This window comes from Populus nigra, chromosome 7 (genome assembly GCF_951802175.1).
Source record: "Populus nigra chromosome 7, ddPopNigr1.1, whole genome shotgun sequence".
Classification (NCBI taxonomy): Eukaryota; Viridiplantae; Streptophyta; class Magnoliopsida; order Malpighiales; family Salicaceae; genus Populus; species Populus nigra.
In genome coordinates this window covers 10,366,691-10,438,779 of record NC_084858.1, presented here as the reverse complement: position 1 = coordinate 10,438,779, position 72,089 = coordinate 10,366,691, and the positions used below count along the sequence as shown (strand labels likewise).

The 72,089-nt window shown below is 34.8% G+C and overlaps 2 protein-coding genes across 2 annotated transcripts; both read left to right on the top strand.

Annotated features, from left to right (window-relative positions):
* Positions 1–29,854: 29,854 nt before the first annotated feature.
* Positions 29,855–32,227, top strand: LOC133700043 (uncharacterized). Its single transcript, XM_062123612.1, has one exon. The coding sequence runs from the start codon at positions 29,855–29,857 to the stop codon at positions 32,225–32,227; it is 2,373 nt and encodes a 790-aa protein (XP_061979596.1).
* A 2,364-nt stretch (positions 32,228–34,591) lies between these two features.
* On the top strand, positions 34,592–39,409 carry LOC133698141 (pectinesterase 31). Its single transcript, XM_062120974.1, has 6 exons — positions 34,592–34,994; positions 35,086–35,190; positions 36,076–36,153; positions 36,712–36,899; positions 38,393–38,566; positions 38,925–39,409. Exons 1-6 carry the CDS (start codon positions 34,752–34,754, stop codon positions 39,085–39,087), a joined length of 951 nt encoding a protein of 316 aa, XP_061976958.1. The 5' UTR covers positions 34,592–34,751; the 3' UTR covers positions 39,088–39,409.
* The last annotated feature ends 32,680 nt before the right edge of the window (positions 39,410–72,089 follow it).

Here is a 72,089-nt window from a genome sequence, read left to right as displayed (position 1 = left end):
ATCGCTTCATAATGAGAATAATGAGAATATTCGAGTTAGAACACTTAGAGACCACATGAGTCCCACAAGAACAAGTGCACCCTCATGCATAGTTTTTCCTCCTGATGCATCTCATTTTAATTTTAAGACAGACATTATTCAACTTTTCTCATCTTTTCATGGCTTAGATTTAGAAAATCCATACTTGCATTTAAGGGAATTTGAGGAGGTTTGCACCACGTATAATGACTCAAATTGTAGCATGAACACCAATAGATTAAAGCTTTTTCCTTTTTCATTAAAAGATAAAGCTAAAACATGGCTACAAAATTTGAGACCTAGATCCATTCGTGCTTGGGATGAAATGCAACAATAATTTTTAAAGAAGTTTTTTCCATCTCACAGAACAAACTCTTTCAAAAGACAAATCATTACTTTCTCTAAAAAACCAGGAGAAATATTTTATCAATGTTGGGATAGGTATCGAGACTTGCTTAATACTTGCCCCCATCATGGTTTTGAAACATGGAGATTAGTTTCACATTTTTATGAAGGATTAAAATGGTTGAATTGATGTGCAATGGAACTTTTAAAGATAAAGACCCTAATGAAGCAATGGAGTACTTAGATTTGTTAGTTGAAAATGCACAAAATTAGGACATCACAGGTACTTATGAAGCACCAAGTAAAATCCAACCTCATACATCTAGTGGGGGTATGTACAACCTTAGGGAAGATCATGACCTCCAAGCCAAGTTTGCATCTTTAGCTAAAAAAGTCGAAGCACTAGAATTGAAAAAGAGTGGTCAATTAAAATCTGTTCAAAACATTGCGTGTCAAATCTGTGAAACCAACGAACATTCAACCAATGACTGTCCAACCTTGCCTTCTTTTAAAGAATGTCTCCATGAACAAGCCCATGCATTAAAGGTTGATTATTTTATTTTTCTCACATTGTTTTGTGTTTTGTTTTGCTAGTCTCTCTCACCCCGATCAAATGGCGGATAACGGTACTCTGTGACTTAAGTCGGTTCTTTCAGTTTCCCATAATAACTTATATCTGTATATATTTGTGCAATACTTTGCTCTTTCTCCCTTTTTTGAATCTCTTCTCCAATTCTCATTTGAAAATGGACACCACTCTTGAAAAATTGAAAAAGTACTTTCCCGCTCTGCCTCAGAATGCGATTACAAAAATTTACCGTGCTAGGTGTGCAAGATTGAAGTTGTTAATGAATCATGGAATTCCTGAAGATATTCGCTGGCTGATTGAAGCAAAGGTCCGATTATCAGGTGAGTCCTCCAATTCTTTCATTTCACACATGCTTGGAACAGGTAAAAGCACTTTTGCAGAGAAACGTCGTGCAAAACGACTGAAAGTCTGTCACCGATGTGCCAGATGGACTTGTAATGCAACATGTCGTTCTTTAGGAATGATATCTATAAACCGTGAAGATAAAATACAATTCATTAAGGATGGCCTGAGTAAGGGGTCTTTAGATAATCTTTTGTTGAACCTTGAGACGCATCCTAGTGGAGATGTGCGAGTGCAATTCATGATTTATGGCCCCATTTTCATAAAGAACATGATAGACTTAGTCTTGGGAATCTGACTAAAAAAGACCCTGTTTGCTAGTTTTTAAGAAAACTGGATGGGAAGCCTATCCCCGACCCATAGAGGGCATTTAAGCCGTTCTTGGACGTAAAACCAAGGGAAGATGTGAGCCACAATCACAACTACCTGTACATACACATGCTTTTTCAAAATAAATAAATAGAGAGAGAGAGAGAGAGAGAGAGAGAGTGAGACTCCAGCTGGCCTACATATAGGTGGTATGATTGCATTTTCAATTCCTGATCTATAAAATCTTCTTTTCCTTCCCCTCATTTCTACTCAACCCTTACATTAGACATATATATAAGTGTGTCGAAATGGCAGGTCCCTCAAGTTATCACATAAAAAATATTTGTGTTTTCGGTGGATCCAGTCCTGAAAAGGAAATAGCTTTTTTAGAAGCAGCAAATCATCTTGGTCAGGTACTAGCTGAGAGAAAGATTCATTTAGTGTATGGGGGAGGCAGCCTTGGGTTAATGGGGGGGTGTGGCAATACCTGCATTTTTAGGAGGTAGTCAAGTTTTGGGGGTCGTCCCCAAAGCTTTAACAAAAGGGGACATCATTGGAAGAACAATTGGAGAGGAACTACAAGTCTCCATAATATTTGATCGAATAAATACAATGTTTAACCATGCTGATGCCTTCATTGCCTTACCAGGTGGTCTGGGCACATTGGAAGAGATATTTCATATTTCCTCTTGGGCCCAACTTCACATTCACCATAAACCTATAGGTTTGCTCAATGTTAATGGTTTTTATGATACTTTGTTGTCTTTTCTTGATCAAGCTGTGGAACAGGAATTTCTAACATCTTCGGCACGACAAATCATAATCTCTGCTGCTACTGCTGAATAATTGATCGACAAACTACAATCTTTCATCCTTGTAATTGATCCTTCCATGAGTCGCATAGATTGGTCAGCTAAGGAAAGCTGTAAAAAGCTTAGATTGGATTTGAGCCTTCGTTTGTGAATCCTTATGTCTTTAGGTTTTATTTCTAGCATAGTATTTTGTTTTCTCAACACCTAATGACCGAAGACCAACTGGTATGGGAGTCATTAGCCGACAGCTAATTACATGGGTTAAAGATGCATTGTGTTTTAAGTTATATGTATATATATTAAAAAAATAAAGAAGAAGAAAAAAAAAAGATAATAATCCCAACCCAAGGAAGTTAACCTTAAACATTAGAACAAAATATTGTTTTCTTCCAATAAAAGCCCCATCATCTATGTTTCATACATTGAGCATATAACAAGGAAGGTTTGTTAATATTTTGTTTAAGAGATATTGAGCAGATATATAAAATTTAATAAGAGTTTGTTTATCTGGATAGATTAATGGAAGTTGAATGATGAATGCCTTGCTTTGTGGAATTTGCAAATTGTTTTTCTATTTTAACGCTTTAATTACTAGGGACTAGTAATAAGCTGGTTGGGGGGGTGATTAGTACTTAAAAGTGTATTTTTATCAAGGTTTTATATCATCCTTTTGCACTTGAAGTATCAATAACTCAACTAAAGCATGTTTTATAATAACATATCTAATTATATAAGATACCTTTAATTTATGGTAAATGTTCATCTTAAATGCAGGCCTATCACATAAATGAAAGAATTGATTGATGAGTTGAAATACTGAAATTGAAAGGACAAATAGATGGCCAAACTTAGAAAAGAGAAGATGGTGCAGTCCAAACTGGAACACTGTTCGGGTCATATCTGGAGCTGTAGATCTTGGATTTAGGTCCATTTTATATGGATGGAAAGATAAGACATAGGCCTACAACTTTCATGTGGAGCCCAAGATTTAAAAAGACTGTTTTCAAGTCCAAATAGTAGCAACAACGGAGAAGTCCGAATCTATTCTGCAGCCCAGACACTGTTCAGTGTTTAGCCCATATCTCGAGTTCTAGAAGTCCAAATGACCTCATCTTTTTTTTACTGGAAAGCTGAGACAATTGTCTAGAACTGTCATGGGAGAATTTGTTCAAATCCTGACATTATCAATGATGTTTTTGGCAGACAAGACGAAAAGGATTGTCACCAAGTCAAGATGTGGCCACCCACTCATCAATTAGTCAACAAATCAATAGTTCCAAATTTTGGCCTATAAAAGGAGGCATTTGCCATGTATTTAGGCATCTTGATGTTGAGATCAAGATCATGCTCTTACTCTCTCTTTGTATTTTTAATGTTTAAGTTTTGCTTTCATTAATATCTAGTTTATGCCTTTCATTTCCTTTTCTTTACTTAGCCTGATGTCTTAGCTTTGCAACGAGACTAATCTCGCTTGAGTCGGAGTTCTAGAACTCCATATATAGTTAAAAATCTGATTTGAAGTCAGATAGTAACAATTGAAAAACAACACAGGAACAGTTGAACAGTAACAATCCAAATGGTTGTTTATAAGTAATTGTGAATGTCTCAGGGGCAGAACTGGGTTCTCCTTTCTTCAGAGAACTTGTAGCCTCATGTCTTAGCTTTTCAACGAGACTAATCTCGCTTGAGTCGAAGTTCTATAACTCTAGATATAGGTAAAAATATGATGAGAGGTCAAACAGTAACAACAACACAGGAATGGTTGTTCATGAGCAATTATGATTGTCTTAACAACAACACAAGAAAGGCAGAATTAGGTTCTCCTTTCTTGAGAGAACTTGTAGCCTCAAGTCTTAGCTTTCCAACGAGACTAATCTTGCATAAGTCGGAGTTCTAGAACTCCAGATATAGTTAAAAATCTGAGGAGAGGTGAGACTGTAACAGTTCAAAAACGACACAGGAACATTTGGACCGTAACAGTCCAAATGTTTGTTGATGAGCAATTATGACTGTTTTAAAGGCAGACCTGGGTTCTTCTTTCTTTAGAGAACTGGTTGCCTCATGTCTTAACCTTTAAACGAGACTAATCTCGCTTGAGTCGGAGTTCTATAACTCCAGATATAGTTAAAAATTTGATGAGAGGTCAGACAGTAACAGTTAAAAAACAAGCCAGGAACAGTTTTACAGTAACAGTCCAAATGTTTGTTGATGAGCAATTATGACTGTTTTAGAGGCAGAACTGGGTTCTTCTTTCTTCAGAGAACTTGTAGCCTCATATCTTAGCTTTCAAACGAGACTAATCTCGCTTAAGTCAGAGTTTTATAACTCCAGATATAGTTAAAAATTTAATGAGAGGTCAGACAGTAACAGTTAAAAAACAACACAGGGTTGGACAGTAACAGTCCAAATGGTTGTTCATGAGCAATTGTGACTCTCGTAGGGGCAGAAATGGGTTCTCCTTTCTTCAAAGAAGTTGTAGCATGATGTCTTAGCTTTCCAACGAGACTAATCTCGCTTGAGTCGGAGATCTAGAACTCCATATGTAGTTAAAAATCTGATGAGAGGTCGGACAGTAAGAATTCAAAAACAACACAGGAACGGTTGGACAGTAACAGTCCAAATGGTCATTGATGAGCAATTCTGACTGTCTTAGGGGCAGAACTCGGTTCTCCTTTCTTCACAAAACTTGTAGCCTCATGTCTTAGCTTTCCAGCGAGACTAATCTTGTTTAACTCGGAGTTCTATAACTTCAGATATAGTTAAAAATCTGATGAGAGGGCGGACAGTAAGAATTCAAAAACAACACAGGAACGGTTGGACAGTAAAAGTCCAAATGGTTGTTCATGAGCAATTGTGACTTTCTTAAGGGCAGAACTGGATTCTCCTTTCGTAAGAGAACTTGTAGCCTCATGTCTTAGCTTTCCATCGAGACTAATCTCGCTTGAGTCAGAGTTTTATAACTCCAGATATAGTTAAAAATTTGATGAGAGGTCAGACAGTAATAGTTAAAAAACGACACAGGACCGGTTGGTTAATAACAGTCCAAATGGTCATTGATGAGCAATTCTGACTGTCTTACAGGCAGAAGTGGGTTCTCCTTTCTTCAGAGAACTTGTAGCCTGATGTCTTAACTTTCCAACGAGACTAATCTCGCTTGAGTCGGAGTTCAATAACTCCAGATATAGTTAAAAATCTGATGAGAGATCGGACAGTAAGAATTCAAAAACAACACTGGAACGGTTGGACAGTAACAGTCCAAATGGTTGTTCATGAGTAATTATTAGGGGTGTTCAAATTCGGTTCGGTTCGGTTTTGACCCGAAAAAAACACCCAAACCGAAAAAAATAATAATAAAAAAAGAGACCCGAAACCGAACCGGAACCGGCCGGCTCCGGTCTGGTTTTGGTCCGGTTTTTTATCCAAAAAACCGGACAAACCTATAGGCTTATTTTGGGCTTTTTAATAGGCTTTTTAATGGGCTTTGTAATGGGCTTCTAATGGATTTCTATTAGGCTTACAATTAATATTGATATTGTCTCATTTTCTTTGAAGATTCCAAATATATCTAATTTTTTTACCCCTAAATATTCATTTATATGAAATTATTAATGTCAATCTGTTCAATATATTTTTTAACTTACTAATATTTTTCTACTTCTGAAAAGTTTAAATAAATAACACACACTCACAATCACACAACAATAAGTTTAAATCCAAATTACAAACCATTGCCTTCAAAGGGCTTAACAAAAAAACAATAAATAACATTACATTATCGTAAAACACTCCAAGCCACAAAAAATAAATCTTCATGTGCACATCGTCTCAATAAAAAAGCACTTCAAGAGCATTGCACTTTGATTCCTGAAATTCATAATCTAGAATTATAACATGATAAATTAAATCAGAAGATATAAAAATAAAAAAAGATATTTATACCATATGCATCACAATTTGTGAACTAATTATCATCCGTTGCTAAATGCAACTTTCCATCAAATTCTACAAAATAAAATATTAAACATGTTAGAATAAAAATGTGTTAATTAATAAATCATAAAATAAAAGATGTAAGTTTTTAAGAAACATTACCTAATTCAAGGTTTTCGTAGGTTTCAAAATCATTCATCAAGGTTGTATTATCAACTGGAATTGGACCATGATGCAACCAATTTTGACAACAAATAAGTGCTTGAACTGTTGCTGGAGATAGAGAACTTCGAAATTGGTCGAGTATACGACCACCTGTGCTAAAGGCTGATTCGGAAGCCACTGTGGATATAGGAATAGCCAGAACATGTTGTGCAACTTTCGAAAGTATCTTATATTTTGAAGCATTAATCTTCCACCAACCCAAAATATCTAATTTATCATCATTAGGATCCTCACAACCATCAACCAAATACCTCTCAACCTCATTTCTATTTTCCACACTATCTTCCTCTAGCAAGTGCCTTTTGAACCGAGCTAAAGTGTTAACATCTATCTCCATGTCATCAATAGCATCATTAACATCTTGTTTATGCCTATTATCATCCACCACTTCATCGGCTTTCAAATAAAACTCATACAAGCTCACCAAATGATCTCTCACTTTTTTTGTTAGCAATTGTGCTTTGTCATGATCATACAACTCACCAAAACAAAATTTCACATATTTCAATTTAAGACGTGGATCCAAAACATTAGCCACATACAATAAAAAATTCGGATTTGCTCCATAACCCCAATACTTCTCAAACTTACTCATCATGTTCATCGCCATTCCACTCAAAAGATTATCTCTACTTTTACACAATTGCAACAAGTTTGTATGCATGTAAATCAATTCATTGAAGAAAGAATTTGATGTAACATGCAATGAGCCAGAAAATTTCAATGTAACCATGTAAAAGATCTTTAAAAACTTCAGCAAAGTTCTAGCATTTTCCCAATCCTCCAAACTAGGTGGCCCTATGTTTTTTTATTCCCCTTTGAATCAACCTCCAAAAAGTAACTCACATACCTAGGTTCACTTTGACCTAACCTCACAAACACCTTTTCAAACTTTTCAGCAGCTTCTAACATAAGATAAGTTGAATTCCATCGAGTTGCAACATCCAAACACAATGATTTCTTACACTCTATATGCAACTTTTCTGCACACTTCTTAAATGCAAGTAGCCTAGAGGGTGAAGATCTCACAAACCTAATTGCATTTCGAATCTTAACAACCGAAACATTCATCTCTTTTAAACCATCACATACAATCAGGTTTACAATGTGTGCACAACATTTAACATGCAAATGTTCATTTGACAATTTATTAGTTGGCCAATCTTTCATCACATTCTTTAAATATGAAAGAGTAACACTATTAGAGCTTGCATTGTCTACTGTAACAGTTAAAAGTTTATCAATCCCCCAATCTAACAAACAATTCGCAATAACTTGACCAATTGTCTCACCCATATGATTGGAAACTTGACAAAAATTCAGAATTCTTTTATGCAAATTCCATTCATTATCAATCCAATGAGCCGTTAAGGACATATAGTTAATGTTTTGGATTGATGTCCATGTATCTGTTGTTAAGCATAATCGTTGACCCTTAAGAGCTCTCTTTAATCTTTCCTTCTCTTCAACATAAAGTTTCAAACAATCTCTCATAACAGTGAAACGAGAAGGAACGTCAAATCTAGGCTGCAAGGTCCTAGAAAATAATCTAAGTCCCTTACCCTCCACAAAATTAAAAGGCAACTCATCAATTATAACCATTTTTACTAGTGCCTTTCTGCATTCATCATAATCATAACCTATTGCCTTAAGAGTTCCCACACTTCGATCTCCTAATTCACCCCCTACTTTATTAGGTTCTAATACCAAAATTTTTTGCTTCTTATCAACCACAAAAGGAAACTTTTTGCATACTTTCAAATGACTCCACATATTACTTGTCCCATTAATAATAGTATGACATGCATAATCCTTTCCACAATAATTACATTCAGCTCTAGGGGTTGTAGGATCACCATCAAGTTTTGTAAAATGATCCCAAATTTGTGACCTTTTTTTATCATCAACATTTCTTTTCCTAGATATAGGGACTTGAAGTTGTTTACCTTTACTATCCGTGGTGGATCCTGCAGTAGTTGATGTTGGGTTAGTGTTTGAAGCTGGGGCATTGGTTGATGTTGGGGTAGTGCCAGTGGATGAAGCATTTTGATTTTGAAGGTTTTCCATCTGTAAATTACCAAATGCAAACATGTTCATTATCACTTGCACAATTCTTTTCAGCACTTAATAAACACAGATTAAAATCAGTTTAAAAATTAAAATGAAACAAATATTACAGAAGTCAAGTAACATGTCAAAACAAGCTTAGAAAATGTGTCAAAACAAGCTTAGAAAATCTATCAATGGAGGAAAAATAATTACAGAAGTAACAGAACAATGAATACAAGAATAACATGATTTTAATGACTACAAAATGCCAATCAAGATCATCCAAAACAGAATAATGAATACATTGTACAGAATGATAGAGGTTTCAAACTAAGAAACAAGTTCAACCCATATAGGAAAAAAAATTCGTTATCCAGTGGTTTCAAACTAAACCAAAATTCATCACCCAACAAAATTGATTAAAAATAACAATCCAATATCTTCCTAGCAGGGAATGAGCACAAAAAGTCTGAACCAAAATCATTACTGCAATTAATAAGTTAATGTTGAGCCTTTAATTAAACTAGGAGAATTTAAATGATTTTATATGACTAATTGAATTCTGTAATCTGTTAATTAGGAAAGCCGAATTAAGAAAATTTACTTCAGATTAACTTTGTTTTAGGAAATTAATCATGGAGGGGGAGAAAAGCAAAAGGAGGAAAATCAAATACCAAGTACTTTCTGCTAATTACTGTGATATTTTACTAATTAATTCTACTAATTTATCTATCCCAGCTAGTGTTGTACATCATGGTTAAACAAAAATGATCATGGATAAGTAGAGTACTGCTAGCTATGGAGTTCAGTAGGGAAGAAATCATAGGCAAACACAGTTAACAGTCAACAAATCATGGATAGAAAGAGGGGAGTCTCTATTCTACTGTGTTAATTACTATTTTCTCTTAAAGGGTCCAGCTACATATTACCGCCAGCCATCACCTAGTTTACAGTGGACCAGTTACTTGAGTTTTGCAAAAATATTGATGAAGAATTGACACTGGACTCAAACATATTATCTAGCATATTTAGATAAAGAAAACCAAAGCCACAAGAGTACGGTACTATAAACTATAAAGCAGTGTAATCTTAAAAGTTCATGCAATTAAAACTCACCGGTTTTGAGAGGCTCGGTCTGATGGAAACACTGAGTCACCGACTGTGTTGATCCAGTGGAGACTGAGGAAGAAACGTGTAAAAAATAAGTTTAACTGTATTTAAAATAACAATAACCTTAACCGAATTAATTAATTAGAAAGGAGAAAAAAAATTAAAACTTACTAGTTTTGAGAGGTTGAGGAACCGTCGGTCTGATGGAAACACAGACTATTTTGGTCCAGTTGAGACAGAGGAAACGTCGATCGTCGATCTGTGTTTATGTTTTCTACATTTCTTAGTCTAAGGAGAGTGGACAGTGGAGAGGGAGAGGCGAAGAGGCGAGAGTGGACGGGTTATGGGTGCTCTGGTACGGGGATGGCCTTAGCGGAGGCCGTAGAGGGTGGGGGGCGAGGGGGTGGGACGGCGGGGGGCGAGGGGGTCGTGAGAGGAGAGATTGAAATGTTTAGGTTTAGGGATTGCAATGCGCGTAGTGGAGTGGAGAGTAAACTGGATGGCGCGGCTCGATAAAATTTTCTATTTATACTAGGGACCGAAATTTTTGAATTCCGGTCCGGTTAACCCGGTTTTTGCACTACAAAACAAAAAACCGAACCGAACTGGGGTTTTTTTCTACATAATCTAATCGGTTTAATCGGTTTTATTTTTCGGTTCGGTTTTTTCGGTTAATTTATTGTCGGTTTTATCGGTTTACTCGGTTTTCCAGCTTTTTTGAACACCCCTAGTAATTATGAATTTCTTAAGGACAGAACTAGGTTCTCCTATCGTAAGAGAACTTGTAGCCTCATGTCTTAGCTTTTCAACGAGACTAATCTCGCTTGAGTCGGAGTTCTAGAACTCCAAATATAGTTAAAAATCTAAGGCGAGTTTAAACAGTAAGAGTTAAAAAACAAGATAGGAACAGTTGGTCAGTAACGTTCCAAATGTTTGTTGATGAGCAATTATGACTTTCTGGGGGGCTGAATTGGGTTCTCCTTTCTTTAGAGAAGTTGCAGCCTCATGTCTTAGCTTTCCAACGAGACTAATCTCCCTTGAGTCGGAGTTCTATAACTCCAGATATAGTTAAAAATCTGAGGAGAGGTCAGACAGTAACAGTTCAAAAACAACACAGGAACAACTGGACAGTAGCAGTCCAAATGTTTGTTGATGAGCAATTATGACTGTCTGAGGGGTAGAACTTGGTTCTCCTTTCTGCAGAGAACTTGTAGACTCATGTTTTAGCTTTGCGACAACATTAATCTCGCTTGAATCGGAGTTCTATAACTCCAGATATAGTTAAAAATCTAAGGAGAGGTCAGACAATAACATTTCAAATACGGGACAGTAATAAATGGAGAGTAATAGTCGAAACGTTTGTTGATGAGCAACTATGACTGTCTTAGGTGCAGAACTAGGTTCTCCCTTCTTTAGAGAACTTGTAGCCTGATGTCTTAGCTTTCCAACTAGACTAATCTCCCTTGAGTCGGAGTTCTAAAACTCTAGATGTAGTTAAAAATCTAATAAGAGGTCGAACAGTAAGAATTCAAAAACAACACAGGAACAGTGGGATAGTAAGAGTCCAAATGGTTGTTCATGAGAAATTGTGACTTTCTTAGCGGCAGAACTGAGTTCTCTTTTCGTAAGAGAACTTGTAGCCTCATGTCTTAGCTTTCCAACGAGACTAATCTCGCTTGAGTCGGAGTACTATAACTCCAGATATAGTTAAAAATCCAAGGCGAGTTCAAACAGTAACAGTTAAAAAACAAGACAGGAATAGTTGGATAGTAACGGTCCAAATGTTTGTTGATGAGCAATTATAACTCTCTGAGGGGCAGAACTGGGTTCTCCTTTCTTCAGAGAACTTGTAGACTCATGTTTTAGCTTTGCGACAACATTAATCTCGCTTGAATCGGAGTTCTATAACTCCAGATATAGCTAAAAATCTAAGAACAGGTCAGACAGTAACATTTCAAATACGGGACAGTAATAAATGGAGAGTAACAGTCGAAACGTTTATTGATGAGCAACTATGACTGTCTTAGGTGCAGAACTAGGTTCTCCCTTCTTCAGAGAACTTGTAGCCTGATGTCTTAGCTTTCCAACTAGACTAATCTCCCTTGAGTCGGAGTTCTAAAACTCTAGATGTAGTTAAAAATCTAATAAGAGGTCAAACAGTAAGAATTCAAAAACAACACAGGAACGGTGGGATAGTAAGAGTCCAAATGGTTGTTCATGAGAAATTGTGACTTTCTTAGCGGCAGAACTGAGTTCTCTTTTCGTAAGAGAAGTTGCAGCCTCATGTCATAACTTTCCAACGAGACTAATCTCGCTTGAGTCGGAGTTCTATAACTCCAGATATAGTTAAAAATCTGATGAGAGGTCAGAAAGTAACAATTCAAAAACAACACAAGAACGGTGGGGTAGTAACAGTCTAAATGTTTGTTGATGAGCAATTATGACTGTTCGAGGGGCAGAACTAGATTCTCCTTTCTTGAGAGAACTTGCAGCCTCATATCTTAGCTTTCCAACGAAACTAATCTGGCTTAAGTCGGAGTTCTATAACTCCAGATATAGTTAAGAATTTGAGGAGAGGCCAGAGAGTAATAGTTAAAAACAAGCCAGGAACAGTTTTACAGCAACAGTCCAAATGGTTGTTTAAGAGCAATTGTGATTGTCTTAGGGGCAAAACTAGGTTCTGCTTTCTTCAGAGAAGTTGTAGCCTCACGTCTTAGCTTTCCAATGAGATTAATCTCGCTTGAGTTGGAGTTCTACAACTCCAGATACAGTTAAAAATCTGATAAGAGGTCAGACAATAATAGTTCAATAACATCACAGGAACGGTTGTACTATAACAGTTCAAATGTTTGTTGATGAGCAATTCTGACTGTTTTAAAGGAAGAACTGGGTTCTTCATTCTCCAACAAACTTGTAGCCTCATGTCTTAGCTTTCCAACGAGACTAATCTCGCTTGAGTCAGAGTTCTACAACTCTAGATATAGTTAAAAATCTGTTAAGAGGTGAGACAGTAACAATTCAATAACAACACAGGAACGGTTGGACTGTAACAGTTCAAATGTTTGTTGATGATTAATTCTGATTGCCTTATAGGAAGAACTGGGTTTTGCTTTCTTCAGAGAACTTGTAGCCTCATGTCTTAGCTTTCCAACGAGACTAATCTCGCTTGAGTCGAAGTTCTACAACTCTAGATATAGTTAAAAATCTGTTAAGAGGTGAGACAGTAACAATTCAATAACAACACAGGAACGGTTGGACTGTAACAGTTCAAATGTTTGTTGATGATTAATTCTGATTGCCTTATAGGAAGAACTGGGTTTTGCTTTCTTCAGAGAACTTGTAGCCTCATGTCTTAGCTTTCCAACGAGACTAATCTCGCTTGAGTCGAAATTCTATAACTCCAGATATAGTTAAAAATCTGAAGAGATGTCAGATAGTAACAGTTCAAAAACGAGAAAGTAACAGGTGGACAGTAAGAGTCGAAATGTTTGTTAATGAGCAAGCATGAGTGTTTTAGGCGCAGAACTAGGTTCTCCTTTCTCATAGAACTTGTAGCCTCATGTCTTAGCTTTCTAACGAGACTAATCTCGCTTGAATCTGAGTTCTATAACTCCAGATATAGTTAAAAATCTACGGAGAGGTCAGACACTAACAGTTAAAAAACGAGACAGTAACAGTTGGACAGTAACAGTCCAAATGTTTGTTAATGAGTAATTATGACTGTCTAAGGGGCAAAAGTGGGTTCTCTTTCTTCAAAGAACTTGTAGACTCATGTCTTAGCTTTCCAACGACGCTAATCTCGCTTGAATCGGAGTTCTATAACTCCAGATATAGTAAAAAATCTAAGGACATGTCAGACAGTTACAATTCAAAAACGAGACAATAAGAGATGGATAGTGACTGTCCAAATGTTTGTTGATGAGCAAGTATGATTGTCTTAGAGGTAGAACTGGGTTCTCGTTTCTCACAGAACTTGTAGCCTCATGTCTTAACTTTCTAATGAGACTAATCTAGCTTGATTCGGAGTTCTATAACTCCAGATATAGTTAAAAATTTGATGAGAGGTCAGATAGTAACAGTTAAAAAACAAGCCAGGTACAGTTTTACAGTAACAGTCCAAATGTTTGTTGATGAGCAATTATGATTGTTTTATAGGCAGAACTGAGTTCTTCTTTCTTCAGAGAACTTGTAGACTCATGTCTTAGCTTTCGAATGAGACTAATCTCGCTTGAATCGGATTTCAATAACCCCAGATATAGTTAAAAATCTGAGTAGAGGTCAGACAGTAGCAGTTCAAATGTTTGTTGATGAGCAATTATGACTATCTTAAATGCAAAACTGGATTCTCCTTTTTGTAGAGAAGTTATAACCTCATGTCTTAGCTTTCCAAAGAGACTAATCTCGCTTCTATCAGTGTTCTATAACTCAAGATAGAGTTAAAAATCTGAGGAGAGGTCAGACAGTAACAATTGGATAGTAACAGTCCAAATGTTTGTTCATGAGCAATTATGATTGTCTTAGATGCAGAATTGGGTTCTCCTTTCTTCAGAGAACTTGTAGCATCATGTCTTAGCTTTCTAACGAGACTAATCTCACTTCAGTCACAGTTCTATAACACCAGTTATAGTTAAAATCTGAAGAGAGGTTAGAAAGTAACAGTTCAAAAACGAGACAGTAACGGTTGGACCATAACAGTCCACATGTTTGTTGATGAGCAATTCTGTCAGTCTTAAAGGCATAACTGGGTTCTCCTATTTTTCAGAGAACTTGTAGACTCATGTCTTAGCTTTCCAACGACACTAATCTCGCTTGAATCTGAGTTCTATAACTCCAGATATAGTAAAAAATCTAAGTACACGTCAGACAGTAACAGTTTAAAAACGAGACAGTAACAGGTGGACAGTAAGAGTCCAAATGTTTCTTGATGAGCAAGCATGAGTGTTTTAGGCGCAGAACTAGGTTCTCCTTTCTCAGAGAACTTGTAGCCTCATGTCTTTGCTTTCCAACAAGACTAATTTAGCTTGATTCGTAGTTCTATAACTCCAGATATACTTAAAAATCTAAGGAGAGGTCAGGTAGTAACAGCTAAAAAACAAGACAGTAAAACTTCGACAGTAACAGTCCAAATGTTTGTTGATGAGCAATTTTGACTGTCTGAAGGGCAGAACTGAGTTCTCCTTTGTTTAGAGAACTTGTAGACTCATGTCTTAGCTTTCAAACGAGACTAATCTCGCTTGAATCGGATTTTTATAAACCAGATATAGTTAAAAATATAAGAAGAGGTCAGACAGTAACAGTTCAAATGTTTGTTGATGAGCAATTATGACTGTCTTAAATGCAGAACTGGGTTCTCCTTTCTTTAGAGAACTTGTAACCTCATGTCTTAGCTTTCCAAAGAGACTAATCTTGCTTCTATCAGTGTTCTATAACTCAAGATAGAGTTAAAAATCTGAGGAGAGGTCAGACCCTAACAGTCCACATGTTTGTTCATGAGCAATTCTGACAGTCTCAAAGGCATAACTGGGTTCTCCTTTCTTCAGATAACTTGTAGACTCATGTCTTAGCTTTTCAACGACGCTAATCTCGCTTGAATCAGAGTTCTATAACTCAAGATATAGTAAAAAATCTAAGTACAGGTTAGACAGTTACAATTCAAAAACGAGACAATAAGAGATGGACAATAACAGTCCAAACGTTTGTTGATGAGAAAGTATGATTGTCTTAGGGGCAGAACTGGGTTCTCGTTTCTCACAGAACTTGTAGCCTCATGTCTTAGCTTTCCAACAAGAGTAATTTAGCTTGATTCGAAGTTCTATAACTCCATATATAGTTAAAAATCTAAGGAGAGGTCAGATAGTAACAGCTAAAAAACGAGACAGTAAAACTTCGACAGTAACAGTCCAAATGGTTGTTGATGAGCAATTTTGACTATCCGAGGGGAAAAACTAGGTTCTCCTTTCTTGAGAGAACTTGTAGACTCATGTTTTAGCTTTCGAACGAGACTAATCTCGCTTGAATCAGATTTCTATAACCTCAGATATAGTTAAAAATCTGAGAAGAGGTCAAAGAGTAGCAGTTTAAATGTTTGTTGATAAGCAATTATGACTGTCTTAAATGCAAAACTGGGTTCTCCTTTCTTCAGAGAACTTGTAGCCTCATGTCTTAAATTTCCAAATAGACTAATCTCGTTTCTATCGGTTTTCTATAACTCAAGATAGAGTTAAAAATCTGAGGAGAGGTCAGACAGTAACAGTTGGACAGTAACAGTCCAAATGTTTGTTCATGAGCAATTATGATTGTCTTAGATGCAGAACTGGGTTCTCTTTTCTTCAGAGAACATGTAGCATCATGTCTTAGCTTTCTAACGAGACTAATCTCACTTGAGTCAGAGTTCTATAGCTCCAGATATAGTTAAAATTTGACGAGAGGTCAGATAGTAACAGTTCAAAAATGAGACAGTAACGTTTGGACCATAACAGTCCAAACATTTGTTGATGAGCAATTCTGACAGTTTTAGAGGCATAACTAGGTTCTTTTTTCTGCAGAGAACATGTAGCCTCATGTCTTAGCTTTCTAATCAGACTAATCTTGCTTGAATCGAAGTTCTGTAAGTCCAGATATAGTTAAAAACTAAGGAGATGTCAGATAGTAACAGTTGGACGATAACAGTCCAAATGTTTGTTGATGAGAAATTATAACTGTCTGAGGTGGAGAACTGGGTTCTCTTGTCTTTAGAGAACTTGTAGACTCATGTCTTAGCTTTTTAACGACACTAATCTCGCTTGAATTGGAGTTCTATAACTCCAGATATAGTTAAAAATATGAGGACATATCAGATAGTAACAGTTCAAAAAGGAGACAGTAACAGGTAGATAGTAAGAGTCCAAATGTTTGTTGATGAGCAAGCATGAGTGTGTTAGGCACAGAACTGGGTTCTCCTTTCTCAGAGGACTTGTAGCCTCATGTCTTAACTTTCTAAAGACACTAATCTCGCTTGAATTGGAGTTCTATAACTCCAGATATAGTTAAAAATATGAGGAAAGGTCAGACAGTAACAGTTCAAAAATGAGACAGTAACAGTTGGAAAATAACAATCCAAATGGTTGCTGATGAGCAGTTTTGACTGTCTTAGATGCAGAACTACATTCTTCTTTCTGCAGAGTACTTGTAGACTCATGTCTTAGCTTTCTAACGACACTAATCTGGCTTGAATCGGAGTTCTATAACTCCAGATATAGTTAAATATCTAGGGAGAGGTCAGACAATAACAGTTCAAAAACGAGACAGTAACGGTTGGACAGTAACATTCCAAATGTTTGTTGATGAGCAATTTTGATTGTATTAGATGCAGAACTGCATTCTTCTTTCTTCAGAATACTTGTAGACTCATGTCTTAGCTTTTTAACGACACTAATCTCGCTTGAATTGGAGTTCTATAACTCCAGATATAGTTAAAAATATGAGGAAAGATCAGATAGTAACAGTTCAAAAAGGAGACAGTAACATGTGGATAGTAAGAGTCCAAATGTTTGTTGATGAGCAAGCATGAGTGTTTTAGGCACAGAACTGGGTTCTCCTTTCTCAGAGGACTTGTAGCCTCATGTCTTAACTTTCTAAAGACACTAATCTCGCTTGAATTGGAGTTCTATAACTCCAGATATAGTTAAAAATATGAGGAAAGGTCAGACAGTAACAGTTCAAAAATAAGACAGTAACAGTTGGAAAATAACAATCCAAATGGTTGCTGATGAGCAGTTTTGACTGTCTTAGATGCAGAACTACATTCTTCTTTCTGCAGAGTACTTGTAGACTCATGTCTTAGCTTTCTAACGACACTAATCTGGCTTGAATCGGAGTTCTATAACTCCAGATATAGTTAAATATCTGGGGAGAGGTCAGACAATAACAGTTCAAAAACGAGACAGTAACATTCCAAATGTTTGTTGATGAGCAATTTTGACTGTCTTAGATGCAGAACTGCATTCTTCTTTCTTCAGAATACTTGTAGACTCATGTCTTAGCTTTTTAACGACACTAATCTCGCTTGAATTGGAGTTCTATAACTCCAGATATAGTTAAAAATATGAGGAAAGATCAGATAGTAACAGTTCAAAAAGGAGACAGTAACAGGTGGATAGTAAGAGTCCAAATGTTTGTTGATGAGCAAGCATGAGTGTTTTAGGCACAGAACTGGGTTCTCCTTTCTCAGAGGACTTGTAGCTTCATGTCTTAACTTTTTAAAGACACTAATCTCGCTTGAATTGGAGTTCTATAACTCCAGATATAGTTAAAAATATGAGGAAAGGTCAGATAGTAACAGTTCAAAAATGAGACAGTAACAGTTGGAAAATAACAATCCAAATGGTTATTGATGAGCAGTTTTGACTGTCTTAGATGCAGAACTACATTCTTCTTTCTGCAGAGTACTTGTAGACTCATGTCTTAGCTTTCTAACAACACTAATCTGGTTTGAATCGGAGTTCTATAACTCCAGATATAGTTAAATATCTGGGGAGAGGTCAGCTAGTAACAGTTCAAAAACGAGATAGTAACGGTTGGACAGTAACATTCCAAATGTTTGTTGATGAGCAATTTTGACTGTCTTAGATGCAGAACTGCATTCTTCTTTCTTCAGAATACTTGTAGACTCATGTCTTAGCTTTTTAACGACACTAATCTCGCTTGAATTGGAGTTCTATAACTCCAGATATAGTTAAAAATATGAGGAAAGATCAGACAATAACAGCTCAAAAATGAGACAGTAATAGTTAGACAGTAACAGTCGAAATGGTTGTTCATGAGCTATTTTGACTGTCATAGGGGCAAAACTAGGTTCTTCTTTCTTCATAGAACACGTAGACTCATGTCTTAGCTTTCAAACGAGATAAATCCCGCTTGAATCTGAGTTTTATAACTTCAGATATAGTTAAAAATCTGAGGAGAGGCCAGGTAGTAACAGTTCAAAAATGAGACAGTAACAGTTGGAAAATAACAATCCAAATGGTTATTGATGAGCAGTTTTGACTGTCTTAGATGCAGAACTACATTCTTCTTTCTGCAGAGTACTTGTAGACTCATATCTTAGATTTCTAACGATACTAATCTAGCTTGAATCGGAGTTCTATAACTCCAGATATAGTTAAATATCTAGGGAGAGGTCAGACAGTAACAGTTCAAAAACGAGACAGTAATGGTTGGACAGTAACATTCCAAATGTTTATTGATGAGCAATTTTGATTGTCTAGAAGCAGAACTGCGTTCTTCTTTCTTCAGAGTACTTGTAGACTCATGTCTTAGCTTTTTAACGACACTAATCTCGCTTGAATTGGAGTTCTATAACTCCAGATATAGTTAAAAATATGAGGAAAGATCAGATAGTAACAGTTCAAAAACGAGACAATAACGGTTGGACACTAACAGTCCAAATGGTTGTTAGTGAGCAATTTTGACTCTCTTAAATGCAGCACTGCATTCTTCTTTCTTCAGAGAACTTGTAGCGTCATGTCTTAGCTTTCAAGCGAGACTAATCTCGCTCGAATTGGAGTTCTATAACTCTAGATATAGTTAAAAATCTTAGGAGGGGTCAGATAGTAACAGTTTAAAAATGAGACAGTAATGGTTGGACAATAACATTTCAAATGTTTGTTGATGAGCAATTTTGACTGTCTTAGATGTAGAACTGCGTTCTTCTTTCTTCAGAGTACTTGTACACTCATGTCTTAGATCACTAATCTCGCTTGAATCGGAGTTCTATAACTTCAGATATAGTTAAAATTCTGAGGAAAAGTCAGACAGTAACAATTCAAAAACGAGACATTAAGGGTTGGACAGTAACAGTCCAAATGGTTGTTGATGAGCAGTTTTGACTGTCTTAGATACACAACTACATTTTTCTTTCTATACAGTACTTGTAGACTCATGAGTTCTATAATTCGAAACATAGTTAAAAATCTGAGGAGTGGTCAGACAGTAACAGTTCAAAAACGAGACAGTAACTGTTGGACAATAACAGTTCAAATGTTTGTTGATGAGCAATTATGACTGTCTCAGGGGCAGAACTGGGTTCTCCTTTCTTCAGAGAACTTGTAGACTCATGTCTTAACTTTCCAACAAGACTAATCTCGCTTGAATTGGAGTTCTATAACTCGAAACATAGTTAAAAATCTGAGGAGAGGTCAGACAGTAACAGTTCAAAAACGAGACAGCGGTTCGACAGTAGCAGTCTAAATGGTTGTTGACGAGCTATTTTGACTTTCATAGGGGCAGAACTGGGTTCTTCTTTCTTGAGAGAACATATAGACTCATGTTTTAGCTTTCTGACGAGACGAATCTCGCTTGAAACGGATTTCAATAACTCAAGATACACTTAAAAATCTGAGGAGAGGTCAGACAGTACCAGTTCAAAAACGAGACAGTAACAGTTGAACAATAAGATTTCAAATGTTTGTTGATAATCTATTTTGACTGTCTTAGAGGCAGAAGTGGGTTCTCCTTTCATCAAAGAACATTTAGCCTCATGACGCTCAAATCGGAGTTCTATAACTCCAGATATAGTTAAAAATATGAGAAGAGGTCATACAATAACAGTTCAAATGTTTGTTGATGAGCAATTATAACTGTCTGAGGGGCAGAACTGGGTTCTCCTTTCTTTAGAGAACTTGTAGACTCATGTCTTAGCTTTGCAACAAGACTAATCTCACTTGAATCGGAGTTCTATAACTCCAGATACAGTTAAAAATCTAAGAAGAGGTCAGACAGTACCAGTTCAAAAACGAGACAGTAACAGTTGAACAATAAGATTTCAAATGTTTGTTGATAATCTATTTTGACTGTCTTAGAGACAGAAGTGGGTTCTCCTTTCATCAAAGAACATTTAGCCTCATGATGCTCAAATCGGAGTTCTATAACTCCAGATATAGTTAAAATATGAGAAGAGGTCAAACAATAACAGTTCAAATGTTTGTTGATGAGCAATTATAACTGTCTGAGGGGCAGAACTGGGTTCTCCTTTCTTTAGAGAACTTGTAGACTCATGTCTTAGCTTTGCAACAAGACTAATCTCACTTGAATCGGAGTTCTATAACTCCAGATACAGTTAAAAATCTAAGGAGAGGTCAGACAGTACCAGTTCAAAAACGAGACAGTAACAGTTGAACAATAAGATTTCAAATGTTTGTTGATAATCTATTTTGACTCTATTAGAGGCAGAAGTGAGTTCTCCTTTCATCAAAGAACATTTAGCCTCATGATGCTCAAATCGGAGTTCTATAACTCCAGATATAGTTAAAAATATGAGAAGAGGTCAAAAAATAATAGTTCAAATATTTGTTGTTGAGCAATGATAACTGTCTGAGGGGCAAAACTAGGTTCTCGTTTCTTCAGAGAACTTGGAGACACATGTCTTAGCTTTCCAACAAGACTAATCTCGCTTGAATCGAAGTTCTATAACTCGAAACATAGTTAAAAATCTGAGGAGAGGTCAGATAGTAACAGTTCAAAAACGAGACAGCGGTTAGACAGTAACAGTCCAAATGGTTGTTGACGAGCTATTTTGACTTTCATATGGGTAGAACTGGGTTCTTCTTTCTTGAGTGAACATATAGACTCATGTTTTAGCTTTCTGACGAGACGAATGTCGCTTGAAACGGAGTTCAATAACTGCAGATACACTTAAAAATCTAAGGAGAGGTCAGACAGTACCAGTTCAAAAACGAGACAGTAACAGTTGAACAATAAGATTTCAAATGTTTGTTGATAATCTATTTTGACTGTCTGAGAGGCAGAAGTGGGTTCTCCTTTCATCAAAGAACATTTAGCCTCATGATGCTCAAATCGGAGTTCTATAACTCCAGATATAATTAAAAATATGAGAAGAGGTCAAACAATAACAGTTTAAATGTTTGTTGATGAGCAATTATAACTGTCTGAGGGGCAGAACTGGGTTCTCCTTTCTTTAGAGAACTTGTAGACTCATGTCTTAGCTTTGCAACAAGACTAATCTCACTTGAATCGGAGTTCTATAACTCCAGATACAGTTAAAAATCTAAGGAGAGGTCAGACAGTACCAGTTCAAAAACGAGACAGTAACAGTTGAACAATAAGATTTCAAATGTTTGTTGATAATCTATTTTGACTGTCTTAGAGGCAGAAGTGGGTTCTCCTTTCATCACAGAACATGTAGCCTCATGACGCTCAAATCGGAGTTCTATAACTCCAGATATAGTTAAAAATATGAGAAGAGGTCAAACAGTAACAGTTGGACAGTAACAGTTCAAATATTTGTTCATGAGCAATTATGACACTCTGAGGGGCAGAACTGGGTTCTCCTTTCTTCAAAGAACTTGTAAACTCATGTCTTAGCTTTCCAACAAGACTAATCTCGCTTGAATCGGAGTTCTATAACTCAAAACATAGTTAAAAATCTGAGGAGAGGTTAGATAGTAACAGTTCAAAAACGAGACAGCGGTTAGACAGTAACAGTCCAAATGGTTGTTGACGAGCTATTTTGACTTTCATAGGGGCAGAACTAGGTTCTTCTTTCTTGAGAGAACATGTAGACTCATCTTTTAGCTTTCTAACGAGACTAATCTCGCTTGAAACGGAGTTCAATAACTGCAGATACAGTTAAAAATCTGAGGAGAGGTCAGATAGTAACAATTCAAAAATGAGACAGTAAAACTTGAACTGTAACAATTCAAATGTTTGTTCATGAGCAATTATGACTGTCTGAGGGGCAGAACTGGGTTTTCCTTTCTTGAGAGAACTTGTAACCTCATGTTTTAGCTTTCCAACGAGACTAATCTCGTTTGAATTGGAGTTTTATGACTCCAAATATAGTAAAAAAATATATGGAGAGGTTACACAGTAACAGTTCAAAAACGATACAGTAATGATTGGACAATAATAGTCCAAAAGGTTGTTCATGAGTAATTATGACTGTCTGAGGGGCAGAACTAGGTTCTCCTTTCTTTAGAGAACTTGTAGACTCATATGTCTTAGCTTTCCAACAAGACTAATCTCGCTTGAATCGGAGTTCTATAACTCCAGATATTGTAAAAATCTGAGGAGAGGTCAGACAGTAACAGTTCAAAAACGAGACAGTAACAGTTGAACAATAAGAGTTCAAATGTTTGTTGATAATCTATTTTGACTGTCTTAGAGGCAGAACTGGGTTCTCCTTTCATCAGAGAACATGTAGCCTCATGACGCTCAAATCGGAGTTCTATAACTCCAGATATAGTTAAAAATATGAGGAGAGGTCAAACAGTAACAGTTGGACAGTAACAGTTCAAATGTTTGTTCATGAGCAATTATGACTGTCTCAGGGGCAGAACTGGGTTCTCCTTTCTTCAGAGAACTTGTAGACTCATGTCTTAACTTTCCAACAAGACTAATCTCGCTTGAATTGGAGTTCTATAACTCGAAACATAGTTAAAAATCTGAGGAGAGGTCAGACAGTAACAGTTCAAAAACGAGACAGCGGTTCGACAGTAGCAGTCTAAATGGTTGTTGACGAGCTATTTTGACTTTCATAGGGGCAGAACTGGGTTCTTCTTTCTTGAGAGAACATATAGACTCATGTTTTAGCTTTCTGACGAGATGAATCTCGCTTGAAATGGATTTCAATAACTCCAGATACACTTAAAAATCTGAGAGGTCAGACAGTACCAGTTCAAAAACGAGACAGTAACAGTTGAACAATAAGATTTCAAATGTTTGTTGATAATCTATTTTGACTGTCTTAGAGGCAGAAGTGGGTTCTCCTTTCATCAAAGAACATTTAGCCTCATGACGCTCAAATCGGATTTCTATAACTCCAGATATAGTGAAAAATATGAGGAGAGGTCAAACAGTAACAGTTGGACAGTAAGAGTTCAAATGTTTGTTCATGAGCAATTATGACTGTCTGAGGGGCAGAACTGGGTTCTCCTTTCTTCAGAGAACTTGTAGACTCATGTCTTAGCTTTCCAACAAGACTAATCTCGCATGAATCGGAGTTCTATAACTCAATACATAGTTTAAAATCTGAGGAGAGGTCAGACAGAAACAGTTCAAAAACGAGACAAAAACGGTTGGACAGTACTAGTCCAAATGGTTGTTGACGAGCTATTTTGACTTTCATAGGGGCAGAATTGGGTTCTTCTTTCTTGAGAGAACATGTAGACTTATGTTTTAGCTTTCTAACGAGACTAATCTCGTTTGAAACGTAGTTCAATAACTCCAGATACAGTTAAAAATCTGAGGAGAAGTCAGACAGTAACAGTTCAAAAACGAGATAGTTATAGTCCAAATGGTTGTTGATGGGCTATTTTGACTATCATAGGGGCAGAAATGGGTTCTCCATTCTTCAATGAACATGTAGACTGATGTCTTAGCTTTCTGACGAGACTAATCTCACTTGAAACAGAGTTCTATATCTCCAGATACAGTTTAAAATCTGAGAAGAGGTCAGACAGTAACAGGTCAAAAACCAGACAGTAACGGTTGGACAACAAGAGTCCAAATGGTTGTTGATGAGTAAATCTAACTATCTTAAATACAGAAATGCATTCTTCTTTCTTCATAGAACTTTTAGACTCATGTCTTAGCTTTCCAACGAGACTAATTTTGCTTAAATCGGAGTTCTATAACTCAAGATATAGTTTAACATCTGAGGAGAGGTCAGACAGTAACAGTTCAAAAACGACACAGTAACGATTGGCCAGTAACAGTCCAAATGGTTGTTGATGAGCTATTTTGACTATCTTAGGGGCAGAACTAGGTTCTCCTTCCTTTAAAGAACTTGTAGCCTCATGTCACTCAAATCGGAGTTTTATAACTCTAGATATAATTAAAAATATAAGGAGAGGTCAGACAGTAACAGTTCAAAAATGAGACAGTAAAAGTTGAACTGTAACAATTCAAATGTTTGTTCATAAGCAATTATGACTGTCTGAAGGGCAGAACTGGGTTTTCCTTTCTTGAGAGAACTTGTAACCTCATGTCTTAGCTTTCCAACGAGACTAATCTCGTTTGAATTGGAGTTCTATGACTCCAGATATAGTTAAAAAATATATGGAGAGATTACACAGTAACAGTTCAAAAATGAGACAGTAGTGGTTGGACAGTAATAATCCAAAAGGTTGTTCATGAGTAATTATGACTGTCTGAGGGGCAGAACTAGGTTCTTCTTTTTTAGAGAACTTGTAGACTCATGTGTTAGCTTATCAATAAGACTAATCTCGCTTGAATTGGAGTTCTATAACTCCAGATATTGTTAAGAATGTAAGGAGAGGTTAGACAGTAACAGTTAAAAAACGAGACAGTAACAGTTGGACAATAAGAGTTCAAATGTTTGTTGATGATCTATTTTGACTGTCTTAGAGGCAGAACTGGGTTCTCCTTTCATCAGAGAACATGTAGCCTCATGACGCTCAAATCGGAGTTTTATAACTCCAGATATAGTTAAAAATATGAGAAGAGGTCAAACAGTAACAGTTGGACAGTAACAGTTCAAATGTTTGTTCATGAGCAATTATGATTGTCATAGGGGCAGAACTAGGTTCTCCTTTCTTCAGAGAACATGTAGACTCATGACTTAGCTATCTAACGAGACTAATCTTCTTGCATCAGAGTTCTATAACTCCAAATATAGTTAAAAATCTGAGGAGAGGTTAGACAGTAACAGTTCAAAAACGAGACAGTAACGGTTGGACAGTAACAGTCCAAATGGTTGTTGATGAGCTATTTTGATTGTCATAGGGGCAGAACTAGGTTCTCCTTTCTTTAAAGAACATGTAAACTCATGACTTAGCTATCTAACGATACTAATCTCCTTGAACCGGAGTTCTATAACTCCAAATATAGTAAAAAATCTGACGCGACGTCAGACAGTAACAGTTCAAAAACGAGACAGTAATGGTTGGAAAGTAGCAGTCCAAATGGTTATTGATGAACTATTTTGACTGTCATAGGGGCAAAACTGGGTTCTCCTTTCTTCAGAGAACATGTAGAGTCATGACTTAGCTATCTAACGAGACTAATCTCGCTTGAATCGGAGTTCTATAACTCCATATATAGTTAAAAATCTAACGAGAGGTCAGACAGTAACAGTTGGACAGTAATAGTCCAAATGTTTGTTGATGAGCAATTTTGACTCTCTTAGAGGCAGAACTAGGTTCTCCTTTCTTCAGATAACATGTAGACTCATGTCTTTGCTAACGAGACTAATCCCGCTTGAATTGGAGTTCTATAACTCTAGATATAGTTAAAAATCTAAGGAGAGGTCAGACAGTAACAGTTCAAAAACGAGACAGTAATAGGTGGACAGTAACAATCCAAATGTTTGTTGATGAGCAATTTTAACTCTCTTAGAGGCAGAACTGGGTCCTCCTTTCTACAGAGAACTTGTAGATTCATCTCTTATCTTTCCAACGATACTAATCTCGCTTGAATCGGAGTTCTATAACTCTAGATATAGTTAAAAATCTGAAGAGAGGTTAGAGAGTAACAATTCAAAAAGGAGACAGTAACGTTTGGATAGTAAAAGTCCAAATGGTTGTTGATGAGCAATTTTGACTGTCTTAAATGCAGAACTGCATTCTTCTTTCTTTAGAGAACTTGTAGCCTCATCTCTTATCTTTCCAACGAGACTAATCTCGCTTGAATTATAGTTCTATAACTGCAAATATAGTTAAAAATCTTAGGAGAGGTCAAACCGTTACAGTTCAAAAACAAGACAATAACTGTTGGACAGTAACAGTCGAAATGTTTGTTGATAATCAATTTTAACTGTCTTAGAGGCAGAACTAGGTTCTTCTTTCTTCAGAGAACGTGTAGCCTCATAGTGCTCAAATCGAAGTTCTATAACTTTAGATATAGTTAAAAAAATATGAGGAGAGGTCTAACTGTAAGAGTTAAAAAATGAGACAGTAACAATTGAATAGTAACCGTCCAAATGTTTGTTCATGAGTAATTATGACTGTCTGAGGGGCAGAACTAGGTTCTCCTTTCTTTAAAGAGCATGTAGACTCATGTCTAAGCTTTCGAACGAGATTAATCTCGCTTGAATCAGAGTTCTATAATTCCAGATATAGTTCAAAATCTGAGGAAATGTGAGACAGTAACAGTTCGACAGTAACAGTCCAAATGCTTGTTGATGAGCAATTTTGACTATTTTAGGGGCAAAATCCGTTCTCCTTTCTTCAGAGAACTTGATGAATCTCGCTTGAATCGGAGTTCTATAACTCTAGATTAAAAATATGAGGAGAGGTCAGAGAGTAACAGTTCAAAAACGAGACAGTAACTCTTGGACAGTAACTGTCCAAATGTTTGTTGATGAGAAATTATTACTGTCTTAGAGGCAGAACTGGGCTCTTTTTTCAGCAGAGAACTTGTAGCCTTATCTCTTAGCTTTCCAACGAGACTAATCTTGCTCGAATCGAAGTTCTATAACTCCAAATATAGTCAAAAATATGAGGAGAGGTCAGACAGTAACAGTTAAAAAGCAAGACAGTAACAGTTGGACAATAACAGTCTAAATGGTTGTTCATGAGCAATTATGACTGTCTGAGAGGCAGAACTGGGTCCTCCTTTCTACAGAGAACTTGTAGACTCATCTCTTATCTTTCCAACGATACTAATCTCGCTTGAATCGAAGTTCTATAACTCTAGATATAGTTAAAAATCTAAAGAGAGGTTAGAGAGTAACAGTTTAAAAACGAGACAATAATAGTTGGATAGTAACAGTCCAAATGTTTGTTGATGAGAAATTATTACTATCTTAAAGGCATAACTGGGCTCTTATTTCAGTAGAGAACTTGTAGCCTTATCTCTTAGCTTTCCAACTAGACTAATCTCGCTCGAATCAGAGTTCTATAACTCTAGATATAGTTAAAAATATAAGAAGAGGTCAGACAGTAACAGTTAAAAAATGAGATAGTAACAGTTGGACAATAACAGTCCAAATGGTTGTTCATAAGCAATTATGACTGTCTGAGGGGCAGAACGGGGTCCTCCTTTCTACAGAGAACTTGTAGACTCTCTCTTATCTTTCCAACTATACTAATCTCGCTTGAATCGGAGTTCTATAACTCCAAATATAGTTAAAAATCTGAGGAGAGGTCAGCCACTAACAGTTCAAAAGCGAGACAGTAACAGTTTTACAGTAACAGTCCAAATGGTTGTTCATGAGCAATTGTGATTGTCTCAGGGGCAGAACTGGGTTCTCCTTTCTTTAGAGAACTTGTAGCCTCATGTCTTAGTTTTGCAACAAAACTAATCTCGCTTGAGTCGGAGTTCTAGAACTCAAGATATAGTTAAAAATCTGATGAGAGGTCAAACAGTAACAATTCAAAAACAACACAGGAACGATTGGACAGTAACAGTCCAAATGGTTGTTCATGAGCAATTGTGACTATCTTAGGGGCAGAATTAGGTTCTCCTTTCTTTAAAGAACTTATAGCCTCATGTCTTAGCTTTCCAACGAGACTAATCTCGCTTGAGTCGGAGTTCTAAAACTCCAGATATAGTTAAAAATCTGGGGAGATGTTTGAGAGTAACAGTTAAAAAACGAGACAGTGATAGCAAAATCTGAGGAGAGGTTTGAGAGTAACAGTTAAAAAACGAGACAGTGATAGCTGGACAGTAACAGTTCAAAGGTTTGTTGATGAGAATTTATTACTGTTTAGAGGCAGAACTGGGTTCTTTTTTCTGTAGAGAACTTGTAGCCTTATCTTTTAGCTTTCCAACGAGACTAATCTCGCTCGAATCAGAGTTCTATAACTTCAGATATAGTTAAAAATCTGAGGAAAGGTCAGACAATAACAGTTCAAAAATGAGACAGTAATAGTTGGACAATAACAATCCAAATGGTTGTTAATGAGCAATTTTGACTGTCTTAAAGGTAGAAATGGGTTCTCCTTTCTTCAGAGAACTTGTGCCCTCATGTCTTAACTTTCCAATTAGACTAATCTCGCTTGAATCGCAATTCTATAACTCCAGATATTGTTAAAAATATGAGGAGAGGTCAGACAGTAACAGTTAGATAGTAACATTTCAAATGTTTGTTAATGAGCAATTTTGACTATCTTATTAGTAGAATTGGGTTCTCCTTTCTTCAGAGAAGTTGTAGCGTCATGTCTTAGCTTTCCAACGAGACTAATCTTGCTTGAATCAAAGTTTTATAGCTCCAGACAGGGGCGGAACCAAGGGGAGGCCAGCAGGGGCCCGGGCCCCTGCAAAACTTTTTTTTTTTAAATATAATAAATAATAAACTTTTAATATTAAATTATTATTTTATTAGTTATGTTTAACTTTAATAGGCTAAATATCCGTGTATCCCTATGCAAGTAGAAAACAAAAGCTTTCCAATTTTTAATTCCTTTCCTTTACTGTCTCTCTCACATTCTTCTCTGCAAAGTGCAAACCTAGCCGAAAAAAATATAACAATACAAAGCATAAAAGTTAAAGCAAAGCTGCAGCTAATTAATTCATCGAAACAGGTAATTAGTAATTTTTTTTTTTAATGTTTGTTAAGAATTTAATGAATACATATATATAATTCTGCTATTTTTTTTTCAAATCTACTAGTTTTATTATTTTTTATTTCTTGTTATAGTGAATGTTGTTTTTTCTAATTAATTGGATATATTTTATGGGTTTGTTTGTTTCGATTATGCTTGGATTTTTTTATGTTTTGTTTTTAGCAAAGCCACCAAAATTAACAATTTTTTCTCACATGTACCTTACTATCACCAGGTCCAATATACAATTAGACACGGTCTTTCTAGCCAAATTGAGTTCTTTGAAGAGTGTATACCCAACTTTGATTCAGTGTAAGTTTTCTTTTTTAGGAACCAGTAATCTCATTTTTTATGTTAGATATGCTTTTATATATCAATTTCTTTTTTTAATATGTTAATTTTGCTTTCATATGTCAGCGTGGTTTACATGTAAAAATTTATTTTTGGTTCTGATTATTGCTTCAACACATCGTTATTTGTATTTATTTTTTAAATAGAAAACAATAAAAATTTATGATGTTTTGATTTTAGGTTGAACCATGAACAAAATAAGAAGAATTGATTCCTTTTTTGAGAAAAAGAGGAAAAATATTGATAACTCACAGCCTAGTGAATCAACTCCAATGTGTAATGTTGAAGTTATGGTTGAACAACCCCAATGTGCTTCAATTTATGAAGAACCTGCATTGATTAATGAGCAGCCTCCTACTAGAATCGACATTGCTCATCTGATTAGAGATCCAAGCAATCGTCCTCAAATTTGGGAATACCCAGTTAATCAACAAGATGAAATTAGAAGGGCATACATTAATTTGGGGCCATATCAACCTTTGATGTCTGAATATCTGCTGACTGGTAAAAAACATCCTCGTCGATTTCAGTCTCATTGGTTCAAAAGTTATCCATGGCTTGAATATTCAGAGAAAAATACTGCATTTTGTTTCCCTTGCTATCTATTTTCAAGTAAGTCATCTGGAAAGCCAGGATCAGACACCTTTACTGTTAAAGGATTCAATTGTTGGAAGAAAGTTAATGATGGGGAACGATGTGCTTTTTTAACTCATATGGGAAAAGGTCCAAATTCAGCTCATAGATTTGCTACCAGGTGCTTGGAAAATTTGAAAAATCAGTCATGTCATATTGAGAAGGTAGTTAAGAGGCAAACTACTCAAGAAATTCTAAATAATCGATTGCGTATTAAAGCTTCAATAGATATTGTTCGTTGGCTCACATTTCAAGCATGTGCTTTTAGAGGACATGATGAACGTCCAGAATCAAAAAATCGAGGTAATTTTCTTGAAATGTTGGAACTTTTAGCATCATATAATGAACAAGTAGGTGCTCTTGTTTTGGATAATGCTCCACAAAATGCTAAATACACCTCGCATCAAATTCAAAAGGAAATTTTGCATGTCTTTGCTAGAAATGTTCAGTCTTCAATTCGTCATGAGATTGGTGATGCAAGATTTTGCTTAATTGTTGATGAAGCTCGAGATGAATCCAGAAGAGAGCAAATGGCCCTTGTTATTAGGTTTGTTGATAGAAGCGGATTTATACGAGAACGATTTTTGGATATAGTTCATGTCAAAGACACAACTGCTTCAACTCTTAAGAAAGAGATTTCCTTTGTTTTATCTCATCACAATCTTGATGTTCAAAATATTAGGGGCCAAGGGTATGATGGTGCTAGTAATATGCGTGGAGAGTGGAATGGATTGCAAGCTTTATTCATTAATGATTGCCCTTATGCATATTATGTACATTGCTTAGCTCATCAATTACAATTGGCTCTTATTGCTGCAGCTAGAGAAATATCTGATGTTCACACTTTTTTTCAGAACTTGATTTTTATTATTAACATTGTTAGTGCTTCTTGCAAGCGTAATGATGAATTACGGGCTTTTCAAGCAACTACAATTGAACATTTAGTTGATATTGGTGAGATTGAAACGGGTAAAGGAGTTAATCAAGTAGGTGGTTTGCAACGACCTGGAGATAGCAGATGGAGTTCGCACTTCAAATCCATTTGCAGTTTGATAAAAATGTATGGGGCAACTTGTTTGGTTCTTGAAAACATCGCTTTAGATGGATCTACTTATGCTCAACGTGGTGATGCGGCTTTTTCATTTAAGTTGCTAATGTCATTTGATTTTGCATTCATCTTGCATATAATGAAGAATGTTATGGGAATTACTGATGTGCTTTGCCAAGCTTTGCAACAGAAATCTCAAGACATTTTAAATGCTCTGCATTTGGTGACTACCACAAAGACTTTAATTCAGAAGTTAAGAGATGATGGCTGGGAAACTCTTTTAGAAGAAGTAACATCATTTTGTAAGCATCAAGACATTGAAGTTCCTGATATGGATGCTTGTTTTTCTAGTGTGGGACGATCTCGCCGTAAAACAAAATCAATAACAGTTGAGCATCACTACCGAGTTGATATATTTACAGCTATCATTGATCAACAGTTGGAAGAGCTAAATAATAGATTCAATGAGCAGACGATTGAGCTTCTTAAGTTGAGCACAGCTTTAGATCCTAAAAATAACTATAAATTATTCAGTGTTGAAGATATATGCTTACTTGTTGACAAGTTCTATCCTGAAGACTTTTCTGACCAAGAAAAAACTCATTTGAGATTTCAGTTGCAGCATTATGAGCTTGATGTGCCCAATCATCCAAAGTTAAAGAATATGTCATCGATTGCTGATTTATGTCAAGGATTGGTTGAAACAGAAAAGGCAACAATTTATCCGCTCATTGACAGGTTGATTCGGCTTATTTTGACTCTTCCTGTTTCGACAGCAACAACTGAACGAGCTTTTTCAGCGATGAAGATTGTTAAAACAAGACTTCGCAATCGGATGGAGGATGATTTTCTTGCAAATTATTTGATTGTCTATATAGAAAAAGAAATTGCTGAAAGATTCACAATTAATATGATAATCGATGATTTCTACTCCATGAAAGAACGACGAGCACAATTAAATTAAATATGTAAGAATCATTCTTTATTATTTTTTACTTTATTTCAAAGTTTTATCATACATAAATAATGCATCGCTTTAACTAATGTTTCTTATATATTTTGTATATTTATATTTGATAGGTATGAAGATCAACAAAATTAAAGTGATGAATACATTATGAAGATGACATTAACTTCATAGCTTTGACTCAATTTGGTATTGCTTTAAACTTCTTATCTTATACAAAGATCGTCATATGTTTGTAATTACTTATTTGAATAAAACTAAATCATGCAGTTTTTTTAATTTTTACAATTTATGTATATTATTTTGGCCCCCCCTACTAAATAATCCTACCTCCGCCCCTGGCTCCAGATATAGTTAAATTTATGAGGAGAGGTCAAACTGAAACAATTTAAAAACGAGACAATAAGACTTATTGGTTGTTAATATGTTTATTATAAAACATATCATTGGGTGAGGAAAATTTATGAGATAAACTTGTGATTTGCATGATGGACCACAGGCGTGGTGCAACAACAGCAGCAAAGGAGCACGAGTAGAGCTTCTATTGTAGGTAGGTGATCCGCACCTATACTTTATAGTTAAATTCTATGATTTAATATGTTAGTGATGTGAGATGTGAATTACCGAATGTTAGATATTAGGAGAAAGGAGGAAAGTTTACGTAATGATGTCAATATTTTGGATATTATTTTTAATGTACGTGTATTCAAGGTGAACGGTTGTTGTGTAATTTGCCAAGTGATGAAATTATCGTTGACAAAGGAAATATGAGAAGTGTGATTTGGGGCATGAACCAGCATACATTTAGTGTATGTTAAGATCTCGGGTAAGCAGATCGTCATGTTTGGCGAGCATACATTTAGTGTATGTTAGGATCCCGGGTAAGGGGATCGCTATGTATTGACTCGCATACATTTAGTGTATGGTAGGATCCCGGGTAAGGGGATCACCTTGCATCGACTCCTACGAGGTGATGATGATAATAGTGAAATTGGTATCAGTAATGTGTTAAAGGAAAATAATCATGGATGGTCTTATGAGATCTTGAATAGAGGTTGATAATGGAAGAGGAATTAGTTTTTAGTAGTTGAAGGAGAAAGAATTTCCAATGACAATCAAAAGGGAGAAGTGAATAAAATATGAATGCATGTTTGCCTTTTTTAAAAAATTTATGGATATTTGTATTGTTTTATTATTGTGATATTCATATTTCAATAATATGTATTTTGTTTTCAGGACCATCACATGCACGACAGGAGTAGATGCTAGCTTAGGTTCACTTTTTGTAATTTAGGTCCTAGAGAGTATACCCTTGTATTTTGGAAATATTATAACTTTTTTATAACTCAATTTGTATAATTGAAGTTTAAACTGGAATAGATAAATTTAATTATGTACTTTGTATAACCATGTTCCATGTATGCATGTTTATATCTTTATCCATTCATAATGATAATTGTTGTACAATATATATCATAAACATTGTGGTTGATAAGAAGGATGATGTTTGTGGGATTGAGACAAAGGATGATTGGGTTGAATTGAGTTAGGAGATGCGGTATATTAAAAGTGTAAACAAGTCGTATGTCGATAAATTAAGACCTCCCGGTATAGGGAAGACTCCGTCGAAATTTCGGTAGACATTAATACAAATACCATGAATAGATATAGAAAAAAAAATTATATCACTCTGTTTATCAGTTAATATGAAATTGTTACTTTATCCTGGATATGAGGATGTTACAAATATATACTTTCCAAACCAACTATAACTTAAATGAAACTTCCTTTTAATCTCAAGATATAAAACAAATAATAGCTAAAGGTCCAATATGACAAAATTGCCTCTTAACTTCTTCTTTAATCCTACTCCATTTAGATCTTATTTTAGGCTCAATTGATTGATGGTGTAGATGAGATAATTTCATCTTTATTTTTCATCATTTATTTCATCTATGAATTTATTATCATTTTATGGTAACGTTACATATCTTTAACTAGGGTTTGCATCAACACTTTTCATGTAGTTATTTTCTTAACTTTTATTTCTTATTTTTCTTATCATTGCTTAAAATTATTTTTTCATTCTCAAAACATATTTATTTTAAATTTTTCTAGTATTTATCAAAATTCATTACTGATTTCATCTACTTTATAATTTTAACCCTAAAATTTAAAAACTCCATTTCAACCTCAACAATATTTTTAATATTTATATACGGAGGTGTATTACTTCTCAAGATCGTACTTTATTCGGTTCTATGTTTACACGGTTAATGTGTGATTTTTTTTCTCCCAATAAATACGCTAGTAATGTCTTTATTTTATTTTATTTACAGTTTTTTTTTTTTAAATCCGACCCACTGCTTTGTGGAGGCCAAGGATCTGACATTACAAACTAAAACTAAAAAAGTACTAAAACAAACGAACAAATCCCAATATTCTATTAATTCTTTTCCTTTCCTCAAATCGATCTCATCGCCATTTCACGTACAGAAAGAGACTTCCATAGGATTAATCAATGGCTAGTCGAGTAGTGACGGTGGCACAAGACGGGAGTGGAGACTTTACGACGGTGCAGGAAGCAGTAGATGCGGTGCCACTCTGCAACACGTGTAGAACTGTGATTCGTGTGCCACCTGGGGTTTACAGGCAGCCCGTGTACGTGCCGAAGACCAAGAATCTCATAACTCTTGCGGGTTTAAGACCTGAAGACACTATCTTGACTTGGAACAACACTTCTGCCAAAATTGATCATCACCAGGTGCGCCTATTTTCTGTGAATTCTAACTTGCTCATCTGGGTTTTTGACACGTGTGTTTGGAGGTTCTTGATGTTGGGATTTTGGGCTGCAGGCTTCGAGGGTCATTGGAACTGGGACCTTTGGGTGTGGGACTGTGATAGTGGAAGGAGAGGATTTTATTGCTGAGAATATCACTTTTGAAAACTCATCTCCTGAGGTAATGTGAACTAATCTTTGTGCTTAACAAGGTCGCTTCCTTTTTTGTTGTCAATTTTGTGGTGGCTTCTTGTTATAGAAGAAGATTTTTGGGTTCTTATTGTGTTTGAGGTGTTGGGAATTTTTGTTTTTATACTATTAAGTATGGTAAATTCTGTTACGAATTCGATTTTGTAAAGTTCCCACACAAAAGGAAGCCAGAGGTGAATAACAGGAATACTGGAATGTAGGAATAGAAAGTTAGCTAATGGATGTATTTCTTAAGGAACAGTAGGCGTGATGAGCAACTCTCATAACAACCTCCTCATTGTAATTCATTCATCATGATGATTACTCAATCTGTTACAATACCGAACTAAATACAACATCCATTTCTTCTAGAGGGAATTGCTCTGCTTTCCTTATTGGCCACTCTTGGCTACACAAACTGAAAGATAGCAAAACAGCTTAATCAAAATGCAGCGTGGGAAGTGATTGAAACGGTGTGCACAGGTGATTAAATGAGACACATCGTTTCACACAACGTTCCCTTTGCTTTTAAATTTTCCAACAGTCATCTCCTGCAAACCCTCCTCCATCCTTAGCTGAGTTAGGTTGTGACAAATTCATTTGTGTGATGTGTAATTTTGATTTTTGTTCACTATTCATTTGTTTCATTGAAAAAATGATTTTTTTTTTATTCTGTGCATATTTTGAAATTGAAGTTTAAATTGTATGAGCATTGGGTGTGAATATGGTACTTTAGAATTCTTTTCTTTTAGCCATTGGTTGTGTCAAAAAGTATGATTTGAGGTGTTTTCTATGTTGTTGAAAGTGAAACATTTTGAATTGTTTAATAAATGATTTGAAGCTTTTGATCTGTGTTTTTTTATATACTTGTATCCAGGGTTCAGGCCAAGCTGTGGCAATTAGGGTGACTGCTGATCGGTGCGCATTCTATAATTGCCGGTTCCTTGGGTGGCAGGTATATCAACTGTCACATTTGGTGTGTTTCATGGATCATTTACTTCATCATTCATGTTTATTTACAACATAGATTATTAAGAATTTCATTTACCCTCCAAACATGTTAATTTTATAGGATGGTAAATACAGTGACATTGGATAATTATCTCTATTGGTAAACTGCACTAAATATGAAAACTTAATGAGAGGGGAATGCCAATTATAATACTAGATCGTTAATCAAAATTGCTTGTGCACATATTTACTAGTCATTGATAAATTGCAGGCATGTTATTCGAGCTATGCTGTCATTGGAAAACATCATGAATTGGTTTGAAACATCTAAGAATGGGCATGTTCCTATAAGTGGGAAGTAGATAATAAAATGGATGAGCTGACTGTTCTATTGATTCTCTAGGATTCTGATGGCTAAGGCTAACAATTTGTGAGTCAATAATTGAGCCAGTGTGTATGCTTTGGTATCCTGCAAGTGTATTATTGGGTTTCTGAACTATAGGAGGAGGTATTGTATGTACACAAACCCAAAAGCACCCGCTCATGTATTTTGTTATTGTAGGATACTCTCTATTTGCATTATGGGAAGCAGTATTTGAAAGATTGCTACATTGAAGGAAGTGTGGACTTTATCTTTGGGAACAGCACTGCTCTCTTGGAACATTGTCATATTCACTGCAAGTCAGCAGGTTTTATAACTGCTCAAAGCAGAAAATCTTCTCAGGAGTCAACTGGTTATGTCTTTTTGAGGTATGTTTTTATTGGCTTTCACCTTTATTTTCAATTGTTCCTGCCTCCCATTAAGTTCTCAGTCAAGGTTTTTGCAATGTTAGCATCTTTTTTCTGGAGAAGTTGGACAGCGTTGTACTGACTCAATAATATTTGTAAGCTGTCTGATAGCTTTTTCAATATGAATCAACATGAATTCTATGTGATGAAAATGTGCTGGCATTTTAAACTCTATCAATTACAAAAACTCTGTACAGGTCCTTACAGTTTTCATATCTGCTCCCTAACCCAAAGAGAGTAGTTTTGGTGCATTATTGGCATCAAGCTGCAGTCTTTATCCCTATAGTTATTGAGATTTCTATAGCATGATGTTGATAAACATAGGAAATTTGCGTCTTATCCAGAGATGAACCATGATCCTAGACTTGTAGAGTGGACTCCAAATAGATTAGTTGGAAATTAAATTGTTGATTTCTGTATGTTTACAGAATTGTACAAGGAGCCTCTTGAGGACATTTTTAAATATCCTTTGGAGGACAATTTTGAAGTGTCCGGACTTTAAAACCTCCTCATTTTGACATCTTTTAGAACAACCAGGTACCTATAGTTATTAATTGTCAGATTTCCAATGTAGGTTTTGTCTTCCAAAGAGAAAGTTACTTGTCATTCTTCTAGTACTACTTCCAACAACCATGTCAATACCTTTTTTACTCTGGTTGGATGTAATGCAATGCAATGTAATGTAGTGGAAAAAGGAATCTGTGCTCATTTTTCTCCCATTACATTGTTTTTTTTTCCTGCCAAACATTTCATGTTTGTTCTTCGTTTTATATTAAGTTGACCATGTAGTTTATTCCTAAGTAGTATTGCAGCATGTAAGGTAGAAGTTACCTGGTTTTGTTGTATTATGCAGTTAACATTCATGGTTTTAGTATGTTTCTCCAATTAAATCTATAGTCATGTAACATTCACTACTTATATCTGGTGTTTCTATAAGTCCAGGTTAATGACATTGTCAATGTTTATTTAGGAGACTTTCCTTTGTTTTTGATATCCCACGTTCATTCCAAATATTGGGCCTTAAGTCATAAACTATGTGATTCATTGCTGAAGTAGAATTTGTACAGTTATTTAATTTGTTATTTCTGATTAAAGATGGAAAACGGTTATATATACACACACCCACATATATGAGATGCAAAATCAGAGTCCTCTGATTTTTCATCACTTTCTTCATTCACTCAGAATATTTGATTTTCAGCCCATGTCATGTGACCTTGTGTCTCAGAAACTTGGTTTTGTTACTCTATAGTTGTCATCTTATATGAGATAATAGTCCCTGTAACTTTTGCCTACTGAAACCTTGCTGGGACAATTTGCTTATATCAATACCATCACCTTTAATACATTATTCTTGTAGGGTTTTGTCTGGCTAGGAGAACATATCTTGGTTCTTTTGGTATTCTCTCTTGTGATGGTTTGTGCTGCTGTAATTAGTTATCACTTTCATGCAGATGCGTGATTACTGGTAATGGAGGGACTTCATATATGTACCTTGGACGTCCATGGGGACCCTTTGGAAGAGTGGTCTTTGCATACACATACATGGATCATTGTATCAGACATGTAGGATGGAACAACTGGGGTAAAGCAGAAAATGAGAGAAGTGCTTGCTTTTATGAGTACAGGTATTTTGGTTTAAATCATCATGCATCGTTTGACTTTGGCAGATTGCTATTACTTCGAGATTTGACAAATAAAATTTTCATCTAATGAACCATATGCAGATGTTCTCAAGTAAGCCTAAGACTGACAAATAACCTTTGGCTTTGCCTGATATTTGATGAACTTTTACTATTCTTGAAGGAAGAATTACCATCATGTAATAATTAATTTTATTCTCATGCTAGATCTCTGTCCCAAAAAATAAAAAATAAAAAACCCATTAATGACCTGCTTCTTTCTGTTTACTTCTTCCAGTGTATGATGCTAGTTAATAGGAAGACATGTTTTTGCGTTATGTGACTGCTTTAGTTGAAATTGCAGGTGCTTTGGGCCAGGAAGTTGCCCATCAAAACGAGTGACATGGTCAAGAGAACTGATAGATGAAGAGGCAGATCAATTTCTGATGCATTGTTTCATTGACCCGGATCCAGAAAGGCCTTGGCTATGCCAAAGAATGGCCTTGAGCATTCCATACTCCGCATAGGAACTATAAGCTTCAACAATAAGCATGAACAAACAGTGTAGAATGAAGCAAGCTCCCAGCAAATAATGAAGAATGGAGGTTATCAATACTTATATGCACGACTAGTTTATGTGTAAAAAGTATGCAGGCTTTGTCACCCATAGCACAATGCTTTTCTTCGGAAGAGTGGTTCTAAAACAATAATACAATTTTTGCCTAGATTTCAAATATTTGCTTTCTGTTGTTTAATAAGCTTGGCTTGTATGATTTGATAATTATGCCATGTTCCATGTTGATGTATCGAGTATTTTGTTATTAGAGCAAATCATGAGTCGTTTTGGAACTTCGGAGGAGCAAGAGTATTGCACAATTTCGCAGTGTTAGATTATTAAAGAAAACTATTAACTGTTGCTCCTTTCTTTTTTCTCGAACCATTCCCAATTTTCCTCTACATGCAAAATGGAAATTCATTACCTTGTGTAAAATTCAAGGGACAAATACAAGACGTCTTGGATCCCCTTCTGTTGGATTGGATGAGTGGGGTGTGCTTATACACACGTGGACAATTGTGAGTAGCCATGCTATATAACCAGTAACTTCAACAAAAAGGTTCTAATCTTCTCGAAGATAAAACCAAAATTAAAGGAAAAGAAGAAAAGGACTTCAATTAGCTGTTTGTAGAGGTGGCTTCCCCACTTTGTATGTGAGTTGAGTTTTGTAATGTATGGTGTTTTTTGGGTAAAGTATTCAAAAAACATTAAAAAATGTTTTTTTCATTCTTTATATTACTTGAAGTTAAACTGAAAGATTTTTGTATGTAAAATAAATAAAAATTAGATATATGTAAATGAAAAACAGATTATTTTCTAGGTTTGAAATGTAATTATATATTGGACTTAATAAAAAAAAAAGAGGCTATTTTGTTAATCAAACAATCTTTTCCTCTATAGTTGAGCCAAAAATAGAAGTTCTCTAAAACCAACAAAAAGTACTAATTTTTTTTTTTAAAATCATAAAAAAATATTTAAAGAACTTCAATTTAATTACAATATAAAATAAAAGAGACAGAGGTTTTACTATAGCTATTTTACTATTCATCCTCTCATATATCATTGTGGATTTCAATAGTGATTTTTTAAAAAAATTCAATTTGGTCCTTAAACTCTTTTTTTTTTTTTTTGCATAATCGAGTCATTTTGCGCCTAAATTAGCACCCAATTGTATTTTTTTTTAGAGGGAGGGCTAAATTAAAATATAGAGTACTTATGTGAAAAGAGCAGATAAAATAGGTGGCAACTTTGAAATTTATTTGAAAAGTTCATTTTAGTCCCCCATCTTTTTTAGATATTAGGTAATTGATCCCTCTCATTTTCAAAAATCTAATTTTGATGCCAAACTTTATTTTTCTCTTTTAAGTCCATATTTGGTGGAGGGGAGAGAGAGAGAGGAGGTCGTTGGATTCCGACATATAGAGAAAAAGTTTTTGTTGGAGATGATTTTCACTGCTAAAACAGACGATGTTTGTAAAAAATAATTTTATATGATGAGAAGAATTAAGATTAGGTGTTTTTTTTACCTGAAATCGCCTAAAAAAACATATTTGAGCTCAAAAAGATTTTTTTGTTTCCAGGTGATTATGGGTTTTGGGAAGATTTTTTGTGTTTGTGGAGGACATGGATTGGTTTAACAAAGTTCCAACGGTGTTTTCTAGGTCTTTTGGATAAAACAAGAACCATGTTTTTTCAATCTCCATAGTGACTGTAATCTGGGGAATTAAAAACGACACGTCGTCTTTTTTTATCAAAGACTATATTGTTCGCCCATTAAATAAAAAAATTAAAGGCATGTGTGCATCGGCTTGAACTTGCAGGCCTGTGTGTGTTAGCCTGAACTTGCAGGCCTGTGCGCGGGCCCTTTCTTGGCGGGCCAAACGCTTGGCCTGGTTTACCAGGCTCACAACGTCTGGTCTCATTATTTTATTTTTTTAATTAATTTTCATTTTTTTAGTAATACCTTTTTCTACGTCTTTTGTTTAATAATTTTTAAATTTATGTTTTTTTAGCCTTTTTACATAGCAATTATTTTGTAATTATATTGGGTGTGTTTAATTTTTTAAGAGGTTAATATGATTCATTTGTAATTTTATATATATATATATATATATATATATATATATATATATATATTTTATATAGATTAAATATTTATTTTATTTTTAATATATGCAGCCTTTCATAATATTTCTCTCCTTTTATTTTATTTAGTAAATTTTATGTGTGTGCTGATTTCTATTGCAAATCGATTTTAATAAATAAATTCATCAAATACAATCAAGTAAATAACTTATCTTTTCGCTCTTGGAAAAAATATTTTTTTCCCATGTTATTGTGATCGCTTTCTTATCGTTCTCTCTCTCTCTCTCTCTCTCTCTCTCTCTCCACATATGATTTGCTTATTTAGTTGCTATAACCCAAGTTATTAGATTTCTCTTTATTTTTATTTTAAAAAAACATGCTTGTGACTTCTAAATATTTTATTGGAAAAATAAAATGGATCAATAACATAGCGCATGGACCAATTAGTATTTTTTTTAAAACAACAAACACTTTTAAAAACAAGTTCCGCAAAAACAAACTCTCATGTGTTCGTAATCTAAAGAAAACCTTATTATTAATTAACATCCATAAGAAAGTAAAATAAGCAAAATAAAGTCAATATATCATGACCAAAAGACATGATAGGAGCTCTAAGATAGCATTTGGTTATTATCCCGATACAGAAGATAGAGACAGTGATGTGGATCAGCCCACAAACACCAGCAAGGACCCATTACATGTTTCAAATGGGCCAATGACTCGGTCCAAGACTAAGGCATTGAATGCATTGGTTTTGAAGGTTTCAACCAAGTCAAATTTAAAAGGTTCATTGGAGTATCAAGAGAAGACCTTAGTACATCTTATCCATGTGCAAGAGGGGTTTAGTCTAACCTTGTTTGGGTTACGAGGTTTTGACAACAAGGCTGACAATTTTCTAATTTTTCGACCAGCCTTATGTTTATGATGTTTCAGTGTTTTATGGATTCCTAATTAGTTTTGAACTTCCTATTATGTATGAGAACATTAATTATTTCATTTAAGTATTAGGATTTATTATTTTATTTGTTTCCTTATTAAGTGAGGAGAAAACACAACAAAAGAAACAAAAGAATCCTACTACAACTTGAAAACAACATAGGTGGTTACCTTTTCCTTTAGTTTCTAGGGTTAATAGGCTATATGGAAAGCTATAAATAATCCTTGAATCAGTTCTGTAATATTTTATTTCATTCTCTTTTTCTCATGGTAGAACATAGATTTAATATTATGGGCTTTATTTTATTTTGTTAGCTACAACCCAAGGCTTGTTTGGGTTTAATTAATACTTTTTTTTTCCAGCTAGGATCCAAGGTTTGTTTGAATCAGGTAATAGGCTTTTTAGTTTAAGGTTTTTGGGTCAGTTTTGTAAGTGAGCTAAATCAGTCCACTAGGGTAGATCCATTAGGGTTAATTTTTCAAGAACTATTTAAACTCATGTAACCTAAATTTCAGCAACGATTGATGAATAAGACTTTTGAATTTTTTAGTTTTAACGTGAGTGATTCTTGTATTCTTTAGTTCTTGAATGAACTGAATATGACTTATCGAAGATTTTTGATTAACTAGCTTTGTAGTGTCATTTGACTTTATTCCAATAGTATTGGTGCATTGAGGCAGGTTTCTGTTGTGTCACATTCCTATCAGACCTATTTCAGCTTTCTAGGATCATATTTCAATCTTGATTGTGGGTTATGTGACCATGTGATCATGAGGTTCTCATGAGTTGGTATCAGAGCTAGGCTCTGAAACAAGGTCATATCCTTATATTATTTTCATTTTCTTAGTGTTGCTTTAAGTTTTTTAGTGTTTGCATCATTCATCTGGTTCTTTGTGTTTGTGAAATCTAAGAAAAAAAAAAGACTTCTATTTCATCTTGTTACTGTCTTTAATCATATCAATAGCATAGAAAAAAGAGATTAGATAAAATTTGAAGGTTGATTCAATTCTACCATAGAAACATAACTCTTAGTGAACCATAAGCAAACCACCTCGCAACCAATTGAAACTTCATATTCTATCTATTGGGGGTAAGATTGCATCATATATTAAATTTGGGCTTATTTTGATAAATTTTGCTTGAGGTTTTAATTCGAGATTCAATTCTGTTGTAAAAATACAACTCTTAGTGAACTATAAGCACACCACCTAAGAATCAATTGAAACTTCATATTCTATCTACTAGGGGTGATATCAAACTATTTATTAAATATGAACTTATTTTGATGTCATTTGCTTGAGGTTTTAATTTGAGATTCAATTCTGTCGCAAACTGATCATACAAGGGGTTTGGGTGCCTAGACATAAGAGAATGACCTATAAATTGATATTTGTTGTTTTTTTTATCAGAATACTTAATATTGAATTAGAGGTCATTCTGATATTGTTTGGTCTGGTTTTCAATTATGGTATGTAAAAAATTGAGTAACATGTCAGATTTGTGTCAAGTTCCAAAACGTGATCCTTACTATTTGTTTTCATCCAAATCTTTTTGTTTCTATGATAATTGGGTTATTTAGGAGTCAAGTAATTGTTTTCACTAATTTTTGCTTTTGTTTTATTTTGTGTTTTTATTTCGTCCACAATTCATACAAATTTGCATTGTTATGCGTGAAATCATAATTATAGTTTTGTTTTGCTTTGTTTTTAGTATATTTATTGATTTTTAAGTTTAAAAATTATAATTGGATTGCACTATGAAGGCTACTAGCTTTGATTTGTTGATTTCAGTTCCTAAAGAACCAAAAGAAAACAAGTTGTGAGGTAAAAGACGTATTGAGCTTATTATAGTGAAAATGTGAAACCCCAAAAATTTATAATTGAAATGTGCAGATGACTCGGTGGAAACTCTGTAAAACTCCAATAAAAGACTTCACATGATGAATTGAATAGTAAGAAATAAAATAGAAATGGTGGTAAATTGTAAACCTCCGATCAAATTTTATGATAATAAAATTATTGATAATTTAGAACAAAAAATGAGATGGGTTAGTTAAAAAAAATGGAATAATATTGAATTATTAGAAAAGAAATTTTAGAGAGAAAGATTTTCCGTATGGTATTTTAAAAATGAACTGAGAAAAGGCATTTGGTTGAACAAAAAAGGTATCCAAATTTGACATAAAAGTGTTTTAGTAAATATGGATAGATTTGATATATAAATAGCAAAATTATGCAAAAAAAAAACCCAGGATAGCCGAATGAGAGAGAGAGAGAGAGAGAGAGTACCTTGAAAGCAGAAATTCAAATGTCTATATCTCTGTATTGCACCGTTGGATCAAGCTAGGTTTTGGATATGTTATGCTCCTCACCACCCTCTAACATCTGACCGATGGGATTTGAACGTTCTAGGTTTGTATGAGAGATATAGCCCTCGTAACATTTCAAGGAAAACCTGCTTGCAGGTTAGTCACAATCATTGGCAATTTCCGCCTTCGTCCATCGTTGGATTCTACTCAATTTTGGACATGTTCAGCATATTGATGAGCTCTTCATTATGAACAGTGGAGAGTGGGATTAGAGAATCCAACGAGAAGTTATATTTAGTTCTGATTGAGTTAGGAGAAACTTGAACCTTACTAAAACGTTTGTTTAAATTAGGTTAGCAAAAATGAAATAAATGGAAAATGTGGTTGCTTAATTTGTGTTTAACTATAAAAAGCATGCTAATTATGATTTAAATTGAAGAAAATCCTTGGTGTCTTTTCTTAGGCATGTTTGGCCAGATTATTGATAGTCGGAAAAGGGACATATTAGCTGTCCAATCCATATATTAGGATTGAACAATTTTGTAAACCCCCGGTTATAATTTTTTCTAGGTTATTAAAATATGAGAAATTTAACCAATAGTAAAATGTGTTAAATTAAATTAAGGAAACCTAAATCAAGATAAAAATAGTGAAATTAATGAAATGAAAAGTGAATATAGTACTAAATTGTTGAAAACAAAAAGATTTATAGGGACAAAATGAATACGTAAGACCAAGAGAGGTCAATATTCAAATAAAAGAAGGTTAGAAATTTATGTACAAATGATAAAAAGAGGTGGGGATAAATGTGCAATTAACAAGATGATATCACTATAAATATCATTCTATTTTCTCTCTTGGAGTGACTTGCAAGAGCAAGAGAGAGTTTAGAAAGAGGCTGGAGAGAAGACATATTGATGGCAGAAAATATAACAGCTATAACTCCACCTTCCACCGTTGGATCAGAACGATATTCAGATATGTTGTTCTCTTCCATGTATTGTATATTTTCACAGGAGGGATCTTCTATATCAGTTGAGTTTGAGAGATATCATGGGAGGAAAATTTCTGGGAAAATACACTTGTGGACAGTCTTCATTGCCAACTGTTTTCTCCTCCAACCACCATTGGATCGGGCTATACTTTGGATATGTTGTTCTTCCTGATTCTTTCTGGATTCTGAACGGTGGCAATCATAAACAAACACTCGGTATAGAGGTTGTGCTTCTTGCACAGTAGGTGTGCAAGTTTGAGGTTGGTTTGGTTAAACCCATGTTTCTAGAAATGTCACCATTTGATGAAGTTGATATTTGGATATGTTATACTCATAACAATGCATTATAACTTGATCGTATGGATTGTTTGGAATATTATTCATTTGTTATGTATGGTTGATTGAAATTTTTGTCAAAATTGGTTTTTTGTGAACTGAAACAACCATAAAATGAAAAGAAATGGAGCATTAAAGAGACTTAATTTTTGGAAGACTTTGGGGTTGCTGTGATAGCCCTGAAAGTGTATATTTAGGGGGGGTGAATACCTCTCCAAAAAAAAAAAGTATAAGGTTATTGTGCTTGTTATCTTAATTTCTAAGAGGAACTCGGAATGATATAAAAAGCCAGCCACATGAGTGGGGGCAAGGAAAGTTAGCCGACCATATGAAGAGCAAAGAGGAAAAGGGGAGAAATTGTGGTTTTCCTTAATGAGTTTATTATAATAGGTTGTTCTTTATATGAATATGTGTGTGAATTAAATGAAATTAGCATGAAAAGAATGAGGGAACTCTTGGTTCCTTAATGCCATGCTTTCGGTCAATTAGGCATCAAAGGAGGAGGATGTTTAATTTGATAGCTTGATGATGTGTGTTTAATTGTGTCAAAATGAGAAAAAGTTAAATTGTGGATGTTGTGAGTAAATGGAAAGGTTGATGAATCTGGACAGATTCATCTCCTGACTTTTGGAGAGAATTCGAGTAGAAGGATGAGGGAATTAGGATTAGGTTCCTTCATAGTAATTGTAGTTTTGGATGTTAGTTAACTAAGAAAATTGGTCTTGCTCAATTTAGAGCTGTAGAACTCCAGTTATGGGTCATCAACTGAGACTGAGTCATGACAGACTCTGTAAGGCAGTAAGATTGATTAGTTGATGAGAAATTTTGACTATCTTGGGGGTAGAACTGGGTTCTACTTCCTATTGAGAACTTGCAGCCTCATGTCTTAACTTTCCAACGAGACCAATCTTGCTTGAAATTGAGTTCTATAACTCTAGATATAGTTAAAATTCCGAGGAGAGGTTAGACAGTAACAATTCAATTTCTAGACAGTAACAGTTGGGCAATAATAGTCCAATATTTGTTGATGAGAAATTTTAACTATCTTGGGGGCAGAACTGGGTTCTCCTTCCTACAAAGAACTTGTAGCCTCATGTCTTAGCTTTCCAATGAGACCAATCTCGCTTGCAATAGAGTTCGATAACTCTAGATATAGTGAAAACTCTAAGGAGAGGTCGAACAATAACTGTTCAGTTTCTAGACAGTAATAGTTGAACAGTAACAGTCCAATGTTTGTTGATGAGTAATTTTGATTGTCTTGGGGGCAGAACCTGGTGCTCCTTCCTACAAGCAACTTGTAGACTCGTGTCTTAGCTTTCCAAAGAGACCAATCTCGCTTGAAATGGAGTTCGATAACTTTAGATATAGGTTAACAATATGAGGAGAGGTCGGACAGTGACAATTCAATTTTTAGATAGTAACAGTTGAATAATAATAGTCCAATTTTTGTTGATGAGCAATTTTGACTGTCTTGGGGGTAAAACTGGGTTCTCCTTCCTACAAAGAACTTCTATCCTCATGTTTTAGCTTTCCAACGAGACCAATCTTGCTTGAAACAGAGTTCTATAACTCTAGATATAGTTAACAATTTGAGGAGAGGTTGGATAGTAATAGTTCAATTTCTAGACAGTAATAGTTAGACAATAATAGTCTAATATTTGTGGATAAGCAATTTTGACTATCTTGTGGGCAGAACTGGGTTCTCCTTCATATAAAAAACTTGTAGCCTTGTGTCTTAGCTTTCCAACAAGACTAATCTCACTTGAAATGGAGTTCTATAACTCTAGATATAGTTAAAAATCTGAGGAGAGGTCAGACAGTAACAATTGGATAGTAACTTATGCGATCCAACCATCAAAGGATCCATTGGAGGTTCTAGTTGGTCCAGTTACTAGGCTTAGGGTTAAGAAGTTTAAAGAAGCTTTCAATGGACTTCTTCAAGATACATGGGCTAAGGTGGACTTCAAGAGGATTTGTAATAATAAAGAGCAAGACTTGATTAATCTAATTCATGTTCAAGAGGGGCTTGTTGGTGGAACCAAGACCATTACACAAGAATTGAGAGAAGAAGACTAGATTCGGACAATTTGACCTTTCGTTACTCTTTTGGTCATAACTGGAGTTACAGATTGAATTTTGTTGTGATACTAGTTGGGATGGAAACTAGACTTCCATACCTTTCCAACGGTATATGGAACACTTTATAATTCATTAAGACGAGAGAGAACCATCCGTTTTAAGTTGGGTCTTGCTGCTGCTAGACAAAATGCAGAAACAACAAACTTGTCTTCTTTAATTAGTTGGGCTATCAAACTTTATTTATTTTGAGAGCAGATAATTTGTTTGGGTTTTAGACTTGTTTATTTTATTTATTTTAATTATTTTAGGCTAGTTTTAGCTTAGGTTGATTATTATTTAAATTGGGTTTATGTGAGACCCATTAGGGAAATTAGAGTTTTGGCTTGGAGTTTAAATACTCTTTAGGAATAATTTTAGGGTAGACTTTTGAAGATGTTTTCAGTATTGTAGCCGACTTTTGGCTGCTCAATCTTGGTTTTTGATTGAACTTTCAACTCTTCAAAGAATTGATCATTCTTTGTTGTGAATTTATACTTTTTTTGCTCGTCTCTAGGTGTAGGCGTTGTGATCGAGTTGGTTTATAGTCTTGTTGCCTTGGAGCAAGTCTTCCATTGTGATAAGCTCATTCAAATCTCAATAAACTTGGGTTATTTTGATCTTAGGGTCGCGAATACCATTAAATTCCGCTAGGGTTCGCATCAGTTGGTATCAGAGCTGATCTAATCACAGGTTATATCCTTCAATTTGAGTCTTTATTGTTTCTTGTTTGATTCTTGATAGATTTGCCCGCCTATATATATATACTGATCACCAATCGTTGAACATTTGAAGACATGCTAAGTGGGTTGAGTTTATTGAAACTTTTCCATATGTGATTAAATACAAGCAAGGTTAGGAAAATGTGGTTACCGATGCCTTGTCATGAAGGTATGTTCATCTTAATACTCTTAATACTAAATTGCTAGGATTTGAGTATATTAAGGAATTGTATCTTAATGATCATGATTTCGGTGCTATATATGACACATGTAAGGTTTCGGCCAAGGATAAATATTTTATTTGTGATGGATTTTTGTTTAAGGAAAATAAGTTATGTGTGCCTAATTGTTCTTTATGTGAATTGCTTGTGAGGGAAACACATGGGGGAGGTTTAATGGGGCATTTTGGAATTACTAAAACTTTGGAGGTTCTGCATGTAACAACCCCGATTTTTCTACATTCTGTTTCGCGATACATTGGAAATTTTCAGGTAATTTTTTTTTGATATACAGGTTCCACCAAAATTTCGGCAGAGTCTCCCCTATACTGAGAGGCCCCAAGTTATCGACATATACCCTGTTTACACTTCTAATATCTCATATCTCCTCATAACTCAATTACGACCCAATCGTCCTGGGTCCCAACCCAACTTATTATCATCAACACAACACATCTTATTCAATAACATCATATAATGTAGTTCAAATGAAAGATTCAATTTCAAAGGCATACATTCAGATTTATAGATTGATATTACATCTCAAGTTTTAGGAGATAAGTCTTTTAATTTACAAATAATTTACATGGTCAAAAGCAAAAGACAAACTAAACTAGTATCACTCTTGACACGACCCTGATGGACCTGAAAATAGAAATTAACATGTACACATAATTATAAAAGACAGTAACAAGCAATAACAATGACAGACAATAATCTCTACGGAATTTCTTTTGATATATAAAATTAGGCATAAACCTCTTTTACAACATATATTTTCCATCTATTACCAATATCCATCTAATATCCTATCTCATTTGCCAAGAATAATTCCATTTTGGAAATCTCAACACAACTCAACGGTTTGCGAACACCATCTCCTTATAAATCAATTATCACTTAATACCAAGATATTCCTCTCTTGGTATCATTAGCTTATCTCATTCTTTTGGAATGACTAATCCATATATTCCCTTTTCTGAATCTGTTGCTAAAAGGTAATCGCTGAAACTAATAAATCTCATTAGTATCATTAGTCTTCTAATATGGGGCTAGACTAATCAATTATTTCACATGTCAATATCAATAAAACCGATCAGTATCATTAACTATTCCTTCCTTAGAATAGTTAATCAAATCTTATTCATATCTGGTTTACCATCAAAATTGTCGATGCCAAGAACCCTTGACATTATTAGCCTCCTTACCTGGAGTAGCTAATCACACCAGAAATGGTTGTCGATACCAATGTGACCTATTGATATCATTAACTATTCTCGACCCGGAATAATTAATCAATGCCCTTTAATTCTTCCATTCGTGCCGAACCCCTTTCATTTTTCTTACTAACATCATATGCATTGTAACCACGGTTGCCAAGTATCATTCGCACACAATCTTAGTTATCGACACTACGGCTACTAAGCATCCTTCACATAACTTTGGTCACCATCATCATCACAGTGCTACGTATCAATTTATGCCCTTAGCCATGGTCATTATGGCGTTAAGTATCATTGTAATGTATCCTTAGCCACCAACACTATGGTAACCAATAACCAAATTATCTATCAATTCCCCTCCAATCTCCAAGTCATTGTGTCTACCCAATAACCAAATTAATTAATTTACTCAATATCTTAGTCATATTTTAATTATTTTACTCATAACATTTAGAATTTACTACTTCTAACTTGAATAAATTAATTCACATAATCTCTTCAAAACTTAACTAACCGGCTACTCATCCCAATTGCCAATAATTCTGGTAATTTCATATAATTACTCACACATTTGGTTAACCTTCCTCGGTTACCAATAAATCTAGTAATTCCATACGAATTACCCAGCCTCCAGCTAACCTCTTTTGTTGGCCAATCAATCCGGTAATTCCATATGAATTACCCCATATACGGTTAACTTTCTCGTTAACCAATAAACCTGGTAATTCTCTTAATTACCCAAGAAATCTGGCTAACCCATCCTGGTTGTCAAAATCAATCCCGTAATTCCATACGAATTACATAGCATCCGACTAACCTCTTTTGTTAGCCAATCAATCCGGTAATTCCATACGAATTACCCCATATTCGGTTAACTTGCTTGTTAACCAATAAACCTGGTAATTCTCTTAATTACCCAAGAAATCCGGCTAACCCATCTTGGTTGCCACAATCAATCCGGTAATTCCATACGAATTACCTAGCATCCGGCTAACCTCTTAAGGCATCATTTGTTGAGGTTAACCGTTCACTCACCCCGGTCATCCACTTTGGATGCCATTAGCCAAAGCTAATCAATTGTTCGTCCCGGTCATCCATTCGGATGCCATTAGCCGAAGCTAATCATTCATTTGTCCCGGTCATCCATTCAGATGCCATTAGCCAAAGCTAATCAGTCGTTCATCCTGGTCATCCATTCGGATGCCATTAGCCGAAGCTAATCATTCATTTATCCCGCCCATCCATTCGGATGCCATTAGCCGAAGCTAATCATTCATTTGTCAACATTTAAGCGTTCGATGATCTAATATATGTTCTAACACAATATGGTAACATTCATGATAAAGTATTTTATTATTCAACGTATATAAAAAAGAGAAGGTGCAAGTCACCGGAGTGTAAGAAGAACAATATATCAAAAACTTAACATGATCCAACGGTGTATTATAGAGATATGGCCACCGGAGTATTATTGTTTCTTCCAAATTCTGCACCCCTCTCTCTAGCCGAATTCTCCATTGTCTCTCCCTCTTTTCTCTTTTTTTTTCTTTTCCTTGAACTGGTGGCCTTTGGCTGTTTTAAATATACATTTTCCTCTAATTACAATTATGTCCCTCATTTATGCCTTTATGTATTTTATTTTATTTTTCATGTAAACTATCCGGTTTATTTCTGGTTGAATCGCTAGTCTTTCCTGAACTCCAATCGGGATGTGATCTTTAACTAAGGTAAGAAAACATATTAATAGACTTCATGCAAAATTGCATCCCGATCCGACGATTGGATTGAGAGCTTTGCTTTCTAATGTAAAATTGGTCATTTCATGACTTTTCATAAACAATCTAGATTTTTCTTGTTCAATCTTCACATAAAATCATATCAATTGTCCTTCTAACTCTTTAAGGTCATTTTATTATTTTGGAATATATTCATTTTAGAATTTTCACCTTTATTTATTTATCGGGCTTATTACCGTTTTAAAATAACATCACTAATTTTAATCGGTGTTTGCACCTTCAGTCCTACCCTTTTCATTGCATTATCCTTTATTATAATGTATTCTTAATTACCTCACTTATTTCCTAGAAATATTTTGTCATTTTTCTCATTATCTTATCCATCAAAACACGTTATCAGTTTCTCTATCCTTATGAATTCTAAATCAAAATTCATTTTATGGAGGTCATCTTTTCCATTATATATCATTATTTATCTATTATTTCAAATCTTGGTTTCCATTACTCATTGAAATATTACCACTTTCAGTCTTACGTTTACATGAGGGTTTACGCATCTGCATATTTAAATTATAAAGTTCCAGGGTTTCACATTGCATGAGCACTTTTATTGGCCTAATATGAAAAGAGATGTGCAAAGAATGTGTGATAGGTGATAACATGTAGACAAGCTAAGTTTAGGGTAATGCCTCATGGACTATACACACCTTTACCTATTCCTAAGAAACCTTGGGTTGATATTTCTGTGGATTTCATTTTGGGTCTACCTAGGTCTAGGAAAGGGAAAGATTCTATATTTGTTGTTGTGGATAGATTTTCTACGATGGCACATTTCATTGCTTATCATAAAACAGATGATGCAATAAATATAGCAGACCTATTCTTTAGAGAGGTCGTTCGGCTAAATGGTTTTCCTAGGAGCATTGTATCCGATCAAGATGTTAAGTTTTTGAGTTACTTTTGGAAGGTTTTGTGGGGTAAGTTAGGAACTAAACTTGTCATCCACAAACAGATGGCCATACTGAAGTTATTAACCGGACTTTGATTCAATTGTTAAGGGCTATCATTCAAAAGAATCTTAAAAATTGGGAAGATTGTTAGCCATTCATTTAATTTGCATATAATTGTAGCATGCATTCTAATACTGATTAATCACCATTTGAGATTGTTTATGGTTTTAACCCTTCGACACCATTAGATTTGATTCCTTTGCCTGTTGATGAAATGGTTACTCTTTTGATCATAACTTGAGCTACAGATCGAATTCTGATGTGATTCTAGTTGGGCTGGACACTAGACTTCTACACCTTTCCAACGGTATATGACACGCCTTCTAATTCATTAAGATAAGAGAGAACCATCCGTTTTATGTTGGGCCTTGCTGCTACCAGACAGAATGCGGAAACAACGAACTTGTCTTATTTAATTAGTTGGGTTATCAAACTTTATTTATTTTGAGAGGAGACAATTTGTTTGGGTTTTAGACTTGTTTATTTTGTTTATTTTAATCAGTTTGAGCTAATTTTAGCTTGGGTTGATTATTATTTAAATTGGGTTTTTGTGAGACCTATTAGGAAAATTAGGGTTTTGGCTTGGAGTTTAAATACTCTTTAGGAATAATTTTAGGGCAGACTTTTGATGATATTTTCAGCATTGTAGCCGATTTTTGGTTGCTCAATCTTTGTTCTTGATTGAACTTTCAACTCTTCAAAAAATTGACCATTCTTTGTTGTGAATTTATATTTCCTTTGCTCGTCTCCAGGTGTAGGCGTTGTGATCGAGTTGGTTTATAGTCTTGTTGCCTTGGAGCAAGTCTTCCATTGTGATAAGCTCATTCAAATCTCAACAAACTTGAGTTAGATTGATCTTGGGGTCGCGAATACCATTAAATTTCGCTAGGGTTCGCATCAGTAACAGTCCAATGTTTGTTGATGAGCAATTTTGACTATTTTGAGGGAAGAACTGGGTTCTCCTTCCTACAGAGAACTTGTAGCCTCCTGTCTTAGCTTTCCAACGAGATCAATCATGCTTGAAACGGAGTTCTATAACTCTAGATATAGTTAAAAATCTGAGAAGAGGTCGGACTGTAACAATTCAATTTCTAGATAGTAACAGTTCAATTTCTAGACAGTAACAATCCAATGTTTGGTTATGAGCAATTTTGACTATCTTGGGAGAAGAACTAGGTTCTCTTTCCTACATAGAACTTGTACCTCGTGTCTTAGCTTTCTAACAAGACCAATTTCGCTTGAAATGAAGTTCTATAACTCTAGATATAGTTAAACATCTAAGGAGAGGTCATACAGTAATTGTGAAATTTCTAGACAGTAACAATTGGACAGTAATAGTCCAATGTTTGTTGATGAGTAATTATGACTGTCTTGGGGGCAGAACAGGGTTCTCCTTCCTATAGAGAACTTGTAGCCTCGTGTCTTAGCTTTCCAACAAGACCAATCTCACTTGAAACGGAGTTCTATAACTCTAGATATATTTAAATATCTAAGAAGAGGTCGAACAATAACAATTCAATTTCTAGACAGTAATAGTTGGACAGTAACAATCCAATGTCTAGATAGTAATAGTTGGACAGTAACAGTTCGAGATTTAAACTGTAACAATTCAAATATAAAGGAAGGAATGATATCTATGGTTGGTCAAAGAACGGCAATATTAATAGATGTAATGAGAAAAACGTAAAATATAAAGAAAAAAATAATTGAAAGAAAGATCTGTTAACTGTTGATATGATTATTATAAAATATATCCTTGAATGAGAAAAACTTATGGGATGAGCCTGTGATTGTAGGAGGGACCACCGGTGTGATGTAATAGTAGCAGCAGGGGAGCACGAGTATAGCTTTTACTGCAAGTAAGTGATCCTCAAGAATTTAATATGTTAATAATGTGAGATATGAATTTGCAATGTTGGATATTAAGTGAAAGGATGGAAGTTAGTGTAATGATATTGTTATTTCAGATAGTATTTTGAATGTATGTGTGTGTTCAAGGTGAACTACCCTTGTGTGTATTGCCAAGTGATGGGAGTACCACTAACAAAAAAATTACAAGAAATGTAATATGTGTTTCGACTAGCATACATTTAGTATATGTTAGGATACCAGGTAAGGGGATCAGCATGTGTTGACTAGCATACATTTAGTGTATGGTAGGATCCCGGGTAAAGGGATCAACATGAATAGCATACATCTAGGATCCCGGGTAAGGGGATCACCTTGCATTGACTCCTACAAGGTGATAATGATATTAGTGAAATTGGTATTGGTAATGTGTTAAGTAGAAATGATCATGGTTGATCTTATGAAATCTTGAATGGAGGTTGATAATGGAAGAGGAAATAGTTTTTAGTAATTGAAGGAGAAAGTTTCTAATGAAAACCAGAAGGGAGAAGTGAATAAAATATGAATGCATATTTGTCTTTTAAATTGTTGGATATTTGTGTTGCTATATTATTGTGATTTTCATGTTTCAATAATATGTATTTTGTTTGAGGACCATCGCGTGCACGACAAGAGTAGATCTTAGCTTATGTTCACTTTTTGTAGTCTAGGGTTATAGGGAGTATACCCTTGTATTTTGTAATATTACAACTTTTATATAACTTAATTTGTATAATTGATGTTTAAACTTGAATAGATGAACTTAATTCTTAAATTCATATAATCATGTTTCATGTATGCGTGTTTATCTCATTTATTTCCCTATAATGATATTTGTTGTTCAATGTATGTTATATATGTTGTGGTTGTGCTGATGATGATGATGATGCTTGTGGGATTGAGACCCAGGATGATTGGTTCATGATTGAGTTATGAGATGTAAGATATTAGAAGTGTAAACATGGTATATGTCGATCACTTAGACCTTCCGGTATAGAAGAGACTTTGCTGAAATTTCGATGGAAATTTCGGTAGACTTTTATATGAAAACTGAAAAAAATACTAATATTTTTACATACCAAATCATAGGAAAGTAACTATAAACACTTATGAAAGTGTGGGGCGTTACAAGTTTGATCACCCATATTTCAGCTGAGGTTACGACACTCAAATGATAAAATTCTAGATTAGGTTCTCACAAAAGTTGTAGGTATGGATGTTATCTTTAAAACAAAACTGACCTTGTGTAATTTGGAGTTATAGAACTCCAGATATGGATTGAAAATGGACGAAGGGTCAAACTATCTTGTATTGGATAAATTATGTTGAGTACTATAACAAATAATTTTAGGGGTGTTAAGTGTATAACTAGGCTTTCTATTCTTCAGTAGAGTTGTAGAATCGTGTCTCACCTTTCCAAAAAGCCAAGCCACACTTAAAACTGAAGTCTATAACTTACTTACAAATTAAATGGTAAACAATGTTCTCGAGTGAAAACTGATCTAGGAATTGCAATAAGGTAGTTAAAGGAAATAATCGGAAATTGAAATTAAAACATGGCGATGAATTCATGTGAATGAGATTGCAATAGTATGAGAATGCACATTGTGATAAAATTATAAAAGGGTACTAATTGTATCTTTTGATTCTAAAATTGAAGAGATGTCTGGAGTACGATCATCAGTAGTTGAAGGGACTCGGTCGGTTGGGGAAATAAGTAGGTGCATCGCACCATGTCTTTTCAATTTGTGTAAACTCATTGATACATTTCAAAATTGTTGTTTTATTGCTTCGATAAATATTGGAAGGAATATAAGTACCTTGCATACATTGATGGGTATCAAATAGTTATGATATAATTAGAATGGATACGAGTACCTTACGTACATTGATATGTATCAAACTTGTGATGATATTATTGGAATGAATTAGAGTACCTTGAGTACAACGATATAGATCAATTAATTCGGATAGTGTTTGAATGAACATGTGTACCTTGCGTGTAAAGGTATAGATCAAGTTAGTTAGGATAATGTTTGAACGAACATGAGTATCTTGTGTGCATATGATTACCTTGCATACATTGATAGGTATTGATAGGTATTGGATTAGCCATGATAACTTTAGAATAGACGTGATAATCTTACATGCCTCAATGGCCTTATACATTATGATGATACTTAGCACCATGATGAAGGTGGCTAAGGGCATAAATTGATAGTTGACACTGTGATGAGGGTGACCAAGGTTATGTGAATGATGCTTAGTGACCGTAGTGGCGGTAACTAAGTTTATATGTGAATGATACTTAGCAATCGTGGTTACAATATATATGATGTTAATAAGAAGAATAAAAGGGGATCAATACAAATAGAAGGTTGAGAAGACATGATTAGCTATCCGGGTTTGGATAGCTAATGGTATCAATGGGGTTTCATTGGTGCCAGCATTCCTTAAATTGATTAGTTGATCCCGACTAATTGGGTGACTAATGATGTTAGTAAAGATTTCTAACATCGGTATGGTTACTCCTGGTTATGGGAAAAAGATAAGTTGATTAACTATTCCGGGTCAAGAATAGTTAATGATATCAATGGGTCACATTGGTATCGACAACCATTTCTAGTGTGATTAGTGCTTGACCGCTTTTTATGTTCGGCTTGTTTTAACTCGCAAGTGCACGAGTGTGCGATGTAGCAATTAACTCGGTAAGATCGAGGTCATATCCACAGAGAGCTAGATCTGGAAATTAAGCTAGGTAACAAAACAAAACTCAAGAGAAATTAAATTAACAATAACTTGGTTGAAAATGATTGATGGATTTGTTTTCAAAGATGAAAAAGTGTAAATAGATTTTAAATGACAAGAAAAAGTAAGTCTTGGTCCAAATCAATTTTAATGGTGATGTATTGGTGATTCCTTTAACATATATAAGATAACTCAACCTAATATCAACGATGGTGATATTAGATCGGAAGATATTACAATGAAGTTTAAAAGGATGAAGATTGATTATTGCTTAAGAATGTACAAGTATTTTCATATTAAGTAAGACATTGAATCAAGCAATCTCTATACCAAAACTAAGGTTTGTGCATAAAAATTCAAGATTATAACATTACCTAAATGATTTCTAAAATTTCTTTGCAATAATAAACATTCATGAAGAAAATGAAAAGATAGACATTAAGATTCATTCATATCTTAAAGAACTCACCTCAACCACCATCATCCTTGATTTGGATCCAAGAAGAAGATTAGCCAACCATGATTAGATATAATAACACTTCAATAAACATAAAATGACTTGAATCAAACTGAAATAATGAGTTTTACAAGCTAAAGAACCGAAATCTATAAAGAAGAACACAACACAATTTCAGTAAAAATTCGGACACAAATCTGACTCTAACTTTGGACAGCAATTCGACCCTTTTAGAAGCCTCTCCTGGAGATGGATATTAGAGACATATTTATAGGCCATTCTGTTAGCTTTCCAGATCATTAAAGAACAGCTCATTTGGAAATCTGAGTCAAAAGTTATGGACAAAACACCGAAAGGTGTTCTGGAAAATCAAACCAGGCCAGCTTGGAGAACACTTTGGTGCACGTTTTTCTTCCTCCTTTATGAGTTGTCTCTTTCTTTTTTTGACCCAAAATAATGTCACAATGTCCCCTCCAGCTTTCCATCCATGTGCTTGCCCTCTTGGATCAATGAATTACCCAAATAAATCAAATGTTATTTATTATGTGGACATGTAGGATCATGGATTGTGTTTGGGCTGATTTGGAAGGTGATTTGGGGCTGATTTGGGGCTGATTTGGGGCTGAATTTAAGCATCAAATAAGGATACAAATGTACCTATTATTTGGGCTAAGATTGACTTTGAAACCTTGAGTGTTTGATGGTTGAAGTTTGCACACAACATAAGGCATGTTTGGGCTTGAAATAAATCATATGATATTCTTTTCTAGAATTGGACTTGAATTGATTTTTGGGGCAAATTTGGAGCACTTATTTGAACCAAGATTTGCTTCAATCTTCAACTAAATTTCTCTTCAATTCTTTGTTCCGAATTCCGACGTTGAATTTTCTGAAATAATTCATTTAAGCTCCAAAAACCTATCGAGACATTAAAAGAAACTTCATTACTAAAAAGCACATCAATTATTATAAAAAACCCAAATAAAAATAATAAATACATATGTAAAATAAGAGACTTAATGATACTTTTGATGCACAATCACACCCCCCAACTTAGATTTTGCTAGTCCTCAAGCAAAACAAAACATAAAACCTTTGAAATAAAAAGAATAATAATAACATAATTAGGCTCGACATATCATGCAAACATTGGTATCTTTAACTTAGTGTACACAATAACAAATAAAGAAAAATAAGCATACTCACATTCTCTAAATCAAACATCCATACAAAATTCCAAATTCAATCGTATTTATCATGCAACCAACATAATTGATTCACGCAAAAACTCAACTTGTAATCTTCCCTTCTTACTACTACAAACAAGGTAGCAAACTAGAGAAATATCTATATATATATATATATTTTTTTTTTTCTTTTTTTTTTTGAAGATATTATTTATTCTTTTTCTTTAAGTGGTCACTTCCCTTTTGACGCGAATACAAACATTTGTGATGAATGCACCCGGTTACTCACAAAGTCACAAACTTAAAGTGCTTTGCATACTCATATTTCAAGCTGCCGTTTGACGTAAAGATAAACATTTGTGATGAATACCCCTAGTTACTGAGCAACTCAAAACATTGGAGTAGATAGAATTTTGTACACATTTGTGTAATAATGATTACTCTATTTACTTAAACCTTGTTTAGGACTAGATCAAAAGGGATGATCACAAGTAAAGCATCACACTCATCTTTCATGCATAATCACACAACTCACACAACTTTTACAAGGAAAGATGTACTTCAATAATCTTAAGAAAAAAGTATGCTATATCTTGCTTTATAAGATATTATCTATCCCAAATTAAAGCATGCAATGTTCAACACAATAATGAATCCAAAAATATAATGTTGATCTTAAACAAGTCTCATTCACATACGAATGCAAGTTTTTTTTTTTTTTAACAAGCATGGTTATCTCAAGCATTCAACATAATCAAATATCTAAAATTAAGTTTTTCATTATCCTCAATGTAAAAAAGAAAGAGAAGAAAAGTATAAAGATTAGAAAACTGTTACTCCCCTTTTGTTCTCAAGGATGAATGTCTGATTGAATTGGACATGAGCTGACTTCTTGCTTGATTTTTTTTACCTGCATATCACAACTAAAAGAAAACATTGATGTTTTTTTTTTTTTTTTTTTTTGAAAATAAAGAACCTCACACCCCCCCCAACTTAAAATAATGCATTGTCCCTAATGCATGAACAAGAAAATATAAGAGATGGAAGAAAGAGAAAAAAAAAATAAAAATAAAAATGAAAAAAATAAAAATAAAAACTCATTACTTCTGATACTACAATGGTATTGGATCTTCAAGATCCAATGTCTCAACTTCAGCCACAAAGTTTTCAAGATAAGGTTTCAATCGATGACCATTTACTTTGAAAACATTTCCATTCTTAGGATTTTCTACCTCAAATGCACCATGCTCAGAGATGGATTTAATCACAAATGGACCAATCCATTTTGTCCTTAACTTCCCAGGAAAGAGATGTAATCGTGAATTATACAAGAGAACCTTTTGACCAACATGAAAGGATTTTCTAAAAATGTGTTTATCATGCAAAGCTTTCATCTTATGTTTTGAAATTTTTGCATTTTCAAATGCATCATTTCTCAGCTCCTCTAATTCATCCAATTGAAGCTTTCTATTTTTGCCAACCTCGTTTTCATTATCATTGAATTGCCGGATGGCCCAATATGCACGGTGCTCAATCTCAACAGGGAGATGACAAGGCTCTCCATAAACTAGCCTATAAGGAGACATTCCTAAAGAGGTCTTGTAAGCAGTGCGATATGCCCACAAAGCATCAACTAGTCGTAGGGACCAATCTTTACGGTTTGGATTGACTGTTTTCTCTAGAATGTTCTTGATCTCCCTATTTGCCAACTCAGCTTGGCCACTAGTCTGTGGATGATAGGGGGTACTGACCTTGTGAATTACACTATATTTTCTCATCAAAATCCCAACGGGCTTGTTACAAAAATGCTTACCCCCATCACTAATCATAGCCCGGGGCATGCCAAAACGAGAGAAAATATTTTCTTTCAAGAATTTGACCACAACTCGATGGTCATTGGTTCGAGATGCAATGGCCTCCACCCATTTAGACACATAATCAACAGCTACAAGGATGAATTGGTAACCAAATGAACTTGGAAAAGGTCCCATGAAATCAATCCCCCAACAATCAAATATTTCCAAAACAAGAATGGGGTTTAGGGGCATCATGTTACGCCTAGTAAGGTTACCTAGTCGTTGGCATCGGTCACATGCAACACAGAAGGCATGGACATCTTTGAACATGGTGGGCCAATAAAAACCACACTGCAAGATCTTGGCAGTGGTTTTCTTGGAAGAGAAATGCCCACCACATGCTAATGCATGACAAAAATTAATTACACTTGGAATTTCATGATCAGGGATGCACCGCCTAACAATTTGGTCAGGGCAGTATTTAAATAGGTAGGGGTCATCCCAAAAAAAGGTGCGCACGTTACGCAAGAATTTTTGTTTGTCAAGTTTAGACCAATGAGAAGGAATCTGACTTGTGGCTAGGTAATTTGCTATGTCAGCATACCATGGAGAGCCAATGTAGGAAACAGTACCTGCACAAAATAAATTTTCATCAGCAAAGAATTCATTTATTGGAGATTCATCAATTGTGGTCTCATAGCTTGAAAGACGGGACAAATGATCAGCCACTACATTCTCTACTCCCTTTTTATCTCGAATTTCAAGGTTAAACTCTTGGAGTAAGAGGATCCATCGAATCAAACGTGGCTTGACATCTTGTTTTGTGAGCAAGTATTTCAATGCTGCATGATCAGTAAAAACAATAACAAGAGATCCAACCAAATAAGACCTAAACTTGTCCAATGCAAATACTACAGCTAAAAGTTCTTTTTCAGTTGTAGTGTAATTCAATTGAGCATCATTCAAAGTCTTGCTAGCATAATAAATGACATGAGGTTTCTTATCTTTTCTTTGTCCTAAAACAGCCCCTACCGCAAAATCACTAGCATCACACATCAGTTCAAATGGTAAAGACCAATCAGGAGCTTGCATGATTGGTGCAGTGGTCAACAACCCTTTAAGCTTTTCAAAAGCTTCTTGACATTTTGATGTCCAATCAAATTGAACATCTTGTGACAACAAGTTACACAATGGTTTGGCAATGGTACTAAAAGAATGAATGAATCTTCGGTAAAAACCAGCGTGTCCTAAAAAGGATCTCACATCTTTCACAGTCCGAGGGGTAGGTAATTTTTGAATGACTTCAACCTTTGACTTATCTACCTCTATCCCTTTTGAAGAGACAATGTGACCTAAGACAATGCCATGTGTCACCATAAAATGACATTTCTCCCAATTAAGTACAAGATTCCTCTCTTCACACCTTTCAAGAACTTTTTCTAAATGCATTAGACACAACTCATAAGAATCCCCATAAACTGAAAAATCATCCATGAAAACTTCCAAAAAATTTTCCACCATGTCACTAAAGATACTCATCATACACCTTTGAAAAGTGGCTGGTGCATTACACAAGCCAAAAGGCATTCTTCTATAAGCATAGGTACCAAAAGGACAAGTGAAAGTGGTTTTTTCTTGGTCTTCTAAAGAAATCTCAATTTGGTTGTAACCTGAGTATCCATCAAGAAAACAATAGAAAGCTCTTCCGGCTACTCTTTCAAGCACTTGGTCTAAAAATGGAAGTGGAAAATGGTCCTTCCTAGTCACCATGTTCAACTTACGATAATCAATGCACATACGCCATCCAGTTTGGATTCTAGTTGGTACTAGCTCATTATTTTCATTTTTCACTACCGTGACTCCAGATTTTTTTGGGACAACTTGGGTTGGACTAACCCATTTTGAGTTTGCAATGGGGTAAATGATACCCGCATCAAGTAGCTTAAGCACTTCACATCTTACTACTTCCTTCATGTTTGGGTTCAATCGTCTTTGCATTTGCCTCACAGTTTTAGCCTCTTCTTCAAGATAGATTCTATGTGTACATAAAAGAGGGCTAATTCCTTTCAAGTCAGTAATAGTCCACCCAATTGCTTTTTTGTGTTTTCTCACCTCTCAAAAGTTCTTGTTCCTGCTCTATGCTAAGTTTTGATGAAATCACAATAGGATATGATTCATCTTCCCCTAGAAATGCATACTTAAGATCACTCGGTAAAGGCTTCCTTTCTGGTTTATAAGGTTGGACAAGAGATGCCTCAGCTTTCACTTGGGGTGAAATCAAAGGCTCAAACGATGGGGTCCATTGACCTATTGACATAAGAGGCATTGGATCTAGATAAGTCTCGAGTTCTCTTACTTCCTCATCAACACATTCCAAAGAATAAAATCTTTCATCATGAATTAAAGTTCTCTCCAATGGATCCTTTATCCATTCTCTCTCAAAGTGTTCTTGACAAACTGTTTGGATCAAATCCACCTCTCTAATGTCCTCATGTTCACCAATTTGTTTGGAGACATTGAATATGTTCATCTCCACAGTCATGTTCCCAAAAGACAATTTCATCACCCCATTCCTACAGTTGATTAAAGCATTGGATGTAGCTAGGAAAGGTCTACCTAAGATGACTGGGATGGGAGCATTAGAACCTTGAATAGGTGCGGTGTCCAACACTACAAAATCAACAGGAAAGTAGAATTTATCTACTTGGACCAACACATCCTCAACAATACCCCTGGGAATCTTGATTGACCTATCAGCTAATTGAAGGGTGATTCGAGTAGGCTTGATTTCTTCTAAACCTAACTGTTCATAAACAGTGTAGGGTATCAAATTCACACTTGCTCCTAAATCCAACAAAGCTTGGTCTATCTTATGACTTCCAATAATGCATGAAACGGTAGGACAACCAGGATCTTTGTATTTGGGAGGGGTCTTAAACTGGATGATGGCACTAGCATGTTCAGTTAGAAAGGCTCTTTCTTTCACATTCAATCTCCTTTTGACTGTGCATAAGTCCTTGAGGAACTTTGCATAAGATGGGACTTGTTTAATTGCATCAAGGAGTGGGATGTTGACTTTCACTTGTTTGAACAATTCATAGATTTCCAAGTTCATAAGATCATGTTTAGGTTTCCCTAACCTTTGTGGAAATGGTGCTCTAGGAACAAATTCTAAATCACTCACTTTGACTCCAATTTTTCTTGAATCATCTCCTTTCTCACTCATCTCTTTCTCATTTATCTCACCTTCTTTGTCACTCAAGCTCTCATTTGTCACTTGTGTTTTGATTTCCTCTTCACTTTCCTTAGATTTCTCCTCCACAATACCTCTAGGAATCTCAAAACCTATAGCTTTGTCAACAATCTTTCCACTTCTAAGGGTAGTGATGGCTTGGACTTGTTCATGGTTTGAAGGTTCACTAGATGAGGATTCGCTCATGTGTACCTGACCTCTAGGATTTGGCATTGGTTGAGCTGGGATCTTTCCCTTCTCTTGAATGCTTAGTGATTGAGTCAACTTGGTTAGTTGACTTCGAATGTCATCTAAGGTCCTATTGGTCTGGTCTTGAAATTTGTAAGCTTGGTTGTTGATTCCTCCTTGTGTTTGCATGAATTGTTGAAGAGTATCCTCTAGGGATCTCTTATGAGGTGGTTGGTATGTATTATGTGTGGGAGCATGAAATGGTTGGGGTGGAGGTTGAAATGTTTGAGGTACTGAAGGGCCCTCATTTCTCCATCCAAAATTTGGGTGGTTCCTCCATCCAGGATTGTAGGTCTCAGAGTAGGGATTGCCTACTTGGTTTGAAAATGGCTTTCTAACATTACTTGAATCAGAAGTTTGGCCATATAGCACTTCCTTGAAGGCTGGAATGGTAGGACACTCAGTTGTCCTATGCCCTTTGCTCTCACAAACAACACAACTTTCCTCTTGTTGTTCACTCATGACATGCACTTTTTTAATCTCAAGAGACTCTACTTTCCTAGCCAATGAGGCTAATCTAGCATTGAGGTCATCAGTTTCTTTCAATTGGAACTTCCCACTTGAATGAGAAATGGTATTTCTAGACTCAACATGAAGTGGGAGAGAAGTCTCCCATTGCTTTGTGTTTTCAGCCAATTGATCAAAGAAATCAAAGGCTTCACTTGGTTCTTTGTCATAAAACTCACCATTACACATGGTTGACACTAGCTTTTTAAAATCTGCGGTAAGAGAGTCGTAGAAGAAACTCACTAACCTCCACATCTCAAAACCATGGTGGGGGCATGCATTTAACAAGTCTTTAAACCTTTCCCAAGCTTGGTGAAATGACTCATTTGGACTACAAGAAAAATTCATCATTTGACGTTGTAAGGCTGCCGTTCTATGAGTGGGGAAGTATTTTTTCAAAAATTCAGCTTGCATTTCTCTCCATGTACCTATAGACCTAGGACGCAAGGAGTTTAACCAAAGCTTGGCTTTATCCTTTAGAGAGAATGGGAACAATTTAAGACGAATAGTTTCCTCGGTGCATGTTCTATCAATAAAAGTATTACATACCTCTTCAAAGTCTTTAATGTGTATGTATGGATTTTCAGAATCCATACCGTGAAATGTGGGAAGAAGTTGAATCATGCCCGGTTTCAAATTGAAAGCTTGTTGGTTAAGAGGTAAGATAATACACGAAGGTGTACTTTGTCTAGCCGGGTGAAGATACTCTCTAAGAGTTCGAAAATTAGGTTGATCATTGAATTGTGGAGGTCCATTACCTTGAACACTCCCTTCACCCTCTACATCTTCAACATTAGCCATGATAAAAAAACAATAATATAACAATTATATGAATACGAAAGGAAAGGAAAAGAAAAAGAAAAAGAAAAAAAAGATTGCAAATAAAAGTAAATGAAACGTAAAAGATAAAGTAATAGCTCAAAAATAAAAATACAACAAATTAAGAAATTCACTCTCTAACTAATAAGCAATAGTAACAACAATAAACATTAAAAGATAATTATAACAAGCATGAATAAAAGGCGGTAATACCGGCCAAGCACTTCAAACAATAAATATAAGAAAAATAACAACAATAAACAACAAAATAAAATAAAATGAACAAAAGGCGGTAGTACCGGCCAAGCACTTCAGACAATAAATATAAGAAAAATAACAACAATAAACAACAAAATAAAATAAAATGAACAAAAGGCGGTAGTACCGGCCAAGCACTTCAGACAATAAATATAAGAAAAATAACAACAATGAACAACAAAATAAAATAAAATGAACAAAAGGCGGTAAAACCAGCCTTATAATATAAACAATAAATATTATAAACTAATTAGAATAGACAATAAAAGAAAAATGGTTGAACCAACAAAAATCCAACAATTAATAGTCCAGTCCACAGTCCAATATCCGAAAAGTTGAGGTCAAATTAAATTTTTTTTAGGCGGTAAAACCAGCCATTTGATTTTTTATTTTTATGTATTTTTTTTGTTTTCCAATAATCAAATAGAAATTTGTTACCTTTGCTTGCTAGCTCCCCGGCAACGGCGCCAAAATTGCTTGACCGCTTTTTATGTTCGGCTTGTTTTAACTTGCAAGTGCACGAGTGTGCGATGTAGCAATTAACTCGGTAAGATCGAGGTCATATCCACAGAGAGCTAGATCTGGAAATTAAGCTAGGTAACAAAACAAAACTCAAGAGAAATTAAATTAACAATAACTTGGTTGAAAATGATTGATGGATTTGTTTTCAAAGATGAAAAAGTGTAAATAGATTTTAAATGACAAGAAAAAGTAAGTCTTGGTCCAAATCAATTTTAATGGTGATGTATTGGTGATTCCTTTAACATATATAAGATAACTCAACCTAATATCAACGATGGTGATATTAGATCGGAAGATATTACAATGAAGTTTAAAAGGATGAAGATTGATTATTGCTTAAGAATGTACAAGTATTTTCATATTAAGTAAGACATTGAATCAAGCAATCTCTATACCAAAACTAAGGTTTGTGCATAAAAATTCAAGATTATAACATTACCTAAATGATTTCTAAAATTTCTTTGCAATAATAAACATTCATGAAGAAAATGAAAAGATAGACATTAAGATTCATTCATATCTTAAAGAACTCACCTCAACCACCATCATCCTTGATTTGGATCCAAGAAGAAGATTAGCCAACCATGATTAGATATAATAACACTTCAATAAACATAAAATGACTTGAATCAAACTGAAATAATGAGTTTTACAAGCTAAAGAACCGAAATCTATAAAGAAGAACACAACACAATTTCAGTAAAAATTCGGACACAAATCTGACTCTAACTTTGGACAGCAATTCGACCCTTTTAGAAGCCTCTCCTGGAGATGGATATTAGAGACATATTTATAGGCCATTCTGTTAGCTTTCCAGATCATTAAAGAACAGCTCATTTGGAAATCTGAGTCAAAAGTTATGGACAAAACACCGAAAGGTGTTCTGGAAAATCAAACCAGGCCAGCTTGGAGAACACTTTGGTGCACGTTTTTCTTCCTCCTTTATGAGTTGTCTCTTTCTTTTTTTGACCCAAAATAATGTCACAATGTCCCCTCCAGCTTTCCATCCATGTGCTTGCCCTCTTGGATCAATGAATTACCCAAATAAATCAAATGTTATTTATTATGTGGACATGTAGGATCATGGATTGTGTTTGGGCTGATTTGGAAGGTGATTTGGGGCTGATTTGGGGCTGATTTGGGGCTGAATTTAAGCATCAAATAAGGATACAAATGTACCTATTATTTGGGCTAAGATTGACTTTGAAACCTTGAGTGTTTGATGGTTGAAGTTTGCACACAACATAAGGCATGTTTGGGCTTGAAATAAATCATATGATATTCTTTTCTAGAATTGGACTTGAATTGATTTTTGGGGCAAATTTGGAGCACTTATTTGAACCAAGATTTGCTTCAATCTTCAACTAAATTTCTCTTCAATTCTTTGTTCCGAATTCCGACGTTGAATTTTCTGAAATAATTCATTTAAGCTCCAAAAACCTATCGAGACATTAAAAGAAACTTCATTACTAAAAAGCACATCAATTATTATAAAAAACCCAAATAAAAATAATAAATACATATGTAAAATAAGAGACTTAATGATACTTTTGATGCACAATCAATTAGCTACCCCAGGTAAGGAGGCTAATGATGTCAAGGGTTCTTAACATCGATAACTTTGATGGTAAACCAGATATGGATAAGAATTGATCAACTATTGCGGGGTAGGAATAGTTAATGATATCAATCGGTGTATTGATATCAGCACTTAAATGGAATTGATTAGTTTAACCTGATATTTGGGAGACTAATTATACTAGTGAGATTCAATAGTATCGGTAATTACCTTACGAGAAATAGGAGAGAAGATATTGATCAGTTATTCCAAAAGAATGGGATAAGCTAATGATACCAAAAGAGGAATATCTTGATATCGAGTGAGAATTGATTCATAAAGAGATGGTGTTCGAAACTATTGAGTTGTGTTGAGATTTCCCAGATGAAATTATTCTTGGCAAATGGGATAGGATAGTAAATGGATATTGGTAATACATAGAAAATTTATGTTGTAAAAGAGGTTTATGCCTAATTTTATATATAAAAAGAAATTCCATATAAATTATTACCTGTCATTGTTATTGTTTGTTACTACCTTTTTATATTTATATGTACATGTTAATTTTCATTTTTCAGCTTCATCAGGGTCATGTTAGGAGTGATCTTAGTTTAGTTATCTTTTGCTTTCGGTCATATAATTATTTGTAAATTAAGAGACTTATCTCCTAAAACTTGAAAAGTAATATTAACCCGTAAATTTGGATGTATCACTTTAATATAATGTTTGTAATTCTAAGTACATATTTACCTATGCATGTTTATAGTTGAAATCGAATCCTTCACTTGAATAACATTATATGATGTTATTATGCAAGATATAGTTTATATGATGATATGATGTAACAATTGAATTATGCACTGTTATTTTGTGAACATGAATTGTATGATGTTATTGAATAAGATATAGTTGAGTTGAGAACTAGGATGATTGGATCAGGTTGTGAAATAAAATTGAAAGTGTAATATGAATTTGTTGACAACTTAGAACCTTCCAGTATAGGGGAGACTCTGCCAAAATTTTGGTAGAAATTGTTGTAATGTCGCGTTCGCACAAATTAATTACCCTATCTTAAATAAACAAGATAGTATAGAGCAAGCAAGGGGTTGATCCCATGAGGAGGTTTTAGTTTAGATTTTTATGCTATACTGTTGCGATGTCGCGGTCGCACAAATTAATTACCCTAGCTTCAAGCACAACACACAAGATAGTATAGAGCAAGCAAGGGGTTGATCCCACGAGGAAGATTCAAGTCAGATTTTTATGCTAGATGATATGCAATTTGGGGGGTTTTGGACGTTATCTAGGCTAAAGCAAAAGAAAACAGAAACCTATCAAACGAAATTTAATAAAATCAGAAAATTATCAAGAGAACAAACCTTGGTCACAAGCACACATCCACCTACAAAAATCAGAACTGATCATGGAAACGAAACATCAATTTATATTCTGAATATTTATCTCTTCTTAACATTGGTTAGTTAACGGATCCGCCGTATAACTAACCCTAATCATCAAACAACCACAGTCTCCGCACTAGTAATTTAATTTAATGGCAGCCTTAAGAACTAGATAAGTTGATTAATCAAGAAAACATAACTGTCCGCAGTCTATGTTTGATTTGATTGAATGTTCTCCCTAAGATTAATAACGTAGATCCGCCACAATTATTAAACTCAGTTGCTTCACAAATTCTTAGAGTCCGCTCTAGCAATTAAAATAAACAATCATAGGAAAAATAAGCATAGGAGAACAAACATATTCATCATATAAATTGAAAAGAAAAGGTAAAATAAATCTCATAGTTCTTGAAATCCGAAGGTTTCCGTGTCCTTGCAACCAAGAAAAAGTGTTTAGCCTTGCATGTTTGTTGAACAACTAATCAAAAAGAAAGAAGAATGCATAATTTAGGGTTTCTTAGAGGAAGGGGGTGTTTTTCTCTTCTTGGCTGGCTCCCCCCCCCCCTTCTCTTCTCTCATTCTTTTTATATCCTAGAAAACCCTAGGTCTTTATTTTACAAAATAGTCTTTCATTAAGTAGACTGTTTACATTTAAGTATTTCAATAACTATTTTCCTAAAAACAGAGAAATAGCCTTGCATGAAATCTTCAAGCTTTGACTTAGAGGAGCTAAATTATGAAATAAAAATTTGGATATCGGTTTAGATGCTTCGGAACGTAATTTGGACTCGTTTCTTCACGAAACCTGTTTGCTGGCAGAATTCAGATGTCATCTTTGAAAAATCATATCTCCCTCATATGACATCGTTTGTGGCTGAAATTTGGAGCGTTTATAGACCTTTGAGTCATGAATACAAAAAAATTGAGTTTGCATCAATTGGACTTCTGTAGCTCCAGATATTCAAGTTGGAATGGCCGAAGGTCAACACTAGCAGATTGTGAGATTTGACTTTGAAGGCTGCGATTTCCATGCTCTTCCTTATTTTATTTTCTTGCCTTAGATTTCCAGAAAGGTATGGATGTTAGATTTTTAATGCCACTAGAATCACTTCATTTCAACCTCTAGAGCTCACACTCTACACAAAACATCTACTGAAGGTTAAATTTGCCAATTATCTCCATTTTACTCCTTTTTGCATCTTTCATCCAAAAGTGCCTTCAAAACATAAAACAAAGAATATCAAGGCATTTAATATATAAAACATAGGCAAAACACTAGTTAAATGTGGGTGAAACTATTGAATAATATGGTTGCATCATATACGATATGCAATTAGGGGGGATTTTGAGATTATCTAGACTATAACATAATTAAACAATTAAGATAAATCAGAAAACTATTAAGAGAACAAACCTTGGTTTCAAGTAAACATCCACCTACAGAAATCATAATCGATCATTAAAACGTAACATCAAATATATTATGAATCCTTATCTTTTCTTAATAGTGGTTAGTTAACAGATTCGTCGTATAACTCACCCTAACCATCAAACAATCACAGTGTCCGCACTAGTAATTAAAATTCAATGGCAGCCTTAAGAACTATATAAGTTTATTAATCTAGACAACATAATTGTCTGCAGTTCATGTTTGATTTGATCGAATGTTTTCCCTAAGATTATTAACATATATCCGCTACGATTATTAAACTTAGTTGCTTCACAAGTTCATATATCATAACTCTAGTTTTGATAGCAAACTTAGTAATAGATAGTTCACAATAATAACTTAGGGTCCGCTCTAGCAATTAAAATAAACAATCCTAAGAAATAAGCATAGGAAAACAAACATATTCATTCATCATATAAATTGAAAAGAAAAGGTAAATAAATCTTATAGTTCTTGAAATCTGAAGGTTTTAGGTGACATTATGCTTCAGAGTGTCCAAACAAGAGAATCATGATGATTAAAGATAATGGTGATGTCGAATCTGAAAGTGTTAGATCTGATTGTGAAGGCATGCCACCATTGGAGGATAATGATGGGGATGAGTTAACATTACTGATTGAGGAGTCCTACCATAAGGCGAACACTTTAGGTTCAAATCAAGGAAGATGAAAGTAATCAACAAAGGAAGAACATCTTCCACACACGTTGCTATATACAAAACAAGGTGTGTAGTTTAATTATAGATAATGGAAGCCGTGTTAATGTTTGTAGAACCACCCTTGTTAGTAAACTTAATTTTTGTACTATTAAGCATGGTAAACCATATTGATTGCAATGACTGAATGATAGCGGTGAAGTGAAAGTGATTAAACAAATTGTGGTTCTATTTTTTATTGGGATGTATGTTGATAAAGTTGTGTGATATGGTACCGATGCAAGCAACTCACATCTTGTTAGGGAGACTATGTCAATATGATAGGAAGACAATTTATAATGGGGTTAAAAGTAGGTATACCATTATATCACTTTTGTACCTCTTACACCTAAACAGGTGTATGATGATAAAATAAAGCTAAAAAGTGAGCATGAGGCTATTATGAGAGAAAATCAAGGTGAGGAACAAGGGAGAGAAGACCATCAGATTCGACCAAAACTCAAAACACTACTACAACCCATTTAACACCCATCCAAACACAAACAAATATTCGGCCAACACTCT

Coding starts and splice junctions, on each gene's coding strand:
- LOC133700043 (XM_062123612.1), top strand. CDS start 29,855: ATGTGTAATGTTGAAGTTATGGTTGAACAACCCCAATGTGCTTCAATT.
- LOC133698141 (XM_062120974.1), top strand. CDS start 34,752: ATGGCTAGTCGAGTAGTGACGGTGGCACAAGACGGGAGTGGAGACTTT. Junction 36,900..38,392: donor ACTGGTTATGTCTTTTTGAG/GTATGTTTTTAT, acceptor ACTTTCATGCAG/ATGCGTGATTACTGGTAATG. Junction 38,567..38,924: donor GCTTGCTTTTATGAGTACAG/GTATTTTGGTTT, acceptor TTGAAATTGCAG/GTGCTTTGGGCCAGGAAGTT.